Below are 72089 nucleotides of genomic sequence, written 5' to 3' on the forward strand. Positions count from 1 at the left end.
ACGCGATGTGAATCTCATCACACTTCCGGCTAGGTGTTAGCTCTAATACCATTTGTAACATCTGAACTTTCTATTATTCATAGTGCTACATCATACTATATACAATAAAAGCTGTAAAACTGTATACGTATATATAACTATGTTCTTTCCCTGGGACTCTGTATGTCAGGATTTGACCCCTCATGACAGGGTTGTACGGCCCGTAGGCGGGACTTAAATCTGGTTGACCCTCCAGATAAGTCAATATACTCTACACTACTCTAGTCCAGCCAAATTGCATACACTCCTAAGCTCGGGACTGGCTGCTACTTCGTCAAATCGGCCCCCTTAACGCAGCGAACTGGGGAGCTGCATACTCTTTTCCTTTACAGAATGATGGAGTGTATAGATAGGGATACAAATAGTAAATTTCGAGGACGAAATTTTATGAGGGGAGAATGTAATGACTCGAAAAATACTGACATTTAAATATTAAAGAGAGGGGAAAATGGAAACAAAAACGAAAGGAGGCAGAAGACTTTGTTAACGAACGCTTCGCGTTCGTCGACGACTTTGCATTTTGGATGGAATAACTCAGAAATATTACACAGGACCTCGTCGACGAGAAAATATCGAGAGGGGTTTTTTGGGATAGTCTGAAATTTGTCGATGAGGAAGGAAGTTCATCGACGAAATTATTGACGGACTCGTCGACGAGGTGACGTGTCTCATTGACAAATCTAGCCTTATAAATAGGTGAAACTTGGCTTTTTATGAAATTTCAGCGCAGGAAATCCCTTTCTTTCTCTCTTTCTCTATGTCCCCCCTCCTTCTCTATTTGATTTTGGGCCCGTTTCTCGCCGGATCGAAGATTTGAGGCTACCACGACGCTCTTGGTGAAGTTCTCTACAAGTATGCCGGAGCTGATCGTTGGAAAAGTTGGTTTGGATTTTGTCCCAATCTTAGGGTAAGACATTTTATTCAGTATTTGTCTTTCCCTCAATTATAAGAAATACAATACATGAAAAAATACTGATATTTTATTTTGGGGGATGTGGTTTTCAGGGTGTTGAGTGCAGAGCCCTACAGGTATCAGGCTAGTGTACAGTAGGGGCTTTTCAGAATTAAGATAAGGGAAATATGCTATGATAGGAGATTTATTTATGTTATCAGAAATTATATATATAAATACGCATGAATACTAGATATTATACAGAATGTGAATTTTCAAAGTATGTGTGACCCGAGTACATGTTTGATATGTAGTTTTACAGTATTTCAAGTTATACAGCTATAGATAGATAATTGCAGATTTTATATAGACAGAATATGTACACATATATAGTTTTATTCAGATGATTACACAGACAGATATATGTATATATATATATCGGTATACAGATATTTATTCAAAACAGTATATACAGTGTATATAGAAAGTTATGTTTTCCTAAATGCCATAACACTTAGATTATACAGAAAGAAAGTATAGATTGATTATATAGAAAGAAAGTACAGACAGATTACACAGTTATAGCATCAAGATGCTACAGATATTACAGTATTTACAGTACAACAATATAGTGTTATGGTTATTTTGAAAATATAATGAAAATAGTATAAAGAGTATAGTATGTATGTATATAGTATCAGATCCCTGTAAAAAGATTACAGACAGATACAGTACAGATATAGAATACAGAGCACGGTACCGTTGCTTGATATAGATAAAGTGCAACCACATATCTCAAATAGTGTATGAGTACCGTCAGTTGTACTCGGAGAGTATGCAGCTCTGCAGTTCGCTGGGTTGAGGGGGCCGATTTGACGAGGTAGCAGCCAGTCCCGAGTTTAGGAGTGTATGCAGTTTGCCCGGGCTGGAGTAGTGTAGAGTATATTGACTTATCTGGAGGGCCGACTAGATTAAGTCCCGCCTACGGGCCGCACAACCCTATCATAAGAGGTTAAATCATGACATACAGAGTCTGAGGGAAAAAACACAGTTATGTATATGTATACAATTTTATAGCTTGTATTGTATATAGTATGATGTAGCACTATAAATGATAGAAAGTTCAGATGTTACAACTCATAACTTGTATTTTGTTTCTACCTAATTTTTTTTGGTATCATGAATTATTTTTTTGGCTTTACAAGGCTTAACATCCTATTTTGATGTTAACAAATAAGTGGAACTTAACATATTTGGTTGAGTGATGATATTTTAGATCTCACATATGTGAAAGTAAGGTCAAGTACTCACAAGGATCAATTGAAGCTTATATTCCAAAGGAATATGATCAAATGAAACTTAAAGAATACTTAAAGACATGAATGATATATTAAAACTTGAAGATCATGAGAGCATGAATATTAAAGAGAACTCGATGAAAAGCTCAAAGTATCTTAAAGCTTGAAAACAAGTAGCATATCAAAACATGAAGTCTTAAGTGTTTTAGAATGACAAATGACTTAGAAGTCTTTATGTAAGTGCTTTAATATTTAAATATCTTTTGAAATATTGTTGAAACTCTTTAGGGGAAATACATGGACTTAAAGACATATTTTAAAACTCTGGAAAATGTTTTATGAAAGATTAAAATAAAAGAGCAAAACTAAATTTGAAAACCAAAAATGAAAAACCAGTAAGAGGACTGGTCAGCCGACTGACTAGAAATACTCTGGGTTCACTCAGCCGACTAACAGAAGAACAATAGCTAAATTAACTGTCCAGCCGACTGACTTAATGAACTGAAAACACCCTGCCGACTGACAATACCCAGCTGACTGACCCATTTTGAATTATGTCACGCCAGCCGACTAACAATTTCCTGATTTTAATTTCTGGAAGACAGAAGGGTGTCAGCCGCCTGTTCATCTGACTGACCCTATGGAAATATATTACCCAGTCACCTGGTTAGCTGATTGACTCCACAAGACTTGAATTTCTAAACTCCAATGAGAAAATTTCAAAATTTGGTTTTTCAATTATGAACGTTATAAAAACTTGGAGGACACTCCAAGTAAACTTGGGAAACAAGGAAACTAATACTAAGAAGCCTATAAATACTACCTTAATCCTAAGAAATTTATACACAAGCAATCACACAACATACTTGCATCAAATCTTTCAATCTCTCTAAAAGTTTCATATTGTTCATACTCTTACTAGAGGGAAATCATTTGAATTGTTGTTGAAACACCAACCTAAGATTCTCATACTGAGTTTTTTCAAATCACAAAGGAACCCTTGGTGAATTCTACACTTGAGTTTCAATTCTATTTTTTATTGGTATTTAAATTGTTAAAGTACCTAGAGTTGAAATTGTACTAATCTACTTTGTTTTGAGAGTGCTATTGTACGCAAAGATTACTTCATATCTTTTGTAGTTCTTGGACGATTCGAGGTGTTCAGATTGTTGGCTAAGCGAGGAGATATCGCTTAGAGAGGCGTGCTCTAGCCTAATTAAAGGAGTGACCAAACGAGGGTATATCGTTTAAAGAGGAAAACTCTAGCCTAATCGAAGGAGTGTTGTGTAAACGGTGTTGTTCCGCCCGGCAAAGGAACTGGTTTTAGTAAATCCTTTGGTGATTTTCCGAAGGCGAGGACGTAGGCTGGGTATAAGCCGAACCTTGTAAAAACCGTGGTCTCACTCTCTCTTTCCTTTGCTCTTTATTTTCAGCATATATATGAACTGTGTGGATGTTTTAAATTCATTAATCATAAACACTACGTGGATTTGATATTAAGTAAACTTAAATTAATTTATTTTTGGGATTGAGGAAACCGAAAGGGAGTACGTTGGTTGATCTATTTTTTGCAGAAATCGTAAGGGAATACGTTGATTGGTGAAATACTCAAAGACTCTTTAAGCTTAAAATTTATTTAACGTCTAATCTTTTGGAAAGAGTATAGGATTTTATGTTACACCTCATTTTAAGAAAGCAAATTCATTAATTACATGACTGCAAACAAACACAAACTGAATCTTCTATCTTAGTTTGAATATTGTGGATGATTGGAAAATTGATTGGTTGATTGATTGGTTAAGTACTTTGTTGGTTGTGGATTGAATTTTGTTTTTAAGTATTTATTATTTGAATAAATCAACAAGAAGTAAAGAATTCATTAAAAGAAGAAAAAGAAGTTAATGATTCTTGAAAATAATTAAAAGAAAATTTTTAAATCCAATTCACCCCCCTCTTGGGATTACACCTTAGTTTTCATTTTATATTTATTATTATGCTCCAATCGTATATACATTTTTGGGATCATCACAACAAATCACAAATGGAATATCGATAGGCTCTCTAAATACCAAATACTCATCATAGTCAAACAAATGTTTACAATAGGACAAATTTATATTCAAAAATAAAAATAATCTATCCTAGAAGCCACAACCGTCTTAGTAATGAGATTTGAAGCTAAGGGTCTCTCCATACTTGGTGGGAAAATTACCTAATGTAAGATTAAAGAAATGCAATAATTTTCTTTGTAAAAACAGAAAAGATGGTGAACCAATTAAGATAGGAAAAAAGTTATCCTATGCATGACAATTAGGTTACATTTCATAGGAAATACTATTTTTAACAACGAAAAAAAATTTGAATTTTTGCAAAACCTAAAGTGTAGAAAATTAGAAAATTTCAAGTGGTAAAAGGATACGTTTTTTACAAGAGCAATGCAACGAATTGATTGTAGAGCCTCATAGTGAAAGGATAAATTTACTTCAAGATTACCAACCCTTTTGGCGGCGAAAATAAGAAACAAAATGAAATATTATAAAGGAATTAATAGAAAACAATATATGCAATTAAACTTAGAAGGCTAGACGTATAATATGAAGAATAATACACGTCATAAACATGACAAGGTTAGAACTCTATAATGATTTGAAATTAAAGAATCAATTGAAAAAAAAAAAACGAGAACTAGAAAAGAACTAGGAAATTGGTATGAACAGTTCGGGTTTGAAAAACCTTAGACTACCAAATACAGGGAAAAAAAGAAAATGGCCAAAAAATACAAATTTCCTGCATAGCAAAGAATAAAATGACACTTATTTTGTTAGAAGAGTTTGTATATTTATGGTTTACTTTACTTCTACACATTTTTAGCATTCCTTTTCTTAATTTTTACTAGCTTAAACATATACTAGATTCCAAAAAAAAAAGCCCATTAACCTGAATGCTCTCATTTTTCTTTATTTCTAGATTGGATATAAAATTTTACATGACTCAAAATTCCCCTTGATTGTAAAATTAACACAAACATGACGACCCCCATTACACATAATTTTATTATATCTCACTCACCTTCCAATCACATAACTTCACATGCACCGATGCACACGCAACACCCTGTTTGGAGAGAAAAGTCAAGATAGAAAGGAGAGCGTGGTGCTATTCGTCGTAGTGGGAATATCGACGATATGTAAGTTTGGGAAGAGTCGAGAAGAACAGGCGAGACTAATGAATTGAGGAAGCTCAAAAAGTGATTTGAGTTATGCTGAATCATATATATTATTATTATATGCGTAAAGGTGAAAAGTGATGGGGGGCAGTGTACTCGTCAGTTCATTAGTTGAATGTTTGCTTTAATGTTTGACGAAAGGGCAATTCCATTGGGATAACGATTAACAAAGAAGCGCAATATGGAGTCATCATTGCGTATGAACACGTTTTTTTATTTTTATTTTATCATTCATCTCTTTCTTTATAATTCTATTTCTTATTATATGTTTAAAATTTATGGAAAATGATTGTAATTTCAGGAAATTATTAATAAAACTCTCAAACAATTAAATGTTTGGAAGTTGGATTTTCAAATTTTCCTGAAATGTAGATTTAAAAAAAAAAAAAAAACTATTTAAAAAATTAAGTCATTAAAATGTTCAAAAATCATGGAAAATAATAAAAGGGAGAGATATAAATACCCAAAAAATCAAAATTTAAGAAAATCACAAAAAAAATTTAGAAAGTTAAAATATCATAAAAATTGTAAAAATGAAAATCCAAAAAATAGAAATAAAATCCATAAAAATGTTGAAAAATTGTGAAAATCTCAAAAATTACCAAAAATTACTAAAAAATTTAGAAAAATCATCTGGCCTTTAGGACCATTTTCTTTATGGTATGAGTTTATTTGAACATTTTTCGCATATCTTAACATAGAATTTTGCTTTGTAGCTTGCATGCTTATTTCATTTTGCATGTGCACGTGGATGTGAGAGGGTGGGCAAGTGCGTGGATCGGGTTATGTGGTTCTCATTTAAAACCTGAGAGGTGGTGAATTACTGATAATTAATTTGAAAATAACAATTTAAAGAAGGACGATTATGTTTCTTCAAATTTCCTACGTGAGAGGAAGTTTACATCCTTGAACGAAATTCCAGATTGGGTACAAATGAATTTAATATTTAAAATTCAATAATTCACTAATTAAGAGACTAATTACATAAAACATCGATAATTAATCCAAGGATGACACTTTGAAGGGGGAAACTTGTGTTTATTCAAATTGTCCAGGTGAATAAACACAATTTGAAACAATCAGAGGTCACCTTAGTGCCGTTTGAAAAAAAAAAAAAAAACGGCTGTATAGGGGATGCTCACACCTTCTCCTCACATAATTACACTCTCAAACCTGACTTTGGTAACGCATATCATGACTATCGATTCCTTTAGACTTGGGCATAGCTTAAAGACCAGTAACGAATAATAATTAATTAGGTATTCTAACCTTAACTAGGACAAAGTAGGTTAGTGGTGACTCCATGGACTTATTTACTCATTATCTCACCTTTACCCTATCTCATCAAACTCGCCATTCGATATATCGAAGCGACTCAGAGATTCACCCCCTTCGGGAGGCGGCGCTCTAGGATGTCACGATAATATGCACATATGCAATTATATAATTTGTTTGATTTATATACGTATATAATAATATTAACTGCACTTGTCATTTAAAATTAAACTACTTATGTAATTACTACTATAATTAAGATATTTTTCCATACACCAAAATAACTCTCAAGGATGGAGGATAAATGTGGCAATGATAATGTCTGAAATTATAAGTTTCATCAAATATATGACAATTAGCTTCACATGATTTAAAATAAAGTGGGTAAATGGTTGACTCGTGTAAATGTATAGGGTTATAAATGGGTCAAAGTATTGTATATAAATGAGTCATAAATAGGTAAATGGGTCACTAATGCCTTAACCCATTTTGACTGACCCACCTTGACCCATACCTAGCTACCCATTGAACATGTCTACTATAGTTATATAATGCCACACTTTCTTCAATTCTCCATGATTGAGAGTAGTAGTCAATATTTTGTCACCGACGCACTATATGGCCTAGGTTGCAAGTATCCAAATAATCTAATTCGTCCCTCCCTTATCTTATCTTGTATATGACTTACCTCTAACTTACTACGAATATGTTCATTCCTTAATTCATCTTTCAGTGTTATATCACTCATCCATCTAAGCATTCGCATCTCGACAACTTTTACCTTTTGAATATTTTGTTTCTTCGTCGTCCAACATTCTGATCCATATAACATAGATGACCTTATAATCATCCTATAAAACTTCTTTTTTAACTTTAAGAATATTCTACGATCACAAAGCACACTTGAAGTATTTCTCTATTTTACCCAACATACTTTAATTCTATGCATTATATCATCTTCAATTTCTCCTTCAACTTGCATAATAGATCCAATGTATCGAAATTAACAAGTGTTATTTATTTCTTCATCATCAAATTTAATTTTTTCTCCAATATTCCTCCTACTATTGCTGAAATTATATTTCATATATTCTGTCTTATTTTTACTTATATATCTTAAAGACTCTAGATTCCAAAGCTTCTCTTCGTAATTCTATCTCAGCCTGTACTACACCCCTAATTTCATCAATCAATATAATATCATCTACAAATAATATACACCATGGAACTTCATTTTGAATGCTCTTAGTTAGTTGGCCCATCACTAAAGCAAAAAGATAAGAGTTCAAAGTAAATCTTTAATGTATGCCTATGGTGATTGAAAATTCTCTGGTCTCTCCATGTATAGTCCTTACACTAGTCATTACTCCATCGTACATATCTTTAATGACATTAGTATACCTACAACATATCTTTCTTTTTTTTTTGTAGAACCCACCACAAAACCTCCCTTGGTAACTTATCATATGCTTTCTTTAAGTCAGTAAATATCATATGCAAGTCCCTCTTCTTCTTCCTAAACTTTTCCATTAATCTTTTTAAAATATATATAACTTCTGTAGTTGATCTCCCAAGCGTAAAACCAAATTGATTTTCCAAGACCTTCATTTTTAGTTTAAATCTTTGTTCAACTACCCTTTCCAAAAGTTTCATCGTACGACTCATAAGTTTAATTCACGATAGTTATTACAATTTTGAATATCTCCTTTATTTATGAATATAGGTATTAAAGTATTTTTCCTCCATTTATTTGAAATTTTCTTAGTTTTATAATTGTTTTAAAAAAATTAGTTAACCATATAATTTCGTTATCACCTAAGAATTTCCAAACTTCATTTGGGATGCTATATGTTCCTATAGTTTTTCCATTTGTCATTTTTTTAGTGCAAACTTAACTCTGTTAACACTAATTTTGCGAATAAATCTCATTTTTTTTTAATCTCTTTCTCGTTTGTCAAATCTAAGTTTAAGTTTTCTATTGGTTTTCATTAAACAACTTACTAAACTAACTTCGCTATATTTCTTTAATGTCTTCATTTTTTACCAAAACAATATCATCCTTACTTTTTTATACATTTTACATTTCCTAAGTCATTACTCTTCCTTTCTCTAGCTTTAACAAGTTTAAATATATTTTTTTCCCTTTCTTTTGTATCTAATCTATCACACAAACGATTAAATGATCTGTGTTTAGCATCACTAATGACATTTTTTTACATCTTTTCTCGTCTCTTTATACTTTTTAAAGATATCCATGTTTCTACATTTTTACCATGTTTTATACCAAATTCTTTTTGTCTTTTTGAATTTTTGGATATTTTTATCCCACCACCAACTTTCTTTACTATTTGAGAATCTTTCCATTGATTCACTTAAAGTCTCTTTTGCTATCTTTTTTAATACATATAAGTAACACTAGGACTTTATATTGTGCTGTTAGACTTTCACTTTGAATAACTTTATAATCCTTGCATGATGAATGATCTACCTTCCTAGTCAAAAAAAAATATTTGACTTTTATTTTGTGCACTTTGAAAGGTTATTAAGTATTATTCTCTCTTCTCAATGAAAGTATTCATTATAATAAAATCATATAACATAGCGAAATCTAAGATAATCTCCCTAGACTTATTTTTGTCTCTATATCCATTTCCTATAAGTATCCTCTCATAACCTTTATTATTCCTTCCAACGTGTCCATTCAGACCTCCTCTTACGAATATTTTCTCAGTCCTTGGTTGCCTTGTATAACACTATCTATTTCTTCCCAAAATTGTCTCTTAAGATTTTCTGTTAAGCTTACTTGAAGAGAATAAACAATGATGATATTTATGATCTCTAATTGGCCTAATACTAACTTTATTTTTATAATTATAACCCCTACCCTGTTTACATCAACAACACTACCTTTTAAGTTTTTATCTACAATAATTCTTACTCCATTCTTATGTTTTTCTTTTCCATTGTACCAAAATTTAAATCATGATTTATCAATTTCCCTATCTTTCTCCCCCACCCACTTAGTTTCTTGAAGACAAATTATATTACCTTTTCTTCTAATCATTGTGTCCAGAATTTTCATGCTTTTCTCGTAAGTGTCCATATATTTCAAGTTGTTAATCTAATCCTAGTTTCTTGAACTAACTTCTTTACCTATCCATATCCAAAATGATGTACGAACCCTCGCATATTTGGCACCTTGCCCAGGCGCCGACACGACACATCACTTCGGGGTGACAAACTAGCCCACCCTTACCCACTTTTTGCTACGTCAAGGTGGTACAAGTGCAATACGTCGCTCATAAGGGATGCCCCAACAAATATTCTATAAAGATTCGTATCATAGTGATCTAGCAAGTTTTGCGCTGGCTATCAACTACCTAATGCAACTATCTCCTTTACATGTGCTTGGGATCAACTGTGCGTGAACAAATTAGGACATGAAAATTGAAAAAAATAGTAAAAGTATTTTGTTATTAGCTTTATTATTATTTATTAAAATTTATTTATATTTATATTTTAATTATATTTAAATTAATATGCTCAAAAATATGATTTATTTTGTTTATATCCTACTCTTTTTGATTAATGTCAAAAGGGGGAGAAGTTTTGAGTAAAAATTGAAAATTGAGTTTGGTATTGAAATATTTTGAAATTTTGATACATGACTTATATTTCAGAAGGGATAAAAGTATTTGACAAAGGGTAGAAGTACATGATATTGAATGACCTTGAAATTGGTATTGATATGCATGATATTGAATGATCTTAAAATTGGTGTTGATAGTAATTTTGATCTTACAAATATGTTGAAAATGATACTTATTGAAATGGGGAGTCTTTTTAAGGCTTATTCATACTTTTGCTCATTGTTTGTCATCATCAAAAAGGGGGAGATTGTTGGCCTTACAAAGCTTAACATCCTATTTTGATGCTAACAAATAATTGGAACTTAGCATATTTGGTTGAGTGATGATATTTCAGATCTCACATATGCGAAAGTAAGGTCAAGTATTCACAAGGATCAATTGAAGTTTATATTCCAAAGGAACATGATCAAATGAAACTTAAAGAATACTTAAAGACATGAATGATATATTAAAACTTGAAGATCATGAGAGCATGAATATTAAAGAGAACTCGATGAAAAGCTTAAAGTATCTTAAAGCTTGAAAACAAGTAGTAGATCAAAGCATGAAGTCTTAAGTGTTTTAGAATGACAAATGACTTGGAAGTCTTTATGTAAGTGTTTTAATATTTAAATATCTTTTGAAATATTGTTGAAACTCTTTAAGGGAAATACATAAACTTAGAGACCTATTTTAAAACGCTGGAAAATGTTTTATGAAAGATTAAAACAAAAGAGCAAAACTAAATTTGAAAACCAAAAATGAAAAACCAGTAAGAGGACTGGTCAGCCGACTGACCAGAAATACTCTAGGCTCACTCAGCCGACTAACAGAAGAACAATATCTAAATTAACTGTCCAGCCGACTGACTCAATGAACTGAAAACACCCAGTCGACTGATTGACAGTACCCAGTTGACTGACCCATTTTGAACTATGTCACGCCAACCGACTGACAATTTCTTGATTTTAATTTCTGGCAGACAGAAAGGTGTCAGCCGCCTACCCAACCGACTGACCCTATGAAAATATACTACCCAGTCACCTGGTCAGCCGACTGACTCCACGAGATTTGATTTTCTAAACTTCAATGGGAAAATTTCAAAAAATTGGTTTTTCAATTATGAACGTTATAAAAACTTGGAAGACACTCCAAGTAAATTTGGAGAACAAGGAAACTAATAATAAGAAGCCTATAAATACTATCTTAATCCTAAGAAATTTATACACAAACAATCACACAACATACTTGCATCAAATCTTTCAATCTCTCTCAAAGTTTCATATTGCTTATACTCTTACTGGAGGGAAATCATCTGAATTGTTGTTGAAACACCAACCCAAGGTTCTCATACCAAGTTTTCTCAAATCACAAAGGAACCCTTGGTGAATTCTACTCTTGAACTTCAATTCTATTTCTTATTGATATTTAAATTATTAAAGTACCTACAGTTGAAATTGTACTAATCTACCATATTTTGAGAGTGCTATTGTATGCAGAGATTACTTCATATCTTTTGTAGTTCTTGGACAATTCGTGGTGTTCGGATCGTTGACTATTTGCGAGGTTGCAAAAAGATAAAAAATAAAATAAAAACAAAAGAAGAGAGAAAAAGGAAATGAAATAATGTAAAGAGAGAGCGGGAGAGTAAAGATCCTTGCCGTGAGGCAGAAGAATAACGAATTGGGAAGAGTGGAGAAGAATAGGCGAGGCTGATGAATTGAGGAAGCTCAGGAAGTCGTAGTGGGCCTACTTGCGAATATGGATGACATGTAAATTTGCGATCGTGATGGGGGGCAAGGGTGAGGGGTGGCGTACTCGTCAGTGCATTAATTGAATGTTTGCTTTGAATGTTTGACGAAAGGGCAATTCGGTGGACAATATCTAAATGCCCTCTGCGCCAAAGGCTCTGTACTTCCATGAAATCTAATGCCATCCTTGCCAGACATATTTTTTGTTGGTTTTGCCAACATGGAATTTATTGCTAATAAATTTTCCATTTTTGAGTTTACATCATCTAATCTTGCTACCCTAAATAATTGTCTCCTAGATTTTTAATAGATTTAGATGAGATTGTTTATAATTTTGTATTATTTTACTTAAAACCTAATATGTTATTTAAATTTAAATCTAAAGTCTAAAGTTTAAATAAAAGAATAAATTAAAATGATAAATAATTATTTTTAAAAATAAAAAGTAGAAATTTTTGTATGTCGGCATGTAATTTGAACAAAGAAGCACAATATGAACACGTTTTTTTTTTATCATTCATCTCTTTCTTTAAAATTCTATTTCTTATTATATGTTTAAAATTTATGAAAAATGGTTGTAATTTTAGGAAATTATTAATAAAATTTTCAAACAATTAAAATGTTTGGAAGTTGGATTTTCTAATTTTCCTGAAATGTAGATTTAAAAAAAAAAACTATTTAAAAAATTAAGTCATTAAAATGTTCAAAAATCATGGAAAATAATAAAAGGGAGAGATATAAATACCCAAAAAAAAAAAAAATTTAAGAAATTCGCAAAAAAAAAAATAAAAATTAGAAAGTTAAAAAATCATAAGAATTGTAAAAATGAAAATCCATAAAATAGAAATAAAATCCATAAAAATGTTGAAAAATAGTGAAAATCTCAAAAATTACTAAAAAATCTAGAAAAATCATTTGGCCTTTAGGACCATTTTCTTTATGGTATGAGTTTATTTGAACAATTTCGCATATCTTAACATAGAATTTTGCTTCGTAGCTTGCATGCTTATTTCATTTTGCATGTGGATGTGGGAGGGTGGGCGGGTAGGTGGATCAGGGTTATGTAGTTCCCATTCAAAACCTGAGAGGTGGTGAACTGCTGATAATTAATCCGAAAATGGTAATTTAAAGAAGGATGATTATGTTTCTTCAAATTTTCAATTTTAAAATTGTTTTACTATAAAATGAATTTCAAAATATGATACACAAAAGAACAATCTTACTGTTGATTCAAGACCCACTCACGAATTTCATAATGTAATAATTAAGTAGAATAATTATAACAATTTTTTAGTTTACTTATAGTATTTTTAATTCTTGTTATTTTAATTATATTTTTAATTATTATTTGATTGAAGGAAAAAATTAAATCAAAAGTTTAAATTATTTTAATTTTAAATACAGTGACCAAATACTTTTGGTTTTTTTTTTTGTTTTTTAGTTCTTGTTTTTGATCTCCAACTTTTGTTCTCAAAATTTTTAAATGATAGCAAATAACCCCTAATTAATTATTTCCTCCGAAAAATAAAAACTCTTCTCATTTTTATAAATATCATTCCTAAGCATCAAGGACAAATCTTCCACTTTTATTCATGTCCACCAAAAAATGCATCACAATTTCTATACAACGGAATGTGCGTGCATTGCTGGAGAGTCCCCCTTTTTGGACTGCACACTACGCGAGCTCCATCGTCGCAGATTTCGCTTAAGCAATTTCAAAAAAGAAAATGAAAATAGAAAATTGATTGGAGCAACTTATTCATTACTTTGCCTCGTCTATATTCATTACTTATTTTTAAATATTTCTTGCTTGATAGAAACGAGGAAGAACAGGAGAAATTACTACGAAGAAGATAAACCAAAATAGTATTGTATTATTTTTCCATACGTGAACCGTCATCACACATCTGTATATATACAGGGCAGCAAGCCAGAAATATTCCTTGGCAACAAACTAACAGAAGAAGAGAATAAAAAAGAAGTAGAAAATATTCTTTTGAAAATAGAAAACAATATTCTTAAGCGGGAGGATATTGGTTATTGCTGATATGACCCGGCGAGCCAAGTAGGTTAGGAAGAACAGTGAGGCTCGATCTGAGAGAAGAAAATCTGGAAGATGATAAGGGCTTTGTGAAAATATCAGCTAGTTGATCCTTGCTTGAGAGAAATGAAACTTGAAGAAAATGCTTTAAGTAGCGTAAAATGCGCTTAACACTCTGCCAATGAGATACACATGGAGCATGCATGTATTGACAAACACGATTGATAGAAAATTTGAGGTTTGGTCTGTGAAGAGTAAATATTGCAAACTCCCCACTACACTACGATATAATGTAGAATTAGGTACAAGAGTGGACTCAAAAGCAGATAACTTTGTGGATGAAGACATAGGGGTGTTGACTAGCTTGTAGTTAAGCATGTTCGTATTTTTGAGCAAATCTAAAATATATTTTCATTGAGAAAGCATGAGACCAGCAGAGTTATGATAACATTCAAGACCTAGAAAATAATGTAAGTCCCCTAGATCCTTCAGTGGAAAATCAATGCTCATAACATAGATGAAGTGAGAAATTGCACTCTGACTGGAGCCAGTAATCATAATATCATCAACATAGACAAGGAAGTACACAGTGACTGATTGATGACGATAAATAAATAAAGAGGCATCTAATTTTGAAACAGTAAACCCCAATTCCATCAAACGAGAGCTAAGGCGTGCATACCAGGCACAGGGTGCTTGTTTGAGACCATATAGAGCCCGATTGAGTTTACAAACATAGTGAGGGAATTAAGGATGTATGAACCCAAGAGGTTGAGTCATAAAGACGCGCTCATCAAGAGTACCATGTAAAAAAGCATTTTGAACGTCCAATTGATGAATCGGCCAACAAGATGAAACAACGATTGAAAGAACCAACCTGATAGTAGTAGGTTTGACTACAAGACTAAATGTTTCAATGTAATCAAAACCTACAAGCTGACTGTAACCTTTAGCAACCATGCGTGCCTTACGTCGCTTGATGGAACCATTGGACAAATGCTTAGTCTTAAAGATCCATCAACATTGAACAACATTCTGATTAGAGGAAGGAGGAACCAGTGACTAGGTATTGGTGGATATGAGTGCGTCAAACTCTAGCTGCATCGCTTGCTACCATTTGGGAAACTGGGAGGCTTGAGTAACAGAGGTTGGCTCCTCTAGAACAACAACCAAGAGGTATGGGTGCGAGGTGAAGGCCATAAAATGGTGCCATCAGTGCGGAGTTTAGGGCAAGACTTGTTAGCTTTGGCTTTGGTTTGCATAGGATGGATCGATGAGGAGGGGGGACTGGTAGTTAAAGTTAAATATGTGGTAGCAGGTGAGAGCAGTATGACCATTCTTATGACACACCTGACATGTAGGAAGATTGGGTGAGAAAAGGATAGGGAATGAGGAGAAGTGATGACCACCATGCCTGCCATGACCACCACGACCTCTGAAGTTGCCCCAGATATGCGAGAAGCCACGACCACCAAAGAAGCTGAACTCAGATTTTGTCTAAGTGGAGTTAGCATAGAAATCAGGGGAAGCTGTAAGTGTGGAGTTCCGATGATTCAATATGGCCTCGTGCGTAAGTAGATAACTATAAACTTGAGCAAGTGTGAGAGGATCCACACGAGTGGAGATGGACGTAACCAAGGAGTCATAATTTGAGCCTAAACTAGCCAGGAGAAAAATTATGAAGTCAGACAATGAAATAATTTTACCAGCCATGGCAAGAGAGTCCTGGAGCAGCTTTGCATGACAGTAGTATTCAGCGATGGAATCTGAGCCCTTCTTGAGAGTGGTGAGCTGTAATTGAACTTGCATGATACTAGCATTTGATTTTGCAGCAAATAGATATTCAAGAATTTCCCATACCTCACGAGAAGAGGTAGCCATGAGAACATGAGCGATGAGTGTTTCAGAAATAGAGGAAATCAAAATGTTGATGATGGCTTAATCTTGTTGTTGTCAGGCAAGGTATTTGATGATGGCTTGATCTTGTTGTTGCCAAGCGAGGTATTCATTGTTGTGCTGGAGCCAGGAGATGCGTGAGCTGTGATTTGCAAACTGGAGACACGTTCGGAGTTGTAATCTGCGGCCATTTATTTTTAGATGAATGTAATTCCTCAATTTTTCATTTATTGTGATTTACTCAAGCTATTGATAAATAGAGGAGCTGTTGAGAGGTAGATATAGAACAAAGAGGAAGAAGAGAGTATAGAGGAGTGAGGAAGAGAGAAAAGAGGCCTGAGAGATTGTATTTTCTTTCCCAGTGGTTTAGTGAATTGTGGTGTGCTCTGTGGACGTAGGTCGATTTTGATTGAACCATACAAATTTCTGGTGTCTCTAAATTTCTAGTGCTTGTTTATTACTCACAGGGCCCTAACAAGTGGTATCAGAGCTTGGTTTGGAGCAAAAAGGCCAGATTAGAGATTTTCACTAAAAATAGAGCTTTGTCAAGTAGCTCAAAATTTAATTTTGAGGCCCCCATCACGTTCATCTCGTCGAGATGAAATCAATGGTGCAAATCGGAGCTCGAAAGAGCCTAGACCTACCGGCCATGCACCCGCACATGCCTTACGCGTCTTCCTCACACAACGCCTCGACCCGACCCGATAACCCACTCCAGAACTCGACCCAAATTCGTATCCGGTTTGATCCGACTCGACCAACCATCCACGTCAGTGGTGTCTTGTTAGTGCCTCATCAGCTGCCATGTCACTACGACGTCAACTACCACATCAGCAGTGTGACCCATAGAATATGTTAGTAGGCAGGCCCCACATTGCCACGTCAGCGTTATGTCAACAGTGGACCCCATACCTGCCATGTTAGCAAATGACGTTTGTAACGACGTCAATAATGACGTCAAGTAACGACAAGAATATTTCGTTCACCATATTTGACTAGGTTTGATCTGATCTTTGACTGAATTTTCAGAGTCATTTTGGATCTATTTTTTGAACGAATTGAATCATTTCTAAGGTTTTTGACTTTTTAGAATCCAACCGTGCTATCCATTTGAGCTAATTTCATCTATAAATTAGCGAATCAAGATGTGAAATGAAAAAAGCTCAAAGATCGAGATGTTCAGCGGCAACAATTTCGGTTTCTAGAAGATGCAGATTGAAGATTACTTATTTGGGAAGGAGTTGCACTTACCATTGAAGGGTAAGCCAACATCTATGAACGAGGACGAGTGGGAGTTGCTTGACTATAAAGCTCTTGGAGCTATCAGAATGACGTTGTCAAAGTTTGTGGCATTTAATATCAAGCATATATTATCCACCAAGTCTCTGATGGATGCACTTTTTAATATGTACGAGCAGCCGTTAGCTTCTAATAAGGTACATCTTATGAAAAGATTATTTACTATGATCATATCTATAGGTGAAAGTTTTAGCATACATTTGAATAGTTTCAACGAGTTTTCGAATCAACCCGCTTCGATCGGGATTACATTTGATAGTGAGATTCGTGCCCTACTGATTCTCAGTCAGTTGCTCGAAAGTTGGAATGGTGTTGTTACTATAATCAATAGCTTTGTAGGGAAATCAAAGCTTGTATATGATGAGGTCGTCAATATGATTTTAACAGAAGAAATCAGAGTGCAGTCAAACCATGGTTCCACTTTGAGTTCATCCTTGAACATCGAAAGTTGAGGCAGGGGAAACAGGCATGGACGATCACATAACCGTGACAGATCTAGGCCTAGGCAGTATAAATCCAAAAATCCTAGAGGTTCTTAGGACACAGGTTCCCAGGGTACAAAAATTAGTGAGTGCTGGAACTGTGGAAAAAATGGTCATTACAAGAACCTGTGGAAAAGTTTGAAGAAAGAATATGAGACGAGGGCGAAGACAAAAGCAAATGTTGCTTTAGAAAATGATGATATGTTGATCTACTCTTTGGAGAGCAAAAATGAGTATTGGGTGTTAGATTCTGGAGCTACATTCCATGCCCCTTGCAGTAGAGATTGCCCAGAGGAGTATACACCAGGTGATTTCGGTAAAGTATACATTGACAATGATCAACCTTGCGAAATTGTTGGCAAGGGGGCAGTGAAGATCAAGATGAATGGGTCAGTATGGAAGCTGAGAGATGTCAGATATGTTCCATACCTGAGAAAGAACTTAATCTCAGTTGGTCAACTGGAAGATGAAGGATATAACACAACTTTCATTGGTGATGAATGGAAGATTTCGAAGGGTGCATTAACAATTGCACGAGGTAAGAAAAGTGGTACTCTTTATGTAACTCTTAATGCATGCATGTCTATTACAGTTGCTACAGGAAATGATGATAGCAACATATGACATCAACGACTCGAACATCTGAATGAGAAAGGACTCAGGGTGATGCACTCAAAGGGTAAGTTGAGTGATTTACAGTCGGTGAAGATTGACACATGTGAGGATTGCATATTTGGGAAACAGAAAAAAGTTAATTTTCAGACAAACATCGGTACCCCAAAGAAGGAGAGACTTGAGCTAGTCCATTCAGATGTATGGGGACCAACGACCATTCCATCCACAAGTGGGAAACATTACTTCGTAATATTTTTGTCTCATTTATTCCTCGAGTTCCCAAGAAGCCTCTTCTACTGCGTGATTCCTCCATAGAACTTTTACTAGAGGAATCTTCTTATTACGTAGTTCCTGTTCCTTTCGGTCTAGAATCTACACTAGTACCTCCTCATAGACTAGCGAATCACTGAGCTTTAACTCACCATAGCTGATAATATGAGAAGGATCTGAGACGTATTTCCTTAACATAGATACGTGGAATAAGTCGTGTATCCTGGATAGTGTAGGTGGCAAAGCTAGCCTTTAGGCCACTGGCCCCAATTTCTCTAAAATATCAAATGGACTAATAAACCTAGGGCTAAGTTTACCCTTATTTCCCAACCTCATAACTCCTTTCAATGGAGCTATCTTCAGAAACACATGATCACCAGCGTTGAATTCCAAATTCCTACGGAGATTGTCGGCATAACTCTTTTGTTGGCTCTGAGCTGCACTGATTCTCTCCTTGATAAGCCGAACTTTATCATATGCCTGCTGTACTAGCTCTGGCCCCACAACTTTCCGCTCACCCATCTCATCCCAATATAAAGGAGATTGACATCTCCTACCGTACAAAGCCTCAAACAGTGTCATGCCAATACTAGACTAGTAACTGTTATTGTATGCGAACTCCACCAGTGGCATGAACTGAGTCCAACTACCCTAAAAATTAAATACACATGCACGGAGCATATCTTCTAGTATCTGTATCATCCTCTCAGTCTGTCCGTCTGACTAAGGATGAAATGTCGTGCTAAATGATAACTGAGACCCTAGAGCCTCCTGCAAGCTCCTCCAAAATCATGACGTGAATCGCAAGTCTCGATCTGACACTATGGATACTGGCACTCCATGAGATAGAACTATCTCCTGGACATAAATCTCTGCTAATCGACTGAGGGGATAGCTGATCTTGATAGGGAGAAAATGGGCGGACTTAGTCAACCGATCTACTATCACCCAAATAGAATTCTGGCCATGCGATGTCGACGGAAGCCCTGAGACAAAATCCATAGATATATAATCCCACTTCCACTCTGGGATAAATAGCGGCTGCAACTAATTCGCCGGCCTCTGGTGCTTAACTTTTAGCTACTGACACGTCAAGCACTAGGCTACATACTAGGCAATCTCTCTCTTCATACCACTCCACCAGTAAAACTCTGGCAGATCCCTGTACATTTTTGTACTGCCGAGATGAACTGAATACAAGGATCTATGAGCCTCCTCTAAAATAGTCCTCCTAATGTTAGCATCAGCAGAAACACACAGTCTAGAACAAAATCGCAAAGCTCCGTTATCTGAAATGCAGAATTCCTCTCCCTGACCACTCTGCACTCTGTCCATCACCTTTGCTAATTCCAAATCTTTCTTCTGAGCAGCTTTAATTCTTTCTTGCAGTATAGGCTGCACCACTAAATTGGCGATAGATACTGGAGTATTGTTCTCAATCAATTCAACGCCGAGTCTTTCTAGATACATCATAATTGGACACTGGATCTCCATAGCTACCAATGCTGATTCCCTAGATTTCCTGCTCAGTGCATCAGCTACCACGTTTGCTTTCCCTGGGTTGTAACTGATAGTATAGTCAAAATCCTTAATCAACTCTAACCACCTTCTCTGCCTCATATTCAACTCTTTTTAGGTGAAGAAATACTTTAAGCTCTTGTGGTTGGAGAAAATCTCGCACTGCTCACCGTACAGGTAGTGCCTCCAAATTTTCAATGCATGTACCACTGTAGCTAATTCAAGATTGTGGGTAGGGTAGTTCCTTTCATAGTATTTCAACTATTTGGACGCATATGCCACCACCCTACGATGGTACATCAATACACAGCCAAGTCCCTTCAAAGACGCATCACCATAGATAGTATACCCCTCACCCCCAAACGGGATGATCAATACAGGCACTGTGACTAGTCTCTATTTCAGTTCCTAGAAACTCTGCTCACAGCTATCGTCCCACTGAAATCTGGCATTCTTCCTAGTCAGTCATGTTAGAGGCCTTGATAAAGCTGAGAATCTTTCAACAAAACGACGGTAATATTTGGCTAACCCCAAGAAACTCCAAATCTCTTGTACGTTCCTTGGTTTAGCCCAATTCACTCTCGCCTCAATCTTACAAGGATCCACAGAAATTCCATCTCCTGAGATTACATGCCCCAAAAACATAACTTTTTCGAGCCAGAAGTCACATTTACTGAATTTTGCATACAACTTCTTTTCCCTGAGCATCTGCAATACCTGCCTTAAATGTATCTTGTGCTCCTTAAAGCTCCTCAAATAGACCAGTACATCATCAATAAAAAAAACCAGAAACTGATCTAAATATGGATGAAAAATCCTATTCATCAAATCCATAAGTATCCCAAGAGCATTCGTCAGACCAAATGACATAACTAGGAATTCATAATGCCCATATCTGGTTCTGAAAGTTGTCTTCGATACATCTTCTGCTCTCACCTTTACCTGATGGTAACCTGATCTGAGATCAATTTTAGAATATACCTGTGTACCCTGGAGCTGATCGCATAAGTCATCGATACGGGGTAGAGGATACTTGTTCTTGATAGTCACTTTATTAATTTCTCTGTAGTCTATGCACATCCTCATAGACCCGTCCTTCTTTTTCACGAATAGTACTGAAGCTTCCCATAGAGATACACTAGGTCATATGAAGCCCTTATCAAGCAAGTCTTGCAACTGATTTTTCAGTTCTACCAATTCTGCTGGCGCTATTCGGTACGGTGCTTTAGAGATCGACGTTGTACCTAGAAGTAGATCAATAGGGAAATCTACTTCATGACCAGGTGGTAGACTTGCTAATTGATCTGGGAACACATCCGTAAATTCTTTCACCATAGGCATATTGATAAACTTCAATTCATTTTCGGACATTTCCTTCATAAAAGCCACGAATCCCTGACAGCCATTCTAGAGCAGTCTCATCGCCTGAACAACTGAAATCATCTGAGGTAAAGATTGCACTCATGACCCTGTAAATCTAAATTCTGGTTTCCCTGGAGGTCTGAACATCACTTCTCTTGCACGACAGTCTATGATAGCAGAATTAGCTGCTAGCTAATCCATGTCGAAGATGATGTCAAACTCGTGCATATCCAGCACTACCAAATCAGCAGATAAAATTCCTCCTTAAACATCAACTGGACAACCATGAAGCATCTTACTACATCTCACCGTTGACTCGGTCAGTGTAGCCACTAATAACCTGACATCTAATGATTGTGTTTCAACCCCACACAATTTAACACGCCCCAAGGACACAAACGAGTGTGTGGCACCAGAATCAAAAAGTGCAATTAATTTAAATGAAAACATATTAACCGTACCTGTCACCACATCACCGACCGTCTTAGCGTCGCTCAACGTCAAAGCGAAAACCCAGGTTAGGGCCATATTCCTCTGTTGGCCTCCATGTTGCACCTAGTAGCCTCCTCGAACAGGTCTAAGAGTAGGAGCAGCACTAATCTGTGTCGGACACTCCCTTATCATATGTCCTGGCTCCTCGCACCTGTAGCAAACACCTCGCCTGAAACGACACTCCCCCAAGTGTCTCTTCCCTCAAGATGGGCAAGCTGGAGATGGTTGCACACCCTGGAAACCGTGATTCCCGGTCTCCTATCTCCGGTCTTTATAATAGCCACCTCTCTTCCACGAAGCACGGCCGACTCCCTGCTGGGAACTGGAAGGTGTGGTTCTCTTCTTCTACCTCTGCTTCTCAACCTCTAACCGCTCCCCAATCTCTGCTACAGTGGCTCTATCCACTAGCTTAGCAAAATCCTACAACTTCAATATCGATACCTGCTTATAAATTTCTCACCTCAGGCCTCTTTCAAACTGTCGTACCTTCTTCACCTCATCTGGAATGATGTACGGGGTGAAGCGAGATAGCTCGATGAACCTCGCCATGTATTACTACACTGACAGTTGTCCCTGCTTCAAATTAAGGAACTCCTCAATCTTAGCCTCCCTGGACGAGGTTGGAAAATACCTGTCAAAGAATATTTCTTTAAACTGCACCCACGTGATCTCCACAGGTATTGTCCTCTGCTGCTCTAACAGTCTCACTGCTGACCACCATCTCTCAGCCTCCCTAGTCAGTCTGTAGGTGGCAAACAACACCCTTTGCTCCTCAGTATACTGTAGCACTGCAAATACTTTCTCTACCTCCTGCATCCAGTTTTCAGCGACTGCAGGATCTGTCCCTCCTGAGAAAGCCGAAGGATTCATCTTAATAAACTTCTTGATTGAATTACCGTGGCAAACCCCCACGGAAGTCCTGCATCTAGACTACAAAACCAGGCCTCAAATTTCCTTATCCTATACTTTGGTATTATTACTGCTGCACTCTAGAGTCTATAGAACCTAGTATCCTAGGCTCTGATACCAAACTGTAACGAGCTCAAATTCCTTAATATAAAAATGAAACATAATAAATAGAAAAGTCAACCTAAACCCGGGGGTAATGGGGACACTTGTCAATCACAGCGGAAACCTAAGCAGTAGTAAATATAAATCACATTTTCATAACCATAGATTACATAATACCAGAGTTTACTACATCACCAAAATACTGAATTTATATACAATCTCCAAAATATCAAAATAACCCTAGGATCATACAATAAAAATCTCCTGATCCTAGATCAGCACTTACCATTCTAGTAGGGAAGCTCAACCCACTCAATGGCGGCCTTGACCCACCAGTCTCTCTGGGTTTCTTGAAAATCATTTAATATTTGGGAGTGAGACACTTCTTAGTAAGGGAAAATAAAATAAATACAACTTTGTGGCAACATGAACGTTTAAGACAATTATACATATACAGTACATTTCATATTTCTGTAAACGTTCATCATATCGTACTGAATAATCACATACTTTTCATTTTTGCTAATAAATCATATCATACATAAAACATCTGTTATAACTGATAATACTGAAAATATACCCAGGATGAATAGTTAGCTGATGTCATATATTACCCGCCATGACGGGTTGTGCAGCCAGAAGGCAGGACCCGACAATGGCTGGCCGACCACTGCCGAGTAAAAAATGTCTGTAAGTACGATGGATTTGCCACACCCTGGTCCGGACTGCTAGGTGGACGTCCACACTCTACTAAAAGCCACATCGACCATCTATCTCCCACCCCCTCGTGGGGTGGTTAGCACCAATTTGATCATATATATATATATGATCTATAAGCTACGGTACCGTGCTCCTAAGCTGAACTAAACTAACACCCGGGTTTTGATAACATATAATACATGATATTATAACATCTTTCATAATTTCATAAATACGACCTTGTGCCGAAATCATTTCATAAATACGGTCTCGCACCAAAATCATACATAAATACGGCCTCGCTCTGAAATCATACATATATGTATTTCATTCCAAAAATAATCAGTTTATCATGTATTTTCAACATCATAATGTACTGTATTCTTTCATAATTTCTTAAAACATACTTCATTCATATCATAGTCATATCATAATATTTTTCCACGTAAAATAATATTCATGCCACACATTTGCTATATAAAATCATACATTGTATTCTAAAATCATAGTTTTTGACATCTCATACATATATATTCATTTCAACATTTTAGCAGTATTTTCCCAAACGTGCAATTCCTTCGTAATATACAGATATAATACATGCTTTCCTAAAAATAAATTTGCTCATACATAATAATAATTTACATGGAAAATAACTGCTTTAGTTTATTCCCTTACCTGACTACTGAGAAAGCCCCCAAAATATCCTCGTCAAACACCCGTAGGATTTCCTGCTCAATACCCTAAAAATGAAAACTCCCAGTACCAAACTTCAGTATTTTCACGTGTATATCATTTCCTATAACTATCATAAGACCAAATTTGGCTTAAAAAGCCTTACCTCAACTCAAGGATGATTTACAACTTGCTTTCATCAACGATCCGCTTCGGTAAATTTGGAGAGAACTTCCCCAAGAGCATCGTCGTGGCTTCAAATCGTCGAATCGCCAGAAATCTGGCCCGAAATCGAAGAGAGAAGAAAGAGAAACTGGAGAGAGAGAGAGAGAGAGAGAGAGAGAGAGAGAGAGAGAGAGAGAGAGAGAGAGAGAGAGAGAGAGAGAGAGAGTGAGTGAAATTTTGCTAATTTTTGACATTTAAATTCGGATTTTTAATATTTATAGGACTGGATTTGTCGACGAGCCACGTCATCTCGTCGACGAGTCCTTTAATAATTTCGTTGATGAAACCCACTCCTCGTCGATGAAATTCAGACTACTTAAAACCTCTTTCGGTATTTTCTCGTCGACGAAACTTGGCTTCGTCGACAAGGCCCTGATAATTTCTCTCGGTTATTCCTTCCAAAGTGCAATGTCGTCAACGAAGTCAACTTCGTCCTTTTGTTATTGTTTCCATTTCCCTTCCTCTTTATTATTTAAATCCCATTATTATTTGGGTTGTCACAGATATTGCAGGTGAAATTGATCATTGCAGAAGCACCACCGAGTATGTATTCACGATTAGCACAACAGTTGTTAGTTTGATGTCACAGATACAGAAGATTGTTGTTCTATCCACTATAGAAGCTGAGTATGTAGCAGTGACAGTAGCCAGTAAAGAGATGATTTGGTTTCAGGGTTTATTAACAGAGTTTGGATTAAAGCAGAAGAGGAATGTTTTGTACAGTGACACTCAGAGTGCGATACATCTAGCAAAGAACTCTGCATTTCATTCCAGAACTAAACATATTGGATTGTGTTATCACTTCGTCAGATCTTTAATAGAGGACGACATGTTGACACTTGAAAAAAATTCAAGGTAGCAGAAATCCAGTAGATATGTTAACAAAGGTGGTGACTACAGAAAAGTTGAAGTTGTGTTTTAACTTCAGTTGGTCTTCATACTTGAAGATATATTTTGAGCACATCATTTATTCATATACTGATACTGGTTGAGGAGGCATCTCCGTCTCCAAGTGGGAGATTGTTGTGCTAGAGCCAGGAGACGCGTGAGCTGTGATCTGCAAGCTGGAGATGTGTTCGCAGTTATAATCTGCGGCCATTTATTTTTAGATGAATGTAATTCCTCAATTTTAATTTATTGTGATTTACTCCATCTATCTATAAATAAAGGAGCTGTTGAGAGGTAGATACAGAACAGAGAGGATGAAGAGAGTGTAAAAAAGTGAGGAAGAGAGAAGAGAGGCCTGAGAGATTGTATTTTCTTTCCCGGTGGTTTAGTGAATTGTGGTGTGCTCCATGGACGTAGGTCGATCTTGAACGAACCACGTAAATTTCTGGTGTCTCTCAATTCCTGGTGCTTGTTTATTGCTCACAGGGTCCTAACATTCAGATGATGGTTTGTCGAGTGGAGGAGGAGAGACGATAGAGCCATCAATGTATCCATATAGATTCTGGCCTTTGAGATAAGAAATGATCTGCGCCTTCCACAAAAAATAATTGTCATGATTTAGCTTAACTGTAATTAGATTGATGGAAGGTGGAAGCAGAGTAGCAGACGATTGTTGATGAGAGGAGGATCTAATGGGAAGATCAGCCATGAAGAGGGTGTTGCGAGCTTCAGGCTGAGAGCCCAAGAAAATGGACTTGAGTCTTAAAGAAAGTATTTTGTGTACTTTTAAAGGTTATTAAGTGTTATTCAATCTTTGTTGACCTTATAGGTCACGCCCGATTTTGATTATGAAAAATACTCATTGTATCTAATGGGTGTTTGAGGTTTTGTGAAGGAACTAAGATTGATAAGATCAAGATGTGCACAAAGCAAGTAAAGCCTGAAGACCAATCTTTATTCAGTGTTGTAATACATTTCATTTAATTGGTTTGTAATAGTAACTAGGGCTCTGGTTTGTAATAAGCTCACACACATCACATGTATGATAATACGTAAGCTCAAACAAACCGTACCTGAGAAATGACCTTAGAAAGACCTTAAGGTTTTCCATTCGGTCGACCGACACCGAACTTTTTCAGTGTCTTCAAAATTAGACCCCAAGTGACCTTAGGGCACTTACCTTTACATTTTGATGTATCAAGCACTTGTATAGGGTTTGTATGTTTTGAAACGGGACCGAAATGTACACTTGGTACACTTTCAGTCGACCGGCCAACACAGTTTATTTTGGCCTGGTCGACCAAACCATACCTAGGTCAATTGTTGACCAAGGTCCTAGTCGACCGAACCTTTGCAATTCAAAACTCCTGGTTGACTGAAACCCCTTGTGGTCAAATGTTTGACCAACTAGTCGACCAAGACAAAAATGAACTCGAACTACCTGGTCGACCAAGGGTCTTCGGGAAAAATTCCAGCGGTCTGGTTGATCGAACCAGCCAATTCAAAATGGTTTGGTCAACCGAGCCTCAGAGATTTGAAAAATCGCCTTTTCCTGGTCGACCGAGCCTTTATTCAAAATCCCCCTGGTCAACCGAACCACATGAGACCTGGTCGATCGAAACATTTCTAGTCGATCGGACCTCTCGGGTTGCCTTGATTTTTACCACGGTTAAATATTTTTTAAACAGGGTTAAAATGTTTTAAATGTCATTAAACTTTTCCAATAATTCCTAATAGGTCCCTGACGGTCATATTTCCTCCCATATCTATATATATGAGATCATTTGTGAAAATTTAGAGGGGATTAGCTACTTTGATTAGAAAGAATTCTCTAAAAATCCAAAAACCTATACTACCCATTTTTTGAGCCTCATTCACTCATGATTACCTTCTATTAGTGCCTACATCATTTGTAAGTGGATTGAGTGTTTGTTTCCATAGGTTTGCTCTCCTTGTCTTGCTTGGTTGATAAGATTTAATTGAGAGCTAAAACCTAAGTATTCTTAGGAGACTTCGTTAATAAGTCTCTCCTAAGAAGACTTTTATTTGATCTTTTGAAGTTGTATGTTTATTGCAATATCTTGAGAAGATCGTATAGTATTTTGGTTGCAAAATCCTTTCATAATCATTTTCAAATATCTATTGTGTTTTATACTGAAAAATGTATTTGAAGAGATATTTGTTTGTGTGATAGTGATCTTTGTTGCAACATTCACTTACTCATTTATTAGTTGTTGAATACAAAGATTATATATCTTTTGCAAACCAAGCATATACTTTATTTGATACTTACATGCTTGAGATATCCTGCTGATTGAAATACTTGAGACTTAACATCTTTGTGTGAACTTATTGGCTGAATATCTTGTGATACAAAGATTGCTTGTTTGACACTCTTACGTACGCATTACACTGATAGAAAATATCTTTGAGAGTTGAACTATCTAGACCACACTGAGCTTACATATTGAATCATATTGTGGTGTATATTATTGCGCGTATTTGGGTACATATTTGCTTTACACGAAAGAACAATCACTGTACCATTTGATTGTAATACACATTTGTTGTATTTCTAGGCACAGGCCTAAAGAGGGAGACTAGCCCAGGAATAGCCTCGGATTGGCTTAGACCCGGTTAGGGAAACTAGGTACGCCATCCTGTCAAGGTGTGTAGGTTGAGGTCAGCCGCTAATTGACTTGGTTAAGGTTGAGGTCAGCCCTGTGTTAATTTGACCTGGTTGTAATCGGTGCTGCTCCCCCCTTAAGTGAGCTATTAGTGGAATCCTCGCGGTTGCGAACTAGAGGCGGGGACGTTGGCACAGTTGGCCGAACCCCGATAACATATCGTGTGTTTGTGTATATTGTCGTACTTTATATTTACCGCACGTGTATGTTATTATGTGAATGATGCGTTTGATTTAATTTCCATATCATTTTTATCTACGCATTTGAAAATTGCACAAACAAACCCTAGGTCATGTATATATCGCCATTGGATAGATTTATCTAGGAGAAAAAGTTTAAAATTCCATTTCATCCCCCCTCTTGAGAATACACCAATTCTAATAATCTTCTTAAAGAAAGTATTCATTATAATAAAATCATAAAACATAGCGAAGTCTACGAGAATCTCCTTAGATTTATTTTTATCTCTATATCCATATCCTCTATGTATACTTTCATAACCTTTATTATTCCTTCCAACGTGTCCATTCAGACCTCCTCCTACGAATATTTTCTCAATCCTTGGTTGCCTTGTATAACACTATCTATATCTTCCCAAATTGTCTCTTAAGATTTTCTATTTTACTTACTTGAAGAGAATAAACAATGATGATATTTATTATCTCTAATTGGCCTAATACTAACTTGATTTTTATAACTATATCCCCTACTCTGTTTACATCAACAACGCTACCTTTTAAGTTTTTATCTACAATAATTCCTACTCCATTCTTATGTTTTTCTTTTCCACTGTACCAAAATTTAAATCATGATTTATCAATTTCTCTAACTTTCTCCCCCACCCACTTAGTTTCTTGAAGAAAAATTATATTAGTTTTTCTTCTAATCATTGTGTCATGAATTTTCTTGCATTTGCTCGTAAGTGTCCCTATATTTCAAGTTGCTAATCTAATCCTAGTTTCTTGAACTAACTTCTTTACTTGCCCATATACAAAAATGATGTACAAACCCTCGCATATTTGACACCTTGCCCAGGTGCCGACACAACACATCACTTCGGGGTAATGAACTAGCCCACCCTCACCCACTTTTTGCTACACCCGGGTGGTACAAGTGCAACGCGTCGCTCATAAGGGATGCCCCAACAAATATTCCATAAAAATTCGTATCGGTGATCTAACAAATTTTACGCTGACTGTCAACTACCTAATGCAACCGTCTCCTTTACCTGTGCTTGGGATCAACTGTGCGTGAATAAATTAGGACATGAAAATTGAAAAAAATAGTAAACGTATTTTGTTATTGGCTTTATTATTATTTTTCAAAATTCATTTATATTTATATTTTGATTATATTTAAATTAATATGATCATTTAGATTTGAGCCACTTCACACTTCCTGGAATTGTTAGTAATTAGATTTTTGGCCCTAAGTTCTTAGTTTCTTAACAAACAATTTAACAATGGATCAATAACATAAAAAAAAATAGAAAAAGTAAAAATAGAAAATTTCAGTATTAACATTCTTTTTCAACATTTTTATACTATCGATAACAGCACCCATAATTTTGTACAAAATTCTCATTTGTTGTGGAAAGAAACTTAATTATGTAGCCTTCAAAAAATTGCAGGGCATGAAATACAGTTAGAAATCATAATTTTTTAGTGATGAAATATATATATATATATATATATATATATATATATATATATATATAATATGCCCATAATAATCTAGCCAATGAGGGCAGGTCAACGCCTATCTCGCACTTTCTTCGGGTCTGACATTTGGACGAGTGATTAGCTCCGACCCAATAAAGAGGATGAGAGATCCACGCCAATGCCCTTAATAACCGAGTAACAGACGCACGCACTTATTACTGGAGAGCGATTCACGCCCTCGTGCAATAAGTGCAAGCCAACTGACGGTCAACTCAAGCCCCTATAAGAAGGGATTTGGAGAAAAGGCAAAGGTAAGTGACAAAAACACCATTCTACTGTTGCGTTTAGCCTCCCTAAAAGCGTTCCTCTTACTTAGGCATCGGAGAGATCCCCCGGAGTACACCCCGGGTCCTCCAAGCCTTTCTTCTCTTCCTCTTTCAGGTCCACGGGAGCCGAAGGAGCATCCCTACTATTTTTATCCCACAACAATTGGCGCCATCTGTGGGAACCTGCTTTTAGGAGGCGATATTATCTTACTTTTGACTTTCAACATTCCAGCAATGCCGACCTCACACAATTCTACCTCCTTCCCTGCTACAGAAAAACCATCCCAATCCATCCAATCCACGCCCACAGAGTCATCATGTGTCAGTAGGGAGGAGTTCCTTGCTTTCCAGAAGGAAATGAAGGACATGCTCAACCAACTCTTACAACAAAAGATTCAAAAAGGGCACGTCCTCCCCCAACCGCAAGAGAATCCCAGCGCCAACAAGCAAGCTAACAAACCAGTGGAAAAAGATGAGAAAACTCATCTCAATAAGAAGGTAGAAGATGCAAATAGTGTGGACGTCAACCAACAAAGATCCACGGAGCTTGAGGAAAAAATAAAGAAGATAGAGCATATAAAGAAGATGATGAAAGAGGGCAGAACCAGGCCCTACTATGGGGAAGCATCCCTAAGGTCCTCAGAGCCTCCATTCAACAAAGAAATCATGGAGGCCCCATTGCCCAGTAGATTCAAGATGCCCACCTTTGAAAGATACGAAGGTTTGTCTGACCCCATTGATCACCTGGATAATTTCAAAATATTGATGCAGTTGCAAAGGGCTCCTGACGCCATCATGTGTCGAGATTTTGCAACCACCCTTAAGGGTACTGCCAGAGACTGGTATCGAACTCTTCGACCAGGATCCATTGGTTACTTCCAAGTGATGGAGCAAATGTTCACCGGCCACTTCCTTAGTAACCGGAGAGTTGCTAAAACAACAGGCCATCTCATGAGTATGGTGCAAGGGGAGCGGGAAACTCTAAAGAACTTCATGCATCGGTTCAACACAGCGACCCTAGAAATCCGCAACTTAGACATGGGGGTAGCTTTGGCAGCCTTGACAACGACTGTTCAACCCGGAAGCTTCTTATACTCCCTAGGGAAAAAACCGTCAGTGGACATGGGGGAGTTAATGATCCAAGTAGAGAAATACATAAACCTGGAGGAGATGATGGATACGAGAGGAAATCGCATAGAGCGGAAAAGGAGAAACAAAAGCAGAGAATTTGGAGACTCCTATAGATCTGTAAAAAGGCATGAGACTAGTGCGCTGCAGACGGGTCCAAAGATGAGAGGACAGTGCAACAAGTTCTCCACCTACACACCCCTAAATGTGCCGCGCTCAGAGCTACTGATGTAGATAAAAAAGAAGGACTACATCTCGTGGCCTGAACCTATGCGAACGCCTCTACATAAGCGGAACATGTCCAAGTTCTGCGCATTCCATAGGGATCACGGCCACGACACAGAAGAATGCATTTAGTTGAGGAAAGAAATCGAAGTCCTAATAAGAAGGGGACATCTGTCAAAGTTTATAAAGAAAGAAAATCCACAAAGGGAACCAATCGAGCAGAGGAGGCATGGCGCAAAAGAGAAGGAAGAGCAGGTCATAGGGGAAATTGCGGTGATCTTCGGAGGATCCGCTAGTGGAGGAGATAGCGGGAGTGCACGCAAAAGATATGTTAAACAAGTGCTGACGATGGAGAAGGCGGAAACCAGTAGCAAGAGAAACAGGAAAAGATGACGTTATAACCTTTGACGGCGGAGACGAAGAAGGGGTGCAGCATCCATATGATGACGCATTAGTGCTCTCCTTACTAGTGGCCAATTATATGGTCAGACACATACTGATAAACAACGGGAGCTCGACCAACATCATGTTCTGGTCGGTCCTGGTTGGAATGAAGATCGACAAGGAACGACTCAAGCCGGTCTCGACCCCCTCGGTAGGATTCGGGGGAGACACTATTCACCCCTTGGGTACAATCACGTTACCGGTGACAATAGGGACAACCCCGTAGTAGGTAATGACGTTGATAGAATTCCTGGTGGTCGACCGACCTTCGGTATACAATGTCATCTTGGGTCGCCCTTTCCTTAACGCAGTTCGAGCGTTAACGTCAACGTACCACCTCAAAGTCAAATTCCCTACACCACAAGGGATAGGATTTTCCAATGGAGATCAGGCCGTTGCTCGGAGTTGCTATGTAATGGCCCTGAAAGGGAGGATGGAGGCTAGAGAAGCTCTAACGGTGGAAGATCTAGAAGTAAGAGGAGAGTATCCCTAGATCAGTACAGTAGATGAAGATGTCAAGCACATACCACTGAACGGCCACCAGGAGAGAAGTATACAGACCGGGAATCACTTGCCCGACACCTTGAAAGCGGAGCTAAGCGAACTCTTGGATGAATTTGCTGATTTATTTGCATGGTCGGCCGCGGACATGCCTGGCATCGACCCTGCGGTGATGGAGCACAGGTTGCAGGTCGACCCCAACCATCGACCCGTGAAGCAGAAAAAAAGGAGCTTCGCAATGGAGCGAATTAGAATAATCGATGAGGAAGTGATGAAGCTGGTACAAGCCAACTTCGTCAGGGAGGTAGACTACCCGGAGTGGTTGAGCAATGTGGTTCTAGTAAGAAAGCCAAATGAAAAATGGCGCACTTGCATAGACTTTACTAACTTAAATAAGGCATGCCCAAAAGACCGCTTCCCTCTTCCCCGAATCAACCAACTAGTGGATTCAACCTCTGGGCACGAGCTCCTCAGCTTCATGGATGCTTACTCAGGATACAACCAAAACCCCATGAGTCAAGCAGACGAAGAAAAAACATCTTTCATCACCGAAAGGGATTTGTATTGTTACCGGATGATGCCCTTCGGGCTAAAAAATGCAGGAGCCACATATCAGAGATTGGTGAATAGGATCTTTAAAGATCAGCTCGGAAAAACAATGGAGGCGTACGTGGACGACATGTTGGTAAAAATCTTGGTAGTAGGACAACATTGCAAAGACTTGAGAGAAACATTCGAACTCCTTCGCCGGTCCCACATGAAACTGAACCCATAGAAGTGTGTGTTCGGTGTTTCTGAAGAAAAATTCCTAGGCTTTATGGTGACTCGTAGAGGTATAGAAGCAAACCCAGATAAAATGAAAGCGCTGCTGGAGATGGAGGCCCCACAGACCAAAAAGGAGATCCAAGTTTTGATAGGGAGGATAGCTTCCCTCAGCAGATTTGTCTCCTGCTCAGGGGACAAAGGCTTACCATTCTTCAAAGCACTACAGAAGAAGGGAGGATTCGAATGGGGGGAGGAGCAGGCCAAAGCCTTTGAATTGCTCAAGCAGTACCTCAGATCCCCTCCTCTCTTAACAAAAGCAAAGAATGGGGAAGACCTTTACCTTTATATAGCATCCACAGAAAGTGCCGTCAGTTCTGTCCTGGTTTGGGAAGAAGGCAAGAAGCATCAACCCATCTATTGCACTAGCAAGGTGCTCAGTGGAGCTGAAAAGAACTACTGCAAAGCCGAAAAAGCCGCGTTCTCCATCGTTTGTGTAGCGCGAAAATTGAGGCCCTACTTTCAGGCTCACAAGGTAATTGTGTTAACAAACCTACCGATGAGACAAATTCTACAGCGACCAGAGAGTTCGGGAAGGACGACAAAATGGTCAATTGAGTTAAGTGAGTTCGACATACAATATCAACCAAGGCCCGTGGTCAAGGCCCAGGTGCTCGCTGATTTTACAGCAGAAAGGTTCTCCGACTCATCCACTAAGCTAGATGTTTGGACACTACATGTTGATGGGTCATCTAAGGCTGCTGGAGAGGGAGCTGAATTCATCCTTTCGGCCCCTGATGGCACTGAAACTCTTTTTGCACTGAAGCTTGAGTTCACAGCAACCAACAACAGTGCTGAGTATGAAGCTTTGCTAGCAGGCCTGCACTTGGCAGAAGTATTAGGGGTGGCACAGATCAAGGTATTGAGTGATTCTCAGCTGGTGGTAGAGCAGCTGAAAGGAGAATTTGAAGCTAGGGATCTAAGAATGAAGAAATATCTCGTTAAGGCCCAAGAATACGAGAAAGCATTTGTTCGGTTCGATATAGAACACGTACCAAGGGCAGAAAATAGAAAGGCCAATGCACTCGCGAAATTGGCCTCAGCGACCAGGGCGGTATGGAAAGAGGCTATTTATCTGGAGCGAATAGGGAAACCATCATACAAGGAAGACAAAGTAAACTCAGTAGTGTCCGAAATCAACAAGAATGATTGAAGGGCGCCTTTGTTCCTATTTCTCCAGGACGGATCCTTTCCAGAAGACAACAAGGAAGCTCGGAAAGTGAGAAGGAAAGCAGCAAGGTATACGCTGATAGGCCGGGAGCTGTACAGACGATCTCTAACACTGCCCTACCTTCGTTGTATAAACGATAAGGAAGGGACATACGTACTAAGAGAAATCCACGAAGGAGTGTGTGGAAACCACCTTGCCAGTAGGGCCCTAGCCCACAAAGCCATGTGGCAGGGGTTTTACTGGCCTACAATGAAGAAAGACGTGGTCGAGCTCGTTAAGAAATGCGACAGATGTCAACGATGTGCAGCTGTACCACACGTACCCTCTAATTTACTCTCCCCTTTAACCAGTCCCTGCCCCTTCGCACAGTGGGGAATAGACATCCTTGGACCTCTACCACAAGTGACAGGTCAAAGAAAGTTTTTATTGGTAGCAATAGATTATTTCACTAAGTGGGTAGAGGCTGAACCTCTAGCCACCATAACAGAGCGGAACATTACACGCTTCGTGTGGACATCAGTGGTTTGCCATTACGGCATCCCCTAGGTGATAGTTACAGACCACGGGAAGCAGTTCGACAACGACCGCTTCAAAAAGTTCTATTCGGACCTATCTATTAAGCTCCTCTTCGCGTTAGTGGTGCACCCCCAGAGTAACGGACAGGTAGAGAACATGAATCGGATGATACTGCATGGACTGAGGATGCGACTCGAATCCATGCAAGGTAGATGGGCAGAGGAACTCCCTTCCCTTATATGGGCGTACTACACCACCAAAAGAGCAGCAACAGGTGAAATCCCTTTCATGCTTGTTTTTGGCGCAGAGGCAGTCATCCCAGCAGAGGTAGGGATACCCTCTTGGCGAAGACAGTACTTCAACGAGCAGACCAACAATGAGGAACTCAGATTAGAAATAGACCTGCTGGAAGAGAGACAGGATCAGGAGAGTTTAAAAGTTGCAGCGTACCAGCAGAGGGTAGCAAAGTACTACAACAATCGCGTCAAAGTACGGAATTTCCAGGAAGGAGACTTAGTCCTAAGGAAGACGCGAAACAACCAGTCTGAGTCAGGGTCGCACAAGTTAAAGCCCAACTGGGAGGGCCCATACAGGGTCACAACAGAGATAAAACCAGGGACATACAAGTTGGAAGATGTAGGGGGGAAAGAAATTAAGAACACATGGAACTCGGAAATGTTAAAAAAATACTATTCTTAAAAACTGCTTCTTGCAGTGCTGTAATAAAAGTATCCATTACAATAGTTGCACTACATCAATAAATTTTGAAAAATTCAAAATACAAGTTCGGTTCCTACAAACTAGTTGGTTTTACTCCCCTCTCCAACTTCCTCCTCCTCCCCTTCTTCATCCTCCTCTATATCTTCCACAGACTTAGGACTCTCGTGGCCATAACCATGAGAGCTTACACCGTCAAGAGGAAGCTCAGGATGTTTGGTCCTTACTTGATCCCGGCATCTCTTGAATCCCACTCGATAAGCTTTGAAGGTATCAATAACGAACTAGTTGGAGTCTTTATACTCCTTTACTGTAGTTCAGGAAGCAGTAGCAGCTTCTCTGGCAGGTAGTTCCTCCCTATGAAGGCGATCAACCTCATCTTACAGAGCCCGCTCACGGACCTCGGCCTCGTGCAGTTCATTCTGAGCAAGAACATACTTCTCCCGGGCATCGAGGGTCTGCTGATACATCTCCGCAACCTTCTCCTCCTGGGCTAGAGCTATCGTCGCCAGCTATGGAAGAATACAAAGTACGGAATAGTTAACAAGACTATGTACAAGTCCAGAAGAATAAAGCCAGTTAAAGAATAGATACCTGGTATGAGGTATGGTGGATCTTCGCTAAGAAAGCGTCAAGAAGGGTGCATTGGGCCTGCACAAAATCCTCAGTGTGTACAACCCGACAGAGAGCAGAGGTAGAACGGGTCGGCTCGTGAAAAATCGCTTCAATATGAGCCTGCGGGGTCGGAGGAGGAGCAGCATGGACCTCATCAGTAAGGGCGCCGGAATCACCTATGGCAGGTGCATCCCTTTGAGAGGATTCTCCTTCGATCTCCCTTCTCTTCTTCCTACTCCTACTCACCTTTTGCTTCTCCCATAAGAGATTCATACCTCGTGAAGTCCATATCTGCAAGGATAAAAGAGAAAAGGAGTAAAAACACCAATAGTAGAGACAATATCCGAACATACACACACACACACACACACACATATATATATATATATAAAATCAGGGGTGAGGAAGGACTTGAGGAAACGGGGCTGATCCCCCACTGCACGAGGACACGCTCTTGGAGCAGCTCCTCATGAGGGATAATACCCTGTTCACCGAGGATATGAAGTTCTTTTAGGATGGCCTGCTCTTCGAGGGAAAGTTTGGGAAGGAGATGGCGCACCCGAACTACAAAGGAAAAAAGGGTGAAAGGAGAAAAGATGAGTCAATGGATAACCTACTAGTAAGCCCTGCAAAAAGGGTGGAAAAGAGATAGACAACGTTACCATCAAGAGGAGAATACCAGACAAAAGAGCCCGTGTAATTCAACTCTCCCGAGGCAAAGAAGTAACGAGTCTTCCAGTTATAGATGGAAGAACTGCCTGGTGAAAAAAGTTTATAGCCTGGTAGAGAGTTGAAATAATATAGCTCATTCTCTGCAAAATGGGATCACATTTGGAAACAACTTCTAAAAAGAGGAACTATAGGCTGATGGCCCAAGCGGAGCAGAAGCATGGCAAAACAGGTGAGCAAAAGAAAAGAGTTCGGGACAAGTTGTGAAGGTGCTATGCCGTAAAAACGTAATACGTTAGAGACAAAAGAGGGAAAAGGAAGCCTAAGACCCAAATCTAGATAATCGGTATAGAGGCAGAGCTCTTCGGAGCTTTGATCAAGAGCTGACTCAGAAGCAGATGGCAACCTAACATAATATTCGATGGTATGGCAAAAAAATAACGAACATTCTGCAGGTCGGAGGAGGTGAGGCCACAACGAGCGCTCCAAACTGTAGTAGGAACCTTTAAAGGCTGTGAGGAAGACTCCACAGGGAAAACAAAGCCTGAATGAAACAATACCTATACCTAAGGATAAAACGAGCAAGCACCAGCAAAAACAAAGAGGAAAAGATGCCAAAACAGATCAAGACAGTAAAATTTCACACACAAACAGCTAGGCCATCTTACAAGAAAAGATCAAACATACAAAGTTAACGCAAGAACAATGGAGAACATGAAGAACAACAAAACAAAAATGCTATAGAGAGGAAAAGCATACCTAACACCAAATGGGGGACTTGTGGAATGAAGAAGAGAAGAGAAAGAAGGAGTCCTCTCAGAATGAAGACGAGTGCGGAATGAAAGAGTCCACTGGCCTTTATAAAGAGAGGAGGGCACGAATCCCTATGGAGGGAATCTCAAGAATTTCCATTTACAAAAAGGATTGCGTCTCGAGGGAGGAAAATGACACAGAAAATCTCTGACAAATGCACAGACGCGGCTTCCCAAGGACAAACGCTGCCTCGGAAAGACCACATCACCTCGGACACAACGTTAGACGGATGACCATAAATGAGAACGTTTCCTCCAACCCACTTCCCAAGGTAGAACGCATTTAAAACCTGCTTTTATTTATCTCTTGCAGGACAGAAGCGTGCAATGACGCCTTGGAAAGGTAAAACAACCAAAAGACGAGCATGACTCGTATGGCCAGAACTGCCCAGCAGATGAGCACGACTCATAAACTGACGAGCACGACTCGTAAGGCCAGGACAACCCAACAGATGAGCACGACCCATCAGGCGGATAGGCCAAATTGACGAGAACAACTCGTCAGGCCAGAACAACCCAACAGATGAGCACGACTCATCAGGCGGATAGGCCAAACTGACGAGCACGACTCGTCAGGACAGAACAACCCAATAGATGAGCACGACTCATCAGGTGGATAGGCCAAACTGACGAGCACGACTCGTCAGGCCAGAATAACCCAACAGCTGAGCACGACTCATCAGGCGGATAGGCCAAACTAACGAGCACGACTCGTCAAGCCAGAACAACCCAACAGATGAGCACAACTCATCAGGTGGACGGGCCAAACTGACGAGCACCACTCGTGAGGCCAGAACTGCCAAGCAGAGGAGCACGGCTCAGTAGACGCAAAGGCCCAAATAACGAGCATGACTTGTAAGGCCAAACAGCTGTGCAGGTTGGATAGCTCGGCCAATGTCCCTCCATGGGACAGGTCGGACTAATTCCCTTCATAGAGTCAGGCAACTCAGCCAATTTCCATCCATGGGACAGTTCGGACTAATTCCCTTCATGGAGTCAGAGAGCTCCGCCAAATTCCCTCCATGGGACAGATTGACAAATCCCCTTCATAAAGCCGGTCGAACAGGTCGGTATATCTACTCTCCATGTGCAGGTTGGACAACTCGGCCAGGTTCCCTTCATGGTACAAGTCGGAAAAATTCCTTCCATGGGACAGGTTGTCCAAGCTTCACTCTAGGGAAAAGGTCGGACAGCTCGGTCAAATTCCCTCCTTGCAACAGCTCGGCAAAATAGCTTGGCCTGAGCAACTCTTCAAAGAGCTCGGACAAAGCAGCTCGGCATGAGTAACTCTTCAAAGAGCTTAGACGAAATAGCTCAGCACAAACAGTTCAGCAAAACAGCTCGGCTCGAGCAATTCTTCAAAGAGCTCGGATGAAATAGCTTGGCCTGAGCAATTCTTCAAAGAGCTCGGACGAAGCAGCTTGGCACGAACAGCTCTGCTCGAGCAACTCTTCAAAGAGCTCGGACGAAACAGCTCGGCACAAACAGTTCGGTAAAACAGCTTGGCCCGAGCAATTCTTCAAAGGGCTTGGACGAAATAGCTCGGCCCGAGCAACTTTTGAAAGAGCTCAGACGAAACAGCTCGGCCCAAGAAGCTTGGCTAAACAGCTCGGCACGAGGAGCGCGACAAAATAGCTCGGTAGCTCGGCACGAAGAGCTCAGTTAACAATTCGGCAAAATGGCTCGCCAAAATAGCTCGGCAGCTCGGCACAAGGAGCTCGGCTAAACAGCTTGGCATGAACAACTCGGCACGAGTAGCTCGGTAAAACAGCTCGGTACGAGCTGCTCAGCTAAAAAAAAAAAAAAAGGGAGGAACAAGATGGAGCGTTAAATCCTCTGAAGGGAAAGATGCAGACAAAACCATTATTCAAAATTCTATCTAGAAATTTGAAACTGAGGGGGGGACAACTGATATGCCCATAATAATCTAGCTAATGAGGGCAGGTCAACGCCTATCTCGCACTTTCTCCGGGTCTGACATTCGGATGAGTGATTAGCTCCGACCCAATAAAAAGGAGGAGAGATTCACGCCAACGCACTTAATAATCGAGTAACAGACACACGCACTTATTGCTGGAGAGTGATTCACGCCCTCGTGCAATAAGTGCGAGCCAACCGACGGTCAACTCAAGCCCCTATAAGAAGGGATTTGGAGAAATGGCAAAGGTAAGTGACAAAAACACCGTTCTACTGTTGCGTTTAGCCTCCCTAAAAGCGTTCCTCTTACTTAGGCATCGGAGAGATCCCCCGGAGTACACCCCGGGTCCTCCAAGCCTTTCTTCTTTTCCTCTTTTAGGTCCACGGGAGTCGAAGGAGCATCCCTACTATTTTTATCCTGCAACAATATATATATATATATATATATATATAGGCAGTTGGAAATTCTTTTTCCTTTTAGAGAAGGAAATATATCAGTTTTGTGAAGGATTGTAACAATGCTTCAATGGAAAATATTATCCTTGTTTAACGGCCTTTCTCACCACTAATGCCTGCTCTAAGGGTGTGGTGCAGTTTCAGGTTGTTACTGGTTCATCTCTTGGTTTAGATGATGATATGTGCAGCTGGGGGCAGAGTATGATTCCGAGGGTGAGTAAATATTTGTCCAACTTCCCAATTTGTGGTACTGAAACTGATTATGATGACCATGCACCTGTGAAAAATGTCATTTGGCATGAAGAACAGCACATGGAGGGAAGTAGTACTAAGAAGATCTTTGAGGATACTCAAGTTGGGGAAAATCATCTTAAGAACATGAACAACCAGGTGAAAGACGAATTAAAACTCTTTTGAGGACATGGCAATTTCAACATTATTAGATTTGTTGGGAAGAAAAAGTGAAGAGACAGTATAAAGACCCGCTTAAACTCCTTGAGGACATGAGTTGGTCACATATATGAGCTCAATTTCTTATTCCTAGCTGCTCCTACATTTAAGTTATAAAAGTACCTGTTATTACCATCTACAATATGGATATACATATAAGTGTGATCACGATTTACAAGTAGGCTGAGACTCGGATATCTCGTTCTTTTTAAAGAGATTCAAACCCTCTGCGGCTATTCAGCTTAGCTCACGAACCAATGCACTAAAACTCTTAAAGACTTGTCTTTTCCATGATACAATTTAAATCATATGACTCTCTCCAATTTTGCACAAACGGAGGGGTCCAAAACTTTTAAAAAAAAAAAAAACGTATCTTTTTTTGTTTGTCAAACTCTCTAAATTCAAAAAAAGGATGATATGATGAGAACGAAGAGAAAAGATTTGTGTGTTTTGCTAATGCCTCAAGAGCTTATTTATTAGTATAAAATGACCATTTATTCTTCATGTGCTTAATAAATAATATGTGTAATATTAATTAGATACAAGCCTAGATTTAAGGTACATTCATATAATTAATCTTATGTATTTATGAAATACATGAATAAATGACTTATTTAAATATGGATTCATAAGCAAATCCAAAATACTTGCTCTTTTTCAAAATAATAAATAAAATAATAATATTAAAATAAACCAACACAAATTATGACAGATATTATTTATTTGATTTTATAATAATAATCATTCTTAGTTTAATATTAATTAAATAGCCTAAACCCAAAGTGCCAAACAAACACTAAGATGAAGTGCAGAAATTTGCTAACATTCGCTTTCCGCGTCGCATATCGTTATATCCTCGTCATCCATTGCCCAGCTAAAATCTTTAAGCTGCATAAATCAGAGTTCATCTTCGATTACTGAGTATTTTAGTGCTTTTAAAACTCTTTGGGATGAGTATATCAGCTACAAACCATTTCCAACCTACACATGTGGCAAGATGGCTTCTTGCACTTGCGATTTATTCAATTTCTTGATTCTTCGACAATAATCAGATTACGTATTAAAATTTCTTGTAGGATTGAATGATTCTTTTGCTTCAATACGAAGTCAGTTGCTGCTTACGATTCCATTGCCCAGCATGGCCAAGGTATTTTCTTTATTGCTACAAGAAGAAAGCCAGAGACAACTAACAAATTATTCAGCCCCTGAAACACATGTGTTGCTAGCCAAGCCTACTCAGTTCAGATTTTCCAAAGACAAGTCCAAGAAATCATCATTACATTGTACTCACTGTGGATGCAATGGTCATACGATTGATAAATGTTTTCAATTACATGGTTATCCTCCTGGTTGGACTGGACCTAAAGGAAAAAGAAATTCTTCTTCTGCACATGTTGCTGTCACAACTAAAAAATTTTCCAATCAACAAAGTACTGAGAATCAAAGGATAAGTTTAACTGATGAAGAATTTCATAAACTCTTAGCTCTTGCCAATTTGGGTTCATCTGCTCAGCTTACTGATTCATCTAAAACAATCGTAAATTTAGTCACTACACCTCATTCTTCTGTTAAATTTTTCAATAACTGTAATTCAATATCTACAAACTTAAATTCTGAATTTTCTTGGATCTTGGATACCGGAGCAACAAATCATATGATTTGTTCACCTCAACTTTATTATTCTACCCCTAAATCAGTTTCAATTTCAATTAATCGTCCCAATGGACATATTGTTTCAGCATTATATACTGGAACTGTGAAACTTTCTAACACATTATTTTTATATAATGTGTTGTGTTCCGAGCTTTTCTTTTAATCTCTTGTCTGTTTCTAAACTAACCAAAGATTCTAATCTTTGTATATCTTTTTTTGCCTCTTATTGTCTTTTACGGGACCATTCAATCAAGAAGATGATTGGGATTGCCTTTGAGAAACAAGGACTTTATCATTTTTTTCAATCCCCTTCGACAACAAATCTTTGCCAGCATTCTCTGTAAACTTCTTCTTTCCATTCTATACCATCTTTTGTATCAGCTACCACAAAAATTCAGTCAAACCTTTGACACTACAGATTAGGCCACATTTCAAAATCTAGAATTCCTTTTATTCAACCGATAGATAGTTCAGTTGCTTTTGATTGTACAAATATCTGTGACATTTGTCCACTTGCAAAATAGAAAAAGCTTTCATTTCCTGTATCTCAACATACTTCTAATAAGATGTTTGACTTGATTCATTGTGATGTATGGGGTCCATTTATTACTATTTCATATTCTGGTTTTAAATTTTTCTCAACTATTGTAGATGATTTCACATGGTGTACTTGGGTTTTTCTACTTAAAAACAAATATGAAGTATCATCTCTGCTGCTAGATTTTTATAAAATGATTTTGAATCAATTCAATACCTCTATCAAAACAATAATAACAGATAACGGTTTAGAGTTTATACTTACCAACTTTTATTAAACATTTGATATTTTGTATCAACGAAGTTGTGTAAAAATTCTACAACAAAATGGGATCATTGAAAGAAAACATCAGTACTTATTAAATACAGTTCGAGCGCTATATTTCAAGTAAACCTACCTTTAATTTTTTGAAATAATTGTATATTGACTACTGTCCTGTCATCTAAAATTCCAACTCCTCTGCTTAAAAACAAATCAACTTTTGAAATGTAATTTCATAAACCTTAAATCTTCTCATCTACAGAAACTAAAATTTGACTTAATTGGCCTTGTCTCTCTCATTTCTTTTCCGCGTCGCCCAACAGCTCAAGTGGGGCCATCGTCATCATCGTCATCCAGTACTGTTCCTTCGTCCGGCCTCCTATCTATCAACTTCACGGCCATTCTATCATCCAACAGCCGAGCGTATATGCCTATACGCCTACACGCATTCTTCCTGCGTGGGTCCGGGCGCTTCGCGCGTAGCGAGTTCTCTCCGGACCCCTGTCCTTTTCAGAGATCAACATACGCCTCAAAATTAAATGCTGCTTGAACGGTGAGTCGGTGACCGAAGCGGGGAGGGTATAAAAAGGTGGGCATTCCTCTTTTTATTTTGTCACGAATTAATTGGCAATCGAGCTCTGTTTGCCTATATATCAACGTCACGACCATGGCATCTTCTTCTTCTGCTGCTGCTGCTGCTCCTCCTCCTCCTCTGCGCATGGCGGTTTCACCACAAACACCAAAGCAGAGCTTGAGCCACAGAGTATTCGTCTCTAAATCTGATTTCAGTACGCTTCTTGAGGGCGAGGATAAATCTACTTCTGATACGACGAAATTGTGGCGTATGGGAAGAAGATCAGCTCCGCTCCTCCTCGTTATTATTGAAGGAAAGCTCGTTTTCAATGTTTCATATCCTCAGCAGTACTGCTTCGTACGTGCGTAGTAACTATTTCACACACAAACACACGTTTAACGATCGGATAATTTAATTTATTTGATTGCCATGTTGCTGCTGCTGTTGTTGTCTTGTTGCTGGCGCAGCTCTGCTTGCTGCTGCTCTTGTTGTTGCTGCAGTTGTCTATTTGTACATGTGTGCGTGTGAGCTTTTCGCAATAGCATGACTGAAATTGTTTAGATTAATCAGATCATGAAAATAGTTGTTTTAATTATATCATGAAATTGTTTTGTTTTATATATATATATAACGTGATGGAGAGAGCCATAGGAGTATGCATTTTATAATTCTATTCTCTTTTTGTTTTATTTGCCAAAAAGAAAATATTTATGAGTGTTGTCATTTGGCAGGTATCTGCAGTGACAACCACTTTTTGATTCTGCAGTGACAACTACTTTTAAAATAATAATAATAATAATAATAATAATAATAATAAATTTAAGGTCAACAAAATATCTTGAATATTAAGCCCCCATACTCATGTGAATATTCCTGCTAAATCATTTCATACTATTATATTAATTTTTCAATTATGAGATCAAGAAAAAGTTCATGTCAAAGCCCCAAAAACATTGAAGCTAATGCTCAAAAAGTTCATGTCAAACTCATATAAATTCATACAAATTTAGGGAGAATATGTATTTAGTAGTTTTTTTTTTTTTTGCTCAATTAAAATTATAAGTAAAATTTTGTATTGTGCATTTATCCTTTTAATCCATGTTACCTTCATTTGTCTTATTTTGTTGTCGTAGAATTTTTGTTTCAACATCATATCATTAAATTGCACAAAATGAATATTCCAATAAATTACTTCCTTCCACAAGGGAGGGAGTAAACGCTGTTCAAACTCATTAACTTTTATCCTTGAGCCAAGGCAAGGCCTCAAATATGTTCCGAAAATATATATGAGCAAGCAATTATCGTTGAGACGATAACTTTCTTACAAACCCAAATTGGATATTTTAAACTTCTGTTTTGATTAGAAGGTTGCTTGATTTCATTGTAGAAGTTGGAAAGAAAAAAAAAAAAAAACTTTTGAAATTAATGGCAATTAAAGTTTTTGAAGAATTTTCCCCAGAGGTTCAATTTATTTTTTGAATGAATCATGAATCAAAAGGATACATGCATGTCAACATTTAATACAAACACACATACACACACACACACCAGCCACCCACAATCGAACATATCAAATACTATAAACTTTTATTGTGAATTTTCTCCGTCTTTGACATGTATGTGTATGTATATATATATATATATATATATATATATATATATATATATATATATATATATTTGATGCCTTAACCAATACAAACAAAGGATAATAAATTGAAACAAGGGCAAATTGCTCTAAACGAAAAGCAGATCAACTTGACAAAGACATGGTTGGATATGATGGTAGCAGTGCAAGTGTAAGTTTCGTAACCATTTTTTTTCCATTTTAGTTTTTGATTAATTACAGGTTCCATATTAATTGCGGGCAATGTGCATGACTTTTTTAGGTTTGTCCCCCCACCAAATTTCAACATTTCTAAAATGACTTTACAGGTTGAAATGTCTCAAGACAAAAGGGTATATCTGCATCCATGCTATTAGTATTACATTATATTGAAAGATCTTCCTCAAACCTCCTAAGCCTATATATATATTGTGTGTCTAGGTTAAGGATGTTAAAGCTCCACTACTGCAAATAGCATTCAAGAAAACATTTTCCATGAAAGTTGTGCATGTTGATGAGAAATTTTCCATCAAATTCAAAGGAGCACAAATTCTTCTTACTCTAATGGAAGCTCGTTGTGGTCACCGTTCCGTGGACCAAGGATTGCTTACTCATGATTCTGAAATTTATTTTGAAATCTTAGAGGGCAATGTCAAGGTAATTACTTGCTGTATTGTTCATACTAATTTGTCCACTAGTTGTTTGATTAGAATAAAGAATATGAAAACTAAGAAAATCTATTTTTTCTCCCCTCTTTTGGGTGGTTTAGATTATTGATCAGATCTACGACCAAGATAAGTTGTTCAGGAGAAGAATCCATGTGAATATTTTGGAGGAGCAGCTTACCTCTTTGGGCATTGGAGGCATGACATCCACATTCATGAACTTGTTTGAAAAAGCATTTGCAACAAGGACTCTGCCCTCGGACGTAAGCAAAAGGTAAAAAAATCTTGTACTGAGTATAAATTTGAAGTTAATTTTTTTTCTATTGATTTTTTCTTTAAAAATATAATTTCAGGTTAAGCATAAATCATGTCAAGGGTGTGCTATTGTATGGCCCCCCTGGAACTGGAAAAACATTAATTTCCAGGAAAATAGCTGCGCTGCTGAATGCTCGAGGTCCATGGGTTGTAAGGGGGCCTGAAGTTTATGCCAAGTACCTAGGAGAGTCGGAGGAAAAAATGAGGGAATTATTCAAGCCTGCTCTTGATGACCAAAAAAAATATGGTATGCCACCTAATTGTATATGCTGAAATATATAAGCATTTGCATGTATGTTTCAAACAAACTGAAGTAATGAACTATATTATACTTTTTTATTTTCAGGAAATATGAGTCCACTGCATATAATTATCATTGATGAAATTGATTCGGTTGCAAGAGTATGTTTTGTTTTTAATGAGAAAAAAAATTGAATGTCTTTTTGCTAGCTAGTATTTTCTCTTCTAATATAGTTTTAATTATGTTACTCTATGCAGAAAAGAGGTCTATGCGTAGAGGATGGTAATGACAGGGTTCTAAATCAGTTTTTATCCCTGGTTAGTATGGATAACTCTATATTTTATTGTATGTTTTTGTAAAAGTATTTGTTTATAAACATTTGTTCTTTATTTTTTGTAGATTGATGGATTTGACCATTTGAATAATATATTTCTTATTGGAACTACAAATCGACCCGATATAATTGATGGAGCATTATTGAGGTGAAATATGTTCAAATTGATTAGTTCTTTCCTTACTAACATTATTCATGAATCATGAAAATTTTTTTGGCACCATGCATGTTTTATAGGCCCGGTCGGCTGGAACTCAATCTAGAGATTTCCTTTCCCGATGAACAAGGAAGGGAACAAATTCTGAAGGTGCATTCAAGAAATATCCAGAAAGAAGGAATCCTTCAATTGGATTTTGATTTCAAACAACTTGGTAAGAGATCGAAAAAATTAGAGACTTATTTGATTTATTTTAATTTTATATTTGTTTTTGCCACTATGTTTGCTTTTATTCCTACTTGTGTTTTATTGATTACATCATTTACATGCTACTTTAATCCAACTTCAGCTTCAATGACTGAAAATTGGAGTGGCGCTGACTTGGAATCCCTTGTTCGACAAGCACTTTCCAGTGCTATAGTTCGAGCAAGCAACGGTTTCCAGTGTTTTGAGGAGGAGAAGCTCAGAATTACTGAAAAAGATTTCCTTGATTGTTTCTATCATATTCAAAATATGAAGGAGCGTGGAGGGGCATGAGTCTCATGTCGGTGGCTACTCGTATTACTCTACACTTTTTTTCAACAGTACTTTTTCATGGTAAATTGATCTGTTGTAGACTGCTATATCCTCAATGCATTTGCTTGTAAACATTATGCCACTTTATTTTGTCATTATTATTGACTGAACAAATAGAGATTTTCTTTGAACTAGTCATAAACTCAAAGAATTGTAGCTCTGCTGATGTAGAAATCGTACCTGGTCTTTAATATAGTAATTTGTTTCTCAATATAGTAATTTGTTTGTATTGCTGTCCGGAAAATTCCCTTTCTTCAGGCTTTCTTTCTTCAGCTGACCTTGTCTTTAACCACTTTGCTGCAACCTCTCCATGATTCCTTGAATAATGACATTGTTTATTATCAACTCAGGAAAGTGCATCATTTTCTTTCATGGTTTCTATTTCTGATTAGTAAAGCTAAAAGTTAGACAACGTATTTTGTATCAACTCAGGATTTGCCATTTTCATGATTCTAAATCTCCACAGGTTTAAAAAAAGTTGATGTTCCTGTTGTGGAATTTAATTTTTGTTCGTAGATTCAAAGCTGGATGTATATTATATTACACAGATTGAGCCCTTCTAATTCTGTTTACCAATTTACTCACAAAGTAAACAAAGATAATTTGTTTTCAGTTTTTCTTTACTGAAATTTGATTTAGTTTCTAAAATTCAGTGCCTCCCTAACAATTTTAGAAAGTGAAGGTAAAAAACTTAAACAAGAAATCACCCTTGGCTTTATCAAAATGGTAATTGTTCAGCTGAGCTGGGCATAGTAAATCGGCTGGTTTTGTCCCTAAGTTTACCAAGGCTTACACCGCCATAGATCTTAACTGATAATCTCCTGCTTGGGGCTACATCCTCATATTCCTTCCCCCGTTGCTCAGCACAAGCCATTTGGGGTTATGGCTTTGGGCAGTCTCAGAGAGCATGAGAGGAGCCTATTTGATCTTACCCTAGCACAAGGCAATAGAGGTCATGCCTTGGTGTTTTCTATAGAAACATTCAAACTTAAGTCACCAATAGAGGGCATGTGATTCAGAAAGGGAATGCAGAAAACTGAAGGCTGAACCTATTCGTATGCAATTCAGAAAGTGGCCGCCGATAGCCCTTCAGCGGCTCCCTCCGCCAGTCATCGCCACTCGCCAGCGGCCAGCCTTCCATTTCGGCATCGGAGTTTGGAGTCGTCAGCTGTTCGAGGCTCCTCTCTGTCTCAGCTCAGCACTCCACTCTTGACTTCTCCCTCTCCACACATATGAGATAAGTTCAGAGTCAAGATGATAAGTTTAAAGTCAAGACCCACCATTATATTTTTCTTTTAAAAAAAAAATATTTTAACTTGTATTGTTAAATTGAATAAAAAAAAAAAGTAATTTAATAGAATAAAAAAAGTTAAAAATCAATAATAATCATATGTAAAATAAATTTTTTCTGAATTATGAATATTTTAATTCCCTTACTTTTTTGAAAAGTAATTATGAAAATATAGTTCTATCACATATTTCTTTTTCTTAATATTTTTTTTAAGTCTTAAAACATTATTTTGACCTTAAATTTGAAATTAGGTAAAAAAAAAAAAACTTCAAGCGATCTATTTTTTTTTTCTTTAGTTATCAAATAAGGTAAAAATTGATAACTTAATAAACAAAATTTTAACTTAATAGTTAATACATTAATAATTATGATTTTTACTACTAAAATTTCTAGAAAAAAATTTATTTTAATCCATTACGGAGAAAATGCTTAAAAAGTTAAATAGACAATTTATATTGTATGGATCTCTATTAGTGATGTATATGAAAGTATAGCAAAAGTTTTTTTCACCTTTAAAATTGCAATGCTAATTTCTTATAGTTATAAATGAAAAAAAAATCAAGTTATAAAAAATAATGAAAATATATTTTTAAAGATAAAGGAATATATTTTTTTGTAATTATTTACACACTTTAAAGATATGTATTTATTGAAATCCTGTCAACAAGAGAACGCATTCCTTAAATATATGCATAAATACTCTTATTTTACTAATAAATAAAACATCTAATATTTTATAATTTTGTTCATTTAAATATTTTAAATAAAAAATTATTTATTATTTTTAATCAAATATTATATTTTATTTTTACGTAATAAGTATTTAAAATTAGAATGACTATTTAGTACTTACCATTTAATATTTACTAAATTACTAATTATATTATACCTGCCATTTTTATTTTTATTTTTATAAAGGCTGTAACTTTGTATTTTCTTTGTATTTTGTGTAGAGATCATCAAATTAAGTCTATCAAGATGCCACATGAGAAAGGAAATGAGAACTAACCTATTGAGGATATTGGATGACATTTTGGTACTGTGGTGGATGGTAACAGACATGCTATTATGTGTAAGTTGTGTGGAAAGATAATTAAAAGAGACATTACATGCTTGAAACAACACTTGGCACATAAAAAATGTCAAGTAGTTGGATGCTCAAATGTGACCACACAAGTAAGTGAACAAATGATGAAACATCTACAATAGTATGCTGAAAAGAAGAGAGATAAACAAAAAAGGCAAAATGAAGCAGAAGTTCAAATTAGAGGAGATTTTGAGCGATGAAGAAGACTTGGAAGAAGAAAGTATGAGATTTGTTCAATAAGAAAGCATACGATCACAACAACAATGGGAAGAGAGATAAAGATTTCGAGCAAGAATAATTGGAGGGGGTAATATTTATGAAGAGGGAGGTGGCTCCGGCAGTGGTGCTACCAATGGTTTTAATAAAGCAGGAGCTCAATCTTATAGTGGTCGAAAATCTGGAGATAGTGGACGACAATGGATTAATCCCGATGCCCGTGAAGCTAGACTAAAGGCAACAGATCCTATTTTAGAAAGAAGTAAGAGTGCAAAATAATCAAAAATCAACATGAAGTTGTTGAAAGGTTTAAGGAGTAAATTAGGAAAAGCAGTTGAAAAATTCTTAATTTATAATCAGATTCCAACGAATGTAGTTGACTCTCCATTTATGCAGCCTATGCTTGATATTGTTGCAAAGGTTGGAAGAGGGGTGAAGGGTCCATCACTCTATGAGGTATCTGAAATTTATTTGGAGTAAAAGTATTGAGAAATGAAAAATTATATATCTTCTTTTGTTGGGATTTGGAAGGAGAGAGGTATAACCCTTATGTATAATGGTTGATCAGGATCAATTAGAAAATACATTATAAACATTTTATTTTATTGCGATAGAGGCATCATGCTTCATAAGTCAGTTGATGCATCTGATGTGCTAAGCAGAATAATTGAATATTATTTTAGGTAATTTTTTAATTTTAATTGTATATACAAATAGTATTATGAACTTGTATGTTTTTAATTAAGTAGGAGTAATTATTGAATCTATAATTTCATTTCAGATTAATGGACGAGATAGTTGAAGAAATTAGAGAGGAGAATGTTCTCCAAGTAATGACTGATAATGAAGCTGCAGTGAAGACAAGAGGGAACTTATTAATACAGAAGAGACTCAATCTCTATTGGATAGCATGTGTAGCTCATTGCATAGACCTTATTCTTAAAGATATGGATAAGAAAAGTAACGTCAAGATGGTTGTTGACCTTATAGGTCGCACCCGGTTTTGATAATGACAAATACTTAGATATTTGATGGTTGTCAAGTGTTTGTGCAAGCTTAGATGAGCATTTCAAGGAATGACACTTGAAGCAACATGAAGACCCTGAAGATTTTAATTTGTATTGCAAATTCAATTATTATAATATGGATCTGTAATAGTAACTTAAGATATGATCTGTATTTTCTTACCTGCATATCATGCATATAGGATTTATGGTAGGCTTAATAAGACCATAGCATGACTCTAGGTCCCAACACTCTCACATAAATCATACAAATTTCAGGAGTGTCAAAAATACAATTTTTGACACTAAATTGAATATTTTTAAAGAATTTGAGAGAGCTTGGGCAATCGAACCCCTAAAGTTCAAAACTCCTCGGGCGCCCGAACTGTTGAGAAGTCAACAGTTGACTTGGGCTCTTAGGCGACCGAACCATTTTGTGGTACTAGCCACGGGCGCCCAAACCCTTTGAAAGGGACATTCCACCAACTCGAGCGACCAAACTGTTTAGTTCAAAATGCACCCTAGGTGACCAAATACAAGAGTTCGGATGGCCAAACCTAGGACTGGGCACCCGAACTCACGATCAAAGGCTATTGACTTTGATTTGGGCTGCCGAAGCATGACACGAGCGACCAAACTTATTTAAATACCTTTTTAATCTGTGTCTGTTGGGGCGACCGAACCAAGGTTCAACAAGCCGAACCTTGGTGGGTTAAAATTATTTTAACCACGGTAAAATAGGGTTAAGTTGGGTTAATGTTGTTTTAACTATTTAAAACTTTTTTCATAATTCCCAACAAGTCCCAAACAGTTATAATTTTACCCTTGCTTATAAATATAGGCTCATTTGCAAAGATTAGAGAATAATTAGCAATTTTCATTAGCCAAAATTCTCTCTTTTAAAAATACATTCTTTGGTCAAATACTCTCAAATCTTCACTACCTTGATATATTCTGAGAGTGTAAGTGTAAGAACCTGAATCGTGATATATGGGTTTAATTAATTAAGAGAAGGGTAAAATGGTAAATTGAGCAGGTTTCGTTGATGAAGGCCTCAGGTTGCTCGGTGACGAAATGCAAGAGCTCGTCAATGAGGAGAAGCCGAGAGGTTTCAGGATTCCAGAAATCTTAGGCTCGTCGACAAGGTCACCGTCTCGTCAACGAATTATCTTAAGTTACTCATCGACGAAGGTGCATCTCGTCGACGAGTGCGGCCGAGACAAAAGGCTATAAATATCCATTTTCATTACTTCTTAACTAAGAAATCTCAAATCCTCTCTCTATCTCTCTAGGAACTTAAAATACTTTCTCTCTCTCTCTCTAGATTTCTTTATCGTATGTTGCGGGAATCATCGATCCGATGTTACCATAAGGATTTGAGAAGGATTCTCTACAAGATTTACAGATTGGATTTTCATTTCGGGCATTTTTGGGTTTTGGCTCAAAATCAAGGTCAGGCTCGGTTTTCAATTCTATTCCGGTAGTTGTGTAGAGGATAGAATTGTGAGTATGTTTTGTACCATGGTTTGTAGGTTTTAGGAACTTGGTTTGCAGTTTAGGGGCCGTAGAGCTCGAGTTTAGATTTTTGGGGAAAGGTAAAGGGATTCAGTTAATGTCGGTTATTATTGAAATCAGACTTGGTAGAACTGTGGTTCATGGTCCTGTGTGCATTTTGGTTACTCATTTGTGGGAATCTAACAGGTAAAATTATGAATTTTTCATGTTACAGTTTTGGGGAAAATGGGGTATTGGGTGACATCCCTGGTTTTATTGGAAAATTGTAAATATATTGTGATATATATTGTGTTATAGGGATGGTCGTGCCTTGACTTATTTAAATTGTATATGGTTGGAAAATCATGATTTTAGATTACCAAATGGGTGTGGAATTGTTTGGTTATATGAGCATACATGTGCTTTGTTTGGATGAAATGAAATAAGAACGGGATTCCGAATTGTTCTAGGTTTTGAAATTCGGCTTTTGCCGAAGAGTGCGTAATACCACTAGTTTGGCTGGCTTTTTCCGAAGGGTGTGAGAACACCAAATTTGCACCGGTTCAACACTGTGGGTTGATGCTATGCCAGGTTACCGGGGGCACCGGCCTTTGTCGAAGGGTGTGAAATATCACCAGACTGCAGACTTTTACCGAAGGATGTGAGATATCACCAGATCGTCGATTTTTACCGAAGGGTGTGAAATACCACTAGACAGTCCGACTTCGACCGAAGGGTGTGATGACAACAGATTGTATTGCTTGTTTTGTGGAAATACTGAAATTGTTTTAACTATTTGAACTGTGCATGTAATTATGTCATAATAACACTTATATACCACACACCGATATAACCTGATTCTTTCTTACTGAGAGGTGTCTCACCCCTACTGTACGTACATATTTTTTAGGTCCTTCGAGTAACTGAAACTAGCGTCCTTGTGTTAGGAGCATAGTGGTCGGTGTATTGCGAGAGGTACTTGGCTAAGTAATAGGATTGTATCAGGTTGTCTTTTGGTGGTTTTGGCTGACACCTGGATTGTGTTTTGTATTATGGATCCTAGTTCTTTTGTATAGACTTTGGTATGGTACAAAATATATATTCAAAGAGTATCTTCCGCTGTGTATATCCGTTTGTATGTGAATGCGTATAGGGTGCCTGGGAACCCCACGGGGTCAAACCCTTATTCATGTAATGTATCATGGGTATTTTGATTGATAAAGAGATAGGTTAGGTTACTAATTCACCCCTGGGTCCCATTACCGGGTTCGAGGCATGACAATAAGAACATTTTTAGAGTGCTTGTGATTGCTAAGATTGCTAGAAACTCCCATTTGATTGATCGATTGTGATATTTTTCTTGGGGAGTTTTAGCTTAGGTTTATCGTATAGATTTTGATATTATAAATCTTGTACTGGGATAAATTAAGTGAGCTTTGGATATTTGCATTGTCATTACAAGTGTCCAATAACTTGGATTTTTGTTGTGCAAAGAATTTTCAAACAAGTAAAATATTTTAAAACTAGCATTGTGCTCATTTTATTAAAGAAAATCTTTTTGAACTAGTTTGATTAACTGATTCATATCTTTGGAATATTGATTTGCTATTGAAGTGCTTTACTTAGATTTCAAGATATTGCTTGTATTGAATACTCTTGAGCATATTATTGATTATACCATATTGAGTGTTGATAGCACAACTGTTTGCATCACTGAGCTTACACTATATCTATATCTTTGATGTGTATGTGAATGTGTGTATTGGGTACATATCTGCTTTAAATGAAAGCATAATCTCTGTACCATTTGATTGAAAGAATACTATTGTATTTTCAGGCGTGGCCTGAGGGGGCAGTAATCCAGCCCGATAAGGATTGTCTAAAGGTTGAGGTCAGTCCTGTGCTAATTGACCTGGTTTGTTTAGGTGTCACTCCACCCGTTTAAGTGAACATTATAGTGGTAATCCTTGTGCTTGTTAGCCAAGGTGGGGACAGAGGCAGTTTGTCGAATCTCGATAACACTTCTGCGTGTCACTTGCTTTTCACTGCTTTCTGGTGCATGCGTGGCTGATTAATTTGTGCTATTTAATTTCTAGTACATATTGCAATTGATTTTATTTACATGCACTAGATTGACTTTAGGGTTGTGAATATACTTTTGTTAGGATACTGACCTAGGGGATTAATTTTAAAAATACCAATTCACCCCCCCTTTTGGGATCACGGTAAAGCTAACAAACGTCTTAGAGGATGCAAGAATAATAACCTCATTTATTTATAACCACACATGAACAGTGAATTTCATGAGGAAATTCAAAAATAATAGAGTTACTTTGCCCTGCCATCACTCGATTTGTCACCAACTTCATTGCTTTGGAGACTATTGTTAGGCATAAACAAGCATTAAAGGAAATGTTTACATCTTATGCTTAGAAAAACTCAAGGTTTGGGATGGAAAAATCAGGCTGAGCATATGATTCAAAGAAGATTATCTTAGGCAAAGGGTTTTAACAAAAGGTCTCCAATATAATTAAAGTGCAGGAACCCTTAGTGAAATATCTTAAATTGGTTAATAGTGATGAAAAACCAACCATGGGTTTCATATACGAGGCAATTGATAGGGCGAACTTGGTTATGTAAAAAGATCCAATTCTACAAAGACAATTGGAAAATTATTGACAAACGGTGAATTTTTTAATTGCACCAAGATTTGCACACTACTGGTAAGTGTAAATCAAATACAATTTCTTATTATTTTAACTTTTAAATTATGCATAGTTGCAATAAAAAACTATTGATTTTTATGTTTCTAAATTTAATTTAGGATAGTTTTTGAACCCACAATTTCTTTATGGTGCCCCACCCTCTCCTGAAGTTGTTAAAGAAGTCATGGATAGGGTTAAAAAAGTGATAAACAGGTTGGTACCCGATATAGATACTCAAATTTGGGTAATTAATCAAGTAAGTATTTGTTCCATTAAATTGAATAATGAATTGTTTTTGTATTCTTTAATACTTTCTAAAATAATTATTAATATATCTAATTAATTAATTATATTTCATTATCATCCTTTTTTAGTTGTTGCTATATCGAGATAGGCAGGAGACATTTGAAACCTCGTTGGCTCAAAGGGCACTGAAACAAACAAATCCTGATAAATATAGTTAAATAATGGATAAATGACTCTATTTTCTCTCTTTATGTTCAAATTTGACTTTTAAAAAATACGTTATACTGACATAAAACTCCCTTTAATTATTCATACAGCCGAATTATGAATTCATTATGGCTTGTGTGCTCCTGAGCTCCAAAGAATAGCAATTATTTATTAGCCAGACCATATTAGCTTCAAACTGTGAGCATAATTGGAGCACCTTTAGCCTCATCCATACAAAAACAAGAAATAGATTAAAGTACATGAGACTACGTACAAAAACTTGTTTTCGTACATTACAACATAAGGTTAAAGTTAAGACATATAATGAGAAGAAGCCAACAGGAAATTAAAGATGGTTTCAATCCTATCAATTTGGACTACATTTTTATCTGAAAGGTATTCTTCGGATAGATAGGTGGGGTCTCACTTCCATTCGTCGTTAGTTCAACCCTGAAGTTTTGTTTGGTGAATTTTGATTTGTTTATGGTTGTTTTTGTGTCTTTATCTTCTTTTTTAGTTTTGTTTATTTTTGTTGTCTTGGTTTGGTTGGTTGCTGGTGTTGTTTCTATGAGGGTTTTATTTTATTTTTATATAATCTCCCTTTTGCTTATCTTGTAACCACGATATTCCTCCACCAAAAGTGAGGGTTTATTAATAAATAAATGGAGGTATCGCACTCTTTCGATGACGGTCAGGATAATTCAAATTGGTTAAATGAAGAAGTTGGTGGTACTGCAGAAGGAGGTGATCATCCACCAATAAATGTGCATAATGATTCAAGTTCAAGTCCTGAACGTACACAAAGTGATGACAATCTTTGGTTAAGCCCACCAAGTGATCATGATGGTGGTAGTGGTGCTAGAGCTAGGGTTGGGGGGGGGAGTAGTGGTGGTGGTGGCGCCAATGTATAATGTGATTATGAATGTGACACAGGAACATCAATTGTAAGGGATATATATCATTCTAATCATTATGGATTACATGATATACCTGAAAATTGTGACTTGGGTATTCCTCCAGGAAACCAATCTTCACAACCTAAGAGAAAGAGTGCCAATGGCGACCCTATTGATTTTGTTGAAGATTCATATGGCGTGGTTCGTAGTTTTGGATACTTTGGTTTAGATGGTTCATCATCACAATCATATGGATCTCATCCAGCATATCCATAGTATGCATTTTGTGACTCACGTTTTTATCCTAGTCGATCAGGAATTTCAGGATCTAGTGAGTCTTCTTCTATACACTAGACAGAGCCAGCTCCAGCCCCAACTTATGGATATTACACAAGATATGGTCAAGGAGGAGATTATGCACCTCCTAGATCAAATGGATCTTCTTCCCCACTAGTACATTTTCAGGAATAAGAACAAAAATGACACAAACATGAGTTTCTTCAGCTATGTATTTCCACAAGGGTGGAGAGATAATTCACAATCCCAATCTCAAGATAGAGATGCAAATTATGGAGATCCTCTACATCATTCATTTTGATGGTGACATGTTCCATGTAATAAATTTGAAAAATTGTATTCATGTTTTCAACTATTGATAATTGACACCAATCATTTTTCAAATCCATAAATGTGTATATTAAGTATTGACTCATTTTTATATCTTTAATTGATTGATTATTCATTTTAATTACATTTTTACAAATTTTTACCCATTAAAGAATGCAAACTATAAAAAAAATATACAATTTTTTTTTTTTTTTGTAAACAGCGCACTAAAATTAATATAAAATTTATATTACCTATTAAAAAGCATTTGTAGGTTGAATAAATGTCATCAAAATTCATTAAAAATCATGCATTAATGGACTTCATGCTTATTTTTCAATTTTGGCATGATTGTGTATGCGTGAAAAAAATTCACGACCGTTACGCCCACCTCCCGTTACGTAACACTCATGCCTCCCACGTCTTGTGACCGTTACGCAATGTTATCCGTAATCGCGATTTCAAACCATATTCCTAACATTGGGCGATGGCTTGTGTTAGAGCAAGAAAATCTTTAGTGCTATTAATTAATTGCTAGTTTAGAAGACTTTTTGCTTTTTGCTTCCCACTACTTGGAATAGTAAGATTACGTCAAAGTCATTTTGGAAAATACTTTCCAGAATAGGGTATTATTCAATATATATATTTTTAAAAAAAAGTTAAATCGGGAAAAAACTCCATTATACGTACTTGGCCAATTTTGGAAATCTAATTTCAAAATATCAAAATATAAGTTCTAAGCAATTTTTTTTTTTTTAATTTTATCAATTAAAGTTTTCCTAAAAAATTGAAATATGATTGTCTTCCCATTCACACACACACAAATTAATAATATATTAACATAATTCAATTAAAAAACTATAGAAGTGTTAACATTCAAAGTTATTTATAAAAATTAATATTTTAGAAAGATTCTGAAGTCCAAACATTGATATGAGATAATATTATAGCACCAATGGTTAAAAGCAATTCAAATTTATCAGCATCCCAGTATTTTACAAGGTGATCTTTGCCAACACCCCAGCCAAAGTAAGAAATAGAGCCTTGACGCTGGTTTTCCGACAGCTTAAAATGGGAAGAGTTCACGCAAAATTGCTACCAGCCAGGGAGGTGAACTCTTTGAATCATTCTTGTTTTTGCATTCTGTCTGTTGCTAGTATCGGTTCTCTTCTTGTTCCTTTGGAAGTATAGTTTCTGATGTAGCATTAAGCTAAGATTCCTGTCTTGATCGTTGATTTCCTCCTATTTCATGAAGACCAGTCGCAGTGTTGAAGAGTTGTGTTCTGTTGGTACTTTCATCTTGTGAAATTCGGCCACGGTGAGGTTCATATTGTTGAAATTACAAGAAGAAATCCTCCCCTAAGTGCCTACGGTTCCTCCAGATAAATTTCAATGCTAACTTGAAGAATTAAATCTATCCTGTTAAGGTTGATGTTAGGAAATAATCCAACGAGCAACAATCGCACAAGCAAAAATTACGCAACACAAATGTGAGACCAGATTTATGTGGTTCGGTCCACTGTGACCTACATCCATGGGAGAGCACAAATCTACTATGATTGTCGGGAGAAATACACAAGAAGAAGGAGGAGGCCACTGCCCTCAACTCCTCCCTCACTCTCTCTTCACTCTGCCTCACAACACAACACCACACACTCTCCAACTCACATCTCTTTGCACTTACACAACACAACACCACAACTCACACAATGTGGCCAACTCTCCACACACAGCTGCAATTCACCACACATTCCACACACACATACATTACATATATATACACAAACAGAGGGAGAGGAATTCAAACAAGGCAGCTGCAAAGTCAACTGGTAGGCAGATTGTTGGTGGTCGTCCATCTCCAGCTTCAACAATTTCAGTTGGGTGCAGCTACCGACACACATATGAGCCACACATCCTAACAATCTCCACCTTGGCAAGTATCAACTCCCAAGTCCACATCTCCACCTTGACACGAACTCGATCAATGCAAGTCTTAATAGCTTGGTTCAAACGTCTGAGCCATGCAGACACTACCGCCTTCTTCATTGGCAAACTGAACTCGTTTGTTAGTTTCTGACGGTGTACTGCTATCATCATCTAAGGTCGAACCACCAACCACTATGGTTCCTATCAACTGATACAACCCACGAGACTCTTTCCCAGTAAGTATTATTGAGTCACGTCGGGTCACCTCCATAGCTCCACCTGCGACAGACATTTTTCAACCCTTAGAATCCAACCGACTAAGGGAGATCAAGTTTCTTTGCATCCTTGGAATGAAGTTAGCGTCATCCAAAGTAAGGACGGCTCCAACATGCATCTTCAGCTTCACAGATCCAATCCCCTTGACATCGCATGAAGACCCATCACCGAGTGATACTATACTACGAACTTCTTTGTAAGAATGAAAAAATTCTTTCTTATAGCAAATATGAACTGAACTCCCAGAGTCCAAAACCCATCCATCATCGATTGGACTTCCATGAGCATTCATGTTCTTTTTCATCAATTTCTGACATTCTCTCTTCATATGGTTGTGCTTCTTGCAGTATCGATACTGCACCTTCCTTCGATTGATTTGTTGACGTGAGTTGCTCATCGTTACAAGGGCCTCTTCATTACCATGCCATGTGGCATGTTCCAATACATTGACACCGTCCCGTGTCTTCTTTTCTTCTTCGTATCTTTTTCGATCTTTGCAGTCCCTCTTGAAGTGCCCCTTTTTATCACACCAGTAACATACGACCTCACTCATATCTCGTCCTCTTGATTTTGAACGCCATTACTTACCTTTGAGCTTCCGATCTTTGCCTCTTCCTTATCTCTTACTATTTGCTATCAAAGCTTGCTCACGAGACGTCACAATTGACTTTCTTAACGTCTTAGAATCTTGAAGTGATGCCATCACATCATCCAACTTCAAGGTTTCCTTCCCCACGAGCAATGCAGTTACCAGACCATCAAATGAAACTGGTAGAGACGACAATAGTAGAAGCGCCATATCCTCTTCATCAATCTTTACGCCGAGGCTCAACAACTGGGTCAAAATCTTGTTGTAATCGTTTATGTGATCAAAAAGACTGCTTCCCTCGTTCATTCGAAGTTGATACAATTTCTTCTTCAGAAACAATTTATTGGTAAAGGACTTTGACATATACCTTTGCTCCAATTTCTTCCAAAACTCCCTTGGTGAGGTTTCGTCTAACACCGAATACTTAACTTCATTTGCCAAACACAATCTGATTGTGCTGACCGTCTTCATCTCTAATTTAGTCCAATCATCATCTTTGAAATCATCTGGCTTCTTTCCGATCAACGGCTTGATCAAGCGTTGATGAACCAAAATGTCCTTCACTGTGCTCTACCATAAACTGAAGTTGTTTCGCTCATCGAACTTTTCCACCTCAAACTTCAAAGTGCCAATACCTGCCATTTTGCTCCGATTCTCACAAAACGTACACTACCAATGGCTCTAGAACGGCTAAAAACCTTAGAAATGATTCAACCCGTTCGAAAAACCGATCCGAAATGGTTCTAAAAAACCCGATCAAACTCTCAATCAAACTAGCCAACTATTCCATTAACTTTAACGGAATATTCACGGCCGCTGATGTCGTTACCGATGCCATTAATGGTTACTTTTTTTTTTTTGAAGGCGGCTTACTTCAGTGCTAAGGGAAATATCAAACTTTTATTTTGCTTTGCTTTGCTGTTGTATTTCGAAAAGAAACTTAATATATTGATTCCTGAAAGTGCAGAGGACATATAACTCAAATTCAACGAGTGAGTGGACTTTGAGAGCAGGGGTCATCTGGCATTGGGCCACATGATTGGACTGCAGGAAAGGAAAGGAAAGGAAAAGTTTATTATTATAAACTTCATGGCTTTTCACAATTGACATTATTAACATGTTATATAGTTCCCCTTATCCCTCCATCAAAACACAGTTGACAACATCATCTGCTGGTTTAAATTTTAGAGTTTGAATTTCAATCTGTTTGAATATAGACAAAATCAATTTCTAATTTTTTTGATTTTAAGCATAATTTTACTATTTACTTATTTTGTGTTTGAAAGAGCGTGAAATTTGAATTTTAAAAGATTTAGATTTGTGTCAACTTTATAGTATAAAATTTAATTAACTTCCATATAAATTTATTCAAGTTTATATCTAAAATTTGAAATTTCTTGGGTTTTGGATTTGTATTCGTATGGATTTTAATAAAATATAGTATAAAATTGCATTGAGTCTCGGCTAAATACATCAAAGTCTGAATTTTATGTTTCTAAATTTCAATACAATTTTGTAATACATCTTATTCATATCTAAAGTCTCAAGGTAAGAGTATTTAATATTATTTCTATTTTTGTACGAGGAAAAAACATATTATAAAATTCAATTGTTTACGTTTTCTATTGTTGGTTTTTAGCCATTTGTAAGAAAAAGCTAAAAATTAGATTTTACGATTTTTAGTTGTTTTCACAATCTATTATTGGAATATTTAGTATCTCAAATTAACTGTTGTTGGTTAAATCATTAATTTTATGCAAGATTTTTTAACTAAAATTAATATAAAATGATTATTTGAATTTAAAATATATGTAAAATGAAATGTCCATAAAATTTCAATAAAAAATATACGAGCCATTTATAAAATTTTTTAACTAATTTTTTTATTTAGCACAAAGCCCGATCATTGTGTTGAATGCAATGTTTGCGATCCCTTTCAAATTCTCTTACCCGAACTTGAAAAATATAATGGAAAGGAAAGTAAATTAAAAAAAAAAAAAATAGGGCCCATTTAATTTTTAAAAAATATTTTTAAAAATTTTTAATTTTCTAAAAAATTATAAAAATTTAAACTTTTTTTAAAATTTTTTAAGATTCATTTTAAAAATATTAGAGAGGAATATTGTGGTTGTCTCAAAATTGGGTTTCGAGCTACTAGGTAGAGGCTCAAATTTGGGAATTTTGCTTCGATCCGGTGATTTTGCTCCAACCTCGCTCTGATACCAGTTGTAAGGAAATAATCCAACGAACAACAATCGCACAAGCAAAAATTATGCAACACAAATGTGAGACTAGATTTACGTGGTTTGGTCCACTGTGACCTACATCCACGGGAGAGCACAAATCTACTATGATCGTCGGGAGAAATATACAAGAAGAAGGAGGAGGCTACTACCCTCAACTCCTCTCTCACTCTCTCTTCACTTTGCCTCACAACACAACACCACACACTCTCCAACTCACAGCTCTCTGCACTTACACAACACAGCACCACAACTCACACAATCTAGCCAACTCTCCACACACAGCTACAATTCACCACACATTCTACACACACATACATTACATATATATACAAACAGAGGGAGAGCAATTCAAACAAGGCAGCTGCAAAGTCAACTGGTAGGCAGATTGTTGGTGGTCGTCCATCTCCAGCTTCAACAATTTCAGCTAGGTGCAGCTGCCAACACACATACGAGCCACACATCCTAACAGTTGAGTTGTAAACATATTCTTTATTCATTATTATTTTTTATTTCATTTTGTAATATATGAATAGCAGTAGACACTTGTATATGAAACAGAGATACTGAAAACAATTTCTATTTTTCCATTTTTTGGGCATTCTATTATTTCCTTCATCCTCAACCTTCTTCTTTGCATTACTCTCATTATGGTATCAGAGCAATGACCCAAAATTCATCCAATATTGATTCAAACATGCAATCCAATCCTGAGACCAACACCCATCGTCCTGCTAGCCCTTACTTCATCCAACCTGGTGAAGGAGCCTCATCTCCACTAGTTCTTGATCTTTTAACCACATAGAATTATGTGACCTAGGCAAGTACCATGTGACATGTACTTAACATCAAGAACAAGCTTGGTTTTATTGATGATAAAATTCCTAAACAAACTATTGATTCTGATCCTCTTTGTGCTCCTTGGGATTGCTATAATGACATGATAATCGCTTGGATCCAACATTCGATTGGCCTTGAAAATAGATCAAAAAGGTTCTCTATCCAAAATACTCCTTGCATTTTCCAACTTACAAAATCCATGTCTTCGTTGATCCAAGATGCTGATTCCATAAGCCAATATTACAACAAACTCAAAAGTTTTTGGGATGAGCTCGAAATCCATGAGCACATGCCCCCATGCACTTGTGGCATGTATAAATATTAATGTGTTTTTTTTAGATATGGTTTTAAGTTTGTAATTGGGGCTAAAATTCTGCATGCAATACTTTTTTTTTTATTAAAAATAAAATTTATTTTAATATAATTAATAATTTAAAATTTTAATATTAATAATCTGTAAAATTAAAATTTTGGTCATAATTTACTATATATTTTCTTTAATTTTTTTTTCATTCTTTAAATAATTAAATATAAAACTGTGAATTTCTTATTCATTTTTTCTTTAATATTTAATTTCCAAATTTTAAATGGGACCTAGGATTAAAAACCCTAGGTATTGGATAATTAGAACTTCAATACAAATAGAATATGGAGATGCGTAAAATGGTTATTTTTTTTAATAATAATAATAATAATAATTTTAAAAAATAGGATGTGCGGTAAGATCATATTGACACCATGGTGTTTAACCATTTCCTTCTTTTGATTGTGTGTTCGTATTATTTACGTTGGTTGTAAGGAGTATGGTTCCAAATGAGTCCATTCATGCACTAAAATTGAACAGGAAATGGAATGATACGATTTAATATTAGATAAGATACACACACGCGTGCACACACATATATCTAGGGATGCCCATTGTGTAATGACCCGAATAAAATAGTATTTAATTAATAAAAGAAAGGGAAATGGAAGCCAGAAACAGAAGTAAGAACTTTGGAAGGATTAAGAAAAGGGGATCAGCAGGGCTTCGTCGACGAATACAGGGGATTCGTCGACGAAGGCTTAAGAAAATTCGTCGACGAAGGACTAAATTTCGTCGACGAAGAAATACCGAGAGGGGGGTTTGAGCCGACTGAATTTGGTCGACGAAGGACTAAATTTCATCGACAAAATTTATAAAGAATTCATCAACGAAGGACGGACTCGTCAACGAATCCTGTTATATATATATATATATATATATATATATATATATAAATATGATTTTTTTAACTTATTGTACAAGCCTTCTCTCTTCTCTCTCTCTTCTCTTCGGTTTTCTCTCTCTCTCTCTCTCTCTCTCTCTCTCTCTCTCTCTCTCTCTCTCTTTGATTTTGGCTCCGTCAGTCGCCGGATCGAAGATTTGAGGCTACCACGACGCTCCTAGTAAAGTTCTCTACAAGCTTGCCAGAGCGTATCGTCAGGGAAACGAAGTTGGAAATCATCCCTAAGTTGAGGTAAGACTTTATACTCAATATTCGGATTTTTGACAGTTGAAGAAAGTGATATGCGCGTAAAAATACTGAATTTTAATTCTGCGAGTTTTCATTTTCAGGGTGTTGAGTTGAGAACCCTGCGGGTGCGGGGAAGATTTTCTTAGGCGCTTTTCAGGAATCAGGTAAGGGGATAAACTAAGCTAGTTCTTTTTGAAAATTGTATGTATATAATTATAACACTCCATTTTAGGAAAATACATATGTTTATATATATGATTTATATTTGAGAAAACCCTGTTGAAAATGATGATATGTTGAATACATGGAAAACTTGTTTAGTGTAGCATGAGTAGTAATGGTTATGAGATACTGTTTTTCTAGAAATGTGATTGTGAGATGGAAAACCAGCCTATGGGCCGTGATTTTGATATATATATATATATATATATATATTTCTGGCGTACGGGCCGTGATTTTGATATATTCGCCAGCGTACGGGCTGTGCCATGATATGTTTGCCGGGGTACAAGCCGTGCTATGATGTGATTTGCCAGCATACGGGCTGTGCTACGATATGTTTGTCGGCATACGGGTCGTGCTATGATTTGATTTGCCGGCGTACGGGCTGTCCTATGATATGTTTGCCGGCATACGGGCCGTGCTATGATGTGATTTGCTGGCGTATGGGCCTAGTTATGATAAAATGTGTAATACCGGCGTAGGAGACAATGGTTTTCATGATACACATATATATGTGAAATGATAAAAATTGATGTGAAAATAAATGATATGAGATATCTATGTATCACAGTTTTAGTATATGTTATATGATATCAGAACCTGGTTGGCTTGGTTTAGGCTAGCACTTGCACGACACCGTTGCTATATGTCCATGGTCTTCATGATCAAGATATCTGTGTTAACGCCGTTGTACGGAGTGGTGTGAGATTAGATGGTTTATGTGGTCATTTTTAAGAAGTGTGCTGTTATCGCCCTTAGTGTACGGACCAGTATGGGTAGACCCATCGGACCTACAGACTACTGTTTGACTTGGCAGTGGTCGGCCAACCACTGTGGGGGTAATACATGACAACAGCTAGCTAACCTACCAGGGTTGTTTTATATTATCATTATTATGATATGAGATGAGATATGTTATGAAAATGCAGTATGTTTTGCCATGTTTTGATTTATATATAAGTTTTCCCATATTTGATAAAACAGTACTGACTATGTTATGTATGGTATTTGTAGAACACAGATTACTCATATTCCTTCCCCCGTTGCTCAGCACAAGCCATTTGGGGTTATGGCTTTAGGCAGTCTCAGAGAGCATGAGAGGAGCCTACTTGATCTTACCCTAGCACAAGGCAATAGAGGTCGTGCCTTGGTGTTTTCTATAGAAACATTCAAACTTAAGTTACCAATAGAGGGCATGTGATTCAGAAAGGGAATTTAGAAAACTGAAGGCTGAACCTATTCATATGCAATTCAGAAAGTAGCCGCTGATAGCCCTTCAGCGGCTCCCTCCTCTAGTCATCGCCACTCGCCTGCGGCCAGCCTTCCATTTCGGCATCGGAGTTTGGGGTCATCGGCTATTCGAGGCTCCTCTCTATCTCAGCTCAGCACTCCACTCTCAACTTCTCCCTCTCCACAGATATGAGATAAGTTAAGAGTCAAGATGATAAGTTTAAAGTCAAGACCCACCATCATATTTTTCTTTTAAAAAAATTATATTTTGTTGTAATGGTAACTTGTCTTGTTAAATTGAATAAAAAAAAGTAATTTAATAGAATAAAAAAATTAAAAATCAATAATAATCAAATGTAAAATAAATTTTTTCTGAATTATAAATATTTTAATTCTCTTATATTTTTGAAAAATAATTATGAAAATATAGTTCCATCATATATTTCTTTTTCTTAATATTTTTAAGTTTTAAAACATCATTTTGACCTTAAATTTGAAATTAGGTAAAAAAAAATCTTTAAGCGATCTATTTTTTGTCTTTAGTTATCAAATAAGGTAAAAATTGATAACTTAATAAACAAAATTTTAACTTAATAGTTAATACATTAATAATTCTGATTTTTACTACTAAAGTTTCTAGAAAAAAAAATTATTTTAATCCATTACTGAAAAAATGCTTAAAAAGTTAAATAGTCAATTTGTATTGTATGGATCTCTATTAGTGATGTATATGAAAGTATAGAAAAAAAAATTTTCACCTTTAAAATTGCAATGCTAATTTCTTATAGTAAAGTAGGAGCTCAATCTTATAGTGGTCGAAAATCTGGAGATAGTGGACGACAATGGATTAATCCCGATGCCCGTGAAGTTAGACTAAAGGCAACAGATCCTATTTTAGAAAGAAGTAAGAGTACAAAATAATCAAAAATCAACACTAATTTGTTGAAAGGTTTAAGGAGTAAATTAGGAAAAGCAGTTGAAAAATTCTTAATTTATAATCAGATTCTAGCGAATGTAGTTGACTCTCCATTTATGCAGCCTATGCTTAATATTGTTACAAAGGTTGGAAAAGGGGTGAAGGGTCCATCACTCTATGAGCTATCTGAACTTTATTTGGAGTGAGAGTATCGAAAAATGAAAAATTATATATCTTCTTCTGCTGGGATTTGGAAGGAGAGAGGTATTACCCTTATGTGTGATGGTTGATTAGGACCAACTAGAAAATACATTATAAACTTTTTATTTTATTGCGATAGAGGCATCATGCTTCATAAGTCAGTTGATGCCTTTGATGTGCTAAGCAGAATACCTAAATATTATTTCAGATAATTCTCTAATTTTAATTGTATATGCAAATAGTATTATAACCTTGTATGTTTTTAATTAAATAGTAGTAATTATTGAATCTATAATTTCATTTTATATTAATGGATGAGGTAGTTGAAGAAATTAGAGAGGAGAATGTTCTCAAAGTAGTGACTGATAATGAAGTGGCAATGAAGACAGGAGGGAACTTATTAATGCAGAAGAGGCTTAATCTCTATTGGACAGCATGTGCAACTCATTGCATAGACCTTATTCTTAAAGATATAGATAAGAAAAGTAACGCCAAGAAGGTTGTTGACCTTATAGGTCACACCCGATTTTGATAATGACAAATACTTAGGTATTTGATGGTTGTCAAGTGTTTGTGCAGGCTTAGATGAGCATCTCAAGAAATGACACTTGAAGCAACATGAAGACCCTGAAGATTTTTAATTTGTATTGCAAATTCAATTATTGTAATATGGGTATGTAATAGTAACTTAGGATATGATCTATATTTTCTTACCTGCATATCATGTATATCGGATTTATGGTAAGCTCAATAAGACCATAGCATGATTCTAGGTCCCAACACTCTCACATAGATCATACAAATTTTAGGAGTGTCAAAAATACACTTAAATTGAATATTTCTAAAGAATTTGAGAGAGCTCGGGCAACCGAACCCCTGGAGTTCAAAACTCCTCGAGCGCCCAAACTGTTGAGAAGTCAACAGTTGACTTGGGCTCTCGGGGGACCGAACCATTTTGCGCGTACTGGTCACGGGCGCCCAAACCCTTTGAAAGGGACATTCCACCAACTCAGGCCATTGGGGATTTCGGGAAAATTGGGGATTTCAGGTATCATCTCTACTTTGTTTGGAAAACCGTTTGTGTTGTTAAAACTGTATTATTTATATGACTGTAATCCATATTTGCATGAAAATGTATACTTGAAATTGTAATTGATATGAATTGCCATAAACCAAATAAGTGTGATATGTATGGATGTATGTATTTGTTCCAGGTATTTGTAAAACAGCTATGTGGTGGCTAATTACCATATGCTGAAATGTATTGGAACATGAGTTCCAAAATGATTCCAGGTTTTGTGAAATCGGCTAGGGGCGGCTAATTGCCGTACGCCGAAACAGCTATGTGGCGGCTAATTACCGTACGCTGTGCCATGGATCGGTTAACTATCATAGGCAAGAGTGTCCGGCTCTATATCCGAGGGTGTGAAATATCACTAGTCTAATTCCAGTTGGTCACCGAAGTGGTGTGAGTTATATGCTACATCGTATGAAGCAATGGATTCACTATTGGGCCTAGGTCGTCGCAGCGTAGTTGTGCATGTGGCAATGTAATCGTGGTGAGACTAGGTGACCTTTGTGTAGTTGCATGCGTAGCAATGTAATCACTATTGGGCCTGAGTCGTCACTTCGTAGTAGCGTGTGTAGTAATGTAATCACTGTGAGACTAGGTGGCCTTTGTGTAGTTGCGTATGAGGCAATGGATTCACTATTGGGCCTTGATCGTCGCAACGTAGTTGCATATGTAACAATGTAATTGCTGTGAGACAGGGTGACCTTGTGTAGTTGCGAACTAGTGTGACGACACTGACTGTATGTATGTATGTATGTTTTGGGTATCGTATGAACTAGAATGGTTTTTTGAAAATACTGGAACTGTGTGGAATTGTTTGAAACTATACAAATTGTTTCTAACTGTATCGTATTTTATAGTGTTATGAAGTATGTAAAATAAAACTGGTATGCCACACAATGATATAAATTGTTTTCTTCCTTACTGAGAGGTGTCTTACCCCGAATGTACGTACAATATTTTCAGGGCGGCCTTCAGGTAGCGGTAAGTAGCATTCTAGCATTCGGAAGCAAGGGGTGTCGTAGCTACTGTTAGTACCTTTTAGGTACGAGTTTTGGTATCCAGGTTGTCAGGATAGTTTTGTAGACACCTGGGATATGTTTTGTATATGGGAATGTATGTCCTAATTTGTATAAATTCTGGTATGATCATGTTTATGTATAAAAGACCGTATTTCGCGGCGTATTTGATGAGTATGGATTGGTATGTGTATGTATATAGGGCAACCGTGTACCCCACAGGATTGGACCCTCTTATTTGTATTGTATCACGTATGTTTAAATTGATACAGAGACAGGTTAGGTTACTAAATTCACCCCCGGTCCCAATTCCGGGTTTGGGGCGTGACACGACCTCCAGTTTTGAGTGGTGTTAATTACACCTTCTAGAAACAAAGGATGCACATCTACCTTCAAAATACAGATTGGAAGGTGTGGAAGATCGTCTCTAAGGGAAATTATGTTCCCATGAAAATAGAGGGTACAACTAGAATTCCTAAAACTGAAGAAGAGTATAATGATGATGATATGAAAACTGTTAGTTTGAATGCCACAGCTATGAATATTTTGTATTGTGGTCTTGATGTGAATGAGTTTAATAGAGTAATGGCATGTGCTACTGCAAAGGAAATATGGGATAAGTTAGAAGTCACATATGAAGGTACTAGGGATGTGAAAGAGTAGGATAGATATACTGACTAGTGAATATGAGGCCTTTAGGATGAATGTAAGTGAGTCCATTCAGAGCATGAACACTAGATTCACACACATTATAAACTCACTGCATGCATTAGGTAAGACCTATCATACATATGAGATGATTAGGAAGATCCTTAGAGGTTTACCTCTTGTTTGGGAAGCTAAGGCTATGGTCATTTCTGAGGGTAGAGACCTTAAGGCCATGACTCTAGATGAATAGATAGGTTTTCTGATCACTTATGAATTAGCCATAAATGAGAAACTGAATGAACGTAATAGGGCAAAGAAGGTGACTACATTGAAAACTTCCATTAATATTTCTAGTGAATGCAGCGAACCTGACACTGATGATGATATGGCCATGCTAACTAGAAAATTTAGCAGATTCTTCAGGAAGACTAGAAAGTCATACAAAAGACATAGGGAGTTTGCATATGAGAAGGGAGAGTCTAGAAAAATAAAATAAAAATCAAATGCTCCCACGTGTTACAATTGCAACAAAGTTGGGCACATCAAGCCGGACTGCCCATTACTGAAAAATGAGGCTAAGAAAAAGAAGAAAATCATGAAAGCAGGCACCTTATGAGATAAATTATGCAGCAGTGACTCAGAATCAGACCGCAACGACTCAGAGGTTGCTAATCTGTGCCTGATGGCTCACGGTGATAAGGTATCGTCCTCTTGTTCTTTATCTTCATATTATTTGTCGTGTGATTATGATTCTGATTGCATGCCTACGTTTAGAGAATTACAATTTGAGTATATTCGTGTATCTAAACTGTTGAATAAAATGACCAAAGAGAATGATGATTTGAAAAAGAAATGTGAAAACTGGTCAAAATTGTTTGGAATTGTAAAAACCTCTCATGCTTCGATTTTGAAAGAAAAAGATGTGACCATTGCTAAGCTTGAGAGGAAATTGGAGGATAGCTCCAAGATTGTTTTTAAATTCACCGAGGGCAAACACAACTTTGAAAAATTACTAGGTGCCCAAAGAAATTCTCTAAGTAAAGAGGTTCTAGGTTTTAATGGTATTAAAAATGTTAGACGACCTTATCTTGACTTGGGACATTTCACACGTGAATCAAAATCTCAAGTCCCACCTAAAGATCCTAAGTGTAGAATGAAATTTTTTAAATGCAAACAAATTGACCATATTTAATTTGATTGTTTACTTAGGAATAAACATGTGAAAATTAGAAAAGTGTGGATAATTAAGGGTGATCTAGCTACTAACCCCCTTGGACCCAACAAAATTTGGGGACCAACATCAATTACTTAGTCTATTTTGCAGGTTTATTTAAGATCGTCTTCCTCCAAGGACAAGTGGTACTTGGATAGCGGGTGCTCACGGCACATGACCGGGGACAAGGCAAAATTCTTGTCAATCATTCCCAAGGATGAAGGATATGTGACGTTCGGCGACAACGCAAAGGGACACATCATCGGCATAGATAAGGTTGGTAAGGATCCTTCCCTTGTAATTAGTAATGTTTTATTAGTTGATGGGTTGAAGCATAATTTGTTAAGTATAAGTCAATTGTGCGATAAACGATATAACGTATCATTTGAAAATGATAAGTGCATAGTTGAAAGTAAAACAGATCATAAAAGTGCTATTTACTGTAGATCGCCATGAAAATATTTACACTACCACTTTTGATAACTTAGCTTCACAACAAGTAACTTGTTTTTCTGCAATAAATGAAGTTAGTTGGTTATGGCATAGGTGCTTAGGACATGCTAGCATGGACTTATTGTCAAAACTAGTAAGAAAAGAATTAGTAAAAGGCTTTCTTAAAATGTCGTTTGTAAAAGATCAAATTTGTGATGCATGTCAAATGGGTAAGTAAACAAAATCAATTTTTAAGAAAAAGAAATTTATATCTACCACTAGACCACTTGAAATGCTTCACTTGGATTTGTTTGGTCCTAATTCTGTGCAAAATCTTGGTGGTAAATCATATGCCTTTGTCATTGTAGATGACTTTTCTAGATTCATATGAGTG

The 72089-nt window shown here is 37.0% G+C and overlaps 2 protein-coding genes and 1 long non-coding RNA gene across 4 annotated transcripts; 2 read left to right on the forward strand and 1 right to left on the reverse strand.

Moving 5' to 3' along the window:
- The first annotated feature begins 33372 nt into the window (after nucleotides 1–33372).
- Nucleotides 33373–36144, forward strand: LOC131153872 (uncharacterized). Its single transcript, XM_058106322.1, has 4 exons — nucleotides 33373–34236; nucleotides 34558–34857; nucleotides 35095–35391; nucleotides 36103–36144. Exons 1-4 carry the CDS (start codon nucleotides 33373–33375, stop codon nucleotides 36142–36144), a joined length of 1503 nt encoding a protein of 500 aa, XP_057962305.1.
- Nucleotides 36145–43819: 7675 nt separating this feature from the next.
- LOC131153873 (vesicle-fusing ATPase-like) lies at nucleotides 43820–47581 on the forward strand. The gene is made up of 11 exons (XM_058106323.1): nucleotides 43820–44087; nucleotides 44194–44250; nucleotides 45576–45685; nucleotides 45774–45989; nucleotides 46102–46271; nucleotides 46351–46559; nucleotides 46659–46714; nucleotides 46811–46870; nucleotides 46953–47035; nucleotides 47125–47258; nucleotides 47394–47581. The coding sequence occupies exons 1-11, from the start codon at nucleotides 43820–43822 to the stop codon at nucleotides 47579–47581; spliced, it is 1551 nt and encodes a 516-aa protein (XP_057962306.1).
- Nucleotides 47582–48311: 730 nt separating this feature from the next.
- Nucleotides 48312–48863, reverse strand: LOC131154514 (uncharacterized). Of its 2 annotated transcripts, none has more exons than XR_009136500.1 (2): nucleotides 48670–48863; nucleotides 48312–48553 (listed from the first exon to the last, which is right to left on the reverse strand). It is a non-coding gene; the product is annotated as an uncharacterized LOC131154514 (long non-coding RNA). The 2 variants fall into 2 exon arrangements; XR_009136501.1 differs by having other exon boundaries at nucleotides 48312–48590.
- Nucleotides 48864–72089: the final 23226 nt, after the last annotated feature.

Source organism: Malania oleifera, chromosome 4 (assembly GCF_029873635.1).
Source record: "Malania oleifera isolate guangnan ecotype guangnan chromosome 4, ASM2987363v1, whole genome shotgun sequence".
NCBI lineage: Eukaryota > Viridiplantae > Streptophyta > Magnoliopsida > Santalales > Ximeniaceae > Malania > Malania oleifera.

Excerpts from the sequence above, each read along its gene's own strand:
- LOC131153873 (XM_058106323.1), top strand. The coding sequence starts at position 43,820 with ATGGCATCTTCTTCTTCTGCTGCTGCTGCTGCTCCTCCTCCTCCTCTG. Across the intron at positions 46,272-46,350 it reads CCCTCGGACGTAAGCAAAAG|GTTAAGCATAAATCATGTCA; the intron begins GTAAAAAAATCT and ends ATATAATTTCAG. Across the intron at positions 46,871-46,952 it reads TAAATCAGTTTTTATCCCTG|ATTGATGGATTTGACCATTT; the intron begins GTTAGTATGGAT and ends TATTTTTTGTAG.
- LOC131153872 (XM_058106322.1), top strand. The coding sequence starts at position 33,373 with ATGGTGACTCGTAGAGGTATAGAAGCAAACCCAGATAAAATGAAAGCG. Across the intron at positions 34,237-34,557 it reads TAGGGGTGGCACAGATCAAG|GACGGATCCTTTCCAGAAGA; the intron begins GTATTGAGTGAT and ends CTATTTCTCCAG. Across the intron at positions 35,392-36,102 it reads AGGCAGTCATCCCAGCAGAG|GAAGCAGTAGCAGCTTCTCT; the intron begins GTAGGGATACCC and ends ACTGTAGTTCAG.